We start from the raw sequence: 72,089 nt of genomic DNA, 5'->3' as shown, positions 1-72,089 counted from the left end.
CAACCTTAAATTGGGGACCAATCAGGCCCGGATTGGCAATATAACCAACCGGGCATTTTCCCGCTGGGCCGCTGTCACGTGGGCCGCGGGCGGCAGCGCCGATCATCTGGCCGCTTGCCAGCTGCTGCGGCCACTGTTGCTCCTGCCCCGGCCCTCTGCGGGCACGGCGGTGATAGTTTCCAAGATCCTCCCGCACTGCAGGGAGATAAGCCGCCACACACCCCCCCCTCGCACCCCATCCTCGCCTTAGCATGAGACCCCCTCCCCCCCGCAGCCACTCACAGCGTCGCACTCGCTTGCCTGCTCGCTCTGTTCGCAGGACCTGTGATGAGGTCACAGGAAGGGAGGAGTCAGGGGGTCACATGATCAGGAGCCTTTGTCCAGACCCCCGATCATGTCACCCCTGACTCCGCCCCTCCTGTGACCTCATCACAGGTCCTGTGCGCTCAGCCTTGCCTCTACCGTCTGCAAGACTCTGCTTTGCTGTTGTCATGGTGCTGGTTGAAGTAAGTATGTGTGGGGTCAGGATTTACAGTGTGGATGTAGCAGAGCCGTGTGTGTACGAGGTGTACGGAGCGGAGCCGTGTGTACGAGGTGTACGGAGCGGAGCCGCGTGTGTATGAGGTGTACGGAGCGGAGCCGCGTGTGTATGAGGTGTACGGAGCGGAGCCGCGTGTGTGCGAGGTGTACGGAGCGGAGCCGCATGTGTACGAGGTGTACGGAGCGGAGCCGTGTGTGTACGAGGTGTATGGAGCGGAGCCGTGTGTGTACGAGATGTACGGAGCAGAGCCCTGTGTGTACGAGGTGTACGGAGCGGAGCCGCGTGTCTACGAGGTGTACGGAGCGGTGCCGCGTGTGTACGAGGTGTACGGAGAGGAGCCGCGCGTGTACGAGGTGTACGGAGAGGAGCCGCGCGTGTACGAGGTGTACGGAGAGGAGCCGCGCGTGTACGAGGTGTACGGAGAGGAGCCGCGCGTGTAGGAGGTGTACGGAGAGCCGCGCGTGTAGGAGGTGTACGGAGAGGAGCCGCGCGTGTACGAGGTGTACGGAGAGGAGCCGCGTGTGTACGAGGTGTACGGAGAGGAGCCCCGCGTGTACGAGGTGGACAGAGTGGAGCCGTGTGTGTATGAAGTGGAGCCATATGTGTACGGGATGTACGGAGCGGAGCCAAGTGTGTAAAAAGCATACAAAGCGGGCTTTTCCCACGGACACAGGAGTACATGGCGGAGCCCCGAGGAGCATTTTAAAACACACACATGACGTTCCACCTGAAGTGATGTGCTGGAAGCTGACCGGAAATTAGATAATTTCTTGAGGAGATTGTGACGGAACCAGGAATGCTTCAGATCCATCACCGTGTCCTCCTCCGACAGCGCAGACAGCAGGATCGCCTTGGAATCGGGGATGCCGGCCATGTGAGCGGATCATGATAGGTCCTGCACCGGGAGGCTCAGGTGGGCACTACAATGGGAGCCGGGCTGCTATAGTATCTTTCCTCTCTCTCTGTTCTTTCTTTCTTTTCTTTACTTCTTTCTTTCTCTCTGTTCTTTCTCTGTCTCTCTCTGTTCTTTCTTTCTTTCCCCTCTTTCTTTCTCTCTCTGTTCTTTCTCTGTCTCTCACTGTTCTTTCTTTGTCTCTCACTGTTCTTTCTTTCTTTCCCCTTTCTTTCTCGCTCTCTGTTTTCTTTTTTCTCTCTCTCTCTGTTTTCTCTCTTCCTTAGTGCCAGTCAGTGTGCCCATAATGCCAGCCACTGTGCCCTCAGTACCAGTCAGTGTGATCAGCAGTGCTAAATGGGTGCGATTAGGTGTGGACATGGGTGTGACTATTTGTGAAATGGGTGTGGCTGGGCGTGGCCAAAATTTGCGCGCCGCAGTCTTTGTCCATCTTTCCCTTCTTCAAAAGTTGGGAGGTATGATAGGGGCGGCTATGACCAGGTGGTCTGGTTGCCCAATGGATAGCAGTTCTGCCAGGAATTCTGTAATCATGCATACAAAAGGGGACAGAGATTTGGGAGGAGTACTGTACCTAAAAGCAATAAATAGGACTGAGCTGAAATACTGGGCACAGCTATGACTACATGTTATATAGTCGTGTTAATCTCCTCTCACTTCTTGTAAACTACAAGTGTACAAAGATATTATATAGTCACCATGTGACTAGTGGGCCTGTGTAACTTCAAATGCCAGGGCTGAATTTTAGTCCCAGTCCGGCCCTGGGACCAATGGTCCTATGTCGGTTGGAAAACCGCTGGGCCTTTTCCTGGGAGAGAGATAACTTATCCACCACTTGGTCCCAGATCTGGTGCATTCTCTCCACCACAGTGTCAACCCCTGGGCAGGCAGAGGGCTCCACCTGCCCTGAAGAAAATCGAGGATGAAACCCAAAGTTACAAAAAAAAGGAGACATCAAAGTGGCAGAACTAGCTCTATTATTTAAAGCAAATTCGGCCAAGGACAAAAATGAAACCCAATCATCCTGATCAGCAGAAATAAAACATCTCAAATATGACTCCAAGGTCTGGTTTGTTCTCTCTGTCTGCCCTTTGGCCTGAGGGTGAAAAGCAGAGGAGAAGGACAACTGAATTCCCAGCTTGGAACAGAAAGTTCTCCAAAATCTAGACACAAACTGGACTCCTCTGTCAGATACAATGTTCTCAGGAATCCCGTGCAAGCGAACCACCTGTTGTAAAAACAGGGGCACCAATTCAGAGGAAGACGGCAACTTAGGGAGTGGTACAAGATGAACCATCTTAGAGAACCTATCACAAATCACCCAAACAACAGTCATCCTTTGAGAGATAGGCATATCAGAGATGAAATCCATTGAAATATGGGTCCATGGCCTCTTGGGGACAGGCAAAGGCATCAACAACCCACTAGAGCGAGAACATTTAGACCGGGAGCATGTCCCACAGGACTGCACAAAATTCCTGACATCACGAGACAAGGAGGGCCACCAAAAAGACCGACTCACCAGATCTCTAGTACCAAAAATACCTGGATGACCAGCCAAAGTAGAGCAATGAACTTCGGACATCACTCTCTTCTTCCACTGGTCAGGAACATACAACCTTCCACTGGGACAACGCTCAGGTTTGTCCTCCTGGAACTCTTCCAGAGCATGTCTCAAATCGGGCGAGATGGCAGAAAGAACTACCCCTTCGCCTAAGATGGTAGCAGGCTTGGTCAACACAGGAGAATCAGCAAAGAAGCTCCTAGAGAGGGCGTCAGCCTTGACATTCTTAGTTCCAGGAAGAAAAGAAACCACAAAATCAAAACGTGTAAAAAACAAGGCCCACCTAGCCTGTCTAGGGTTCAAGCGCTTAGCCGACTCTAGGTAAATCAAATTCTTGTGGTCAGTGAGGACCACGACTTGATGCTTAGCTCCCTCCAACCAATGTCTCCACTCCTCAAATGCCCATTTCATGGCTAACAGTTCCCGATTCCCCACATCATAGTTACGTTCAGATGGAGAGAACTTTCGGGAAAAGAAAGCACAGGGATTCATTTTAGATGTTACAGGATCCTTTTGGGACAAAACAGCTCCTGCACCAATCTCAGAAGCATCCACCTCTACCTGTAACGGAAGTGAGACATCAGGTTGCCGCAAAACCGGGGCGGAGGTGAATCTTCGCTTCAGCTCCTGAAAGGAAGAAACAGCCTCCGGAGACCAATTTAACACATCAGCACCCTTCTTAGTCAAATCAGTCAATGGCTTGGCAATACTAGAAAATTTTGCTATAAATTTCCGATAAAAATTAGCAAAACCCAAAAACTTCTGGAGGGCCTTCAAAGAAGTGGGCTGAACCCAATCGTAAATGGCCTGTACCTTGGCCGGGTCCATTTCAATAGTTGACGGGGACAAAATAAATCCCAAAAAAGAAATCCTCTGTACTCCAAAAAGGCATTTAGATCCTTTGACATACAGGGAATTCTCCCTCAAGATCCGGAACACAGTCCGAATATGTTCCACATGAGAATCCCAATCCTTGGAGAAGATCAAAATATCATCCAGATAGATAATCAAAAATGTATCGACAAAATCTCGGAAAATATCGTTCATGAAGCACTGGAAGACAGAAGGGGCATTAGTGAGCCCAAAAGGCATCACCAGGTACTCAAAATGTCCCTCCGGAGTATTAAACGCCATCTTCCATTCATCCCCATGCTTAATGCGAATAAGATTATACGCCCCCCTGAGGTCAAGCTTGGTAAACCAGCAAGCACCTTTAACTCTGGAGAATAGATCAGAAATCAGGGGTAACGGATACTGATATTTAACAGCAATTTTGTTGAGAGCACGATAATCAATGCAAGGTCTTAATGATCCATCCTTTTTGGCTACACAAAAAAAAACCGGCACCTAAGGGTGACGAGGATGGTCTAATATGACCCTTCTCCAACGCCTCCTTAATATAGGATCGCATAGCCTCGTGCTCGGGTACAGATAAATTGAAGAGCCGACCCTTGGGAAATTTACACCCCGGGCTCAGTTCAATAGCACAGTCATAACTCCTATGAGGAGGCAGAGACGCAGACTCATTCTCACTAAATACATCATAAAAGTCCGCCAAATAATCAGGAACATCATGCGACTGAGGAGAGGTGGAAAACACCGGAGCCTCACTAAGGGCACACCGACAACCCCAACTCACCACAGACACAGATTTCCAATCCAAAACTGGATTATGAATTTGTAACCAGGGAAACCCCAGAACAATAGTATTTTGCAGATTATGTAACACCAAAAACCTGCAATTTTCTTGATGGTCTGGGGCGACCCGCATTACCACCTGGGTCCAAAACTGAGGTTTATTTTTAGCCAAAGGAGTAGCATCAATCCCCCTCAAAGGGATAGGCGTCTGCAGAGGTGTCATCGGAAATCCACAACGTTTAGCAAAATCCAAGTCCATTAGGTTTAGAGCTGCTCCCGAATCCACAAAAGCCTTGGCGGAAAATGTGGACAGGGAGCAGATCAGAGTAATAGCCAGAAGAAACTTAGGTTGAACACCACCAACAGAAAACGTGTGTGCAAAGCGTTTCTCGCGTTTAGGACAGACAGAAATAATATGCGAGGCATCTCCACAGAAAAAACACAACTTATTACGCCTTCTGAACTCCTGACGCTGCTCTCTGGAAAAAACTCTATCACATTGCATAGGTTCAGACATCTGTTCAACAGGTGGCAACACCTCTCGTGCAGCTCTGCGTTCGCGTAAACGCCGATCAACCTGAATGGCTAAAGACATAGAATCGTCAAGACCAGAGGGAACAGGAAATCCCACCATAGTATCTTTTATGGCTTCTGACAACCCCTTCCGAAAGAGAGCAGCCAGCCCACTTTCGGAATTTTTGACAGTACAATTCTGCAGAATCACGACCCTGGTTCAATGCCAGCAGGGTCTTTTCAGCCTGATCAATGGCATTAGGTTCGTCATACAACAACCCCAAGGCCTGAAAAAATGCATTCACATTAGTCAGAATAGGATCATCTGGTTTCAAAGAAAACGCCCAATCCTGGGGATCGCCACGCAGCAAAGAGATGACAATTTTAACCTGCTGCGCGGAGCTCCCTGACGAGTTAGGCTTCAAGGCAAAAAATAATTTACAATTATTTTTGAAATTCAAAAATTTAGACCGATCCCCAAAAAATACATCAGGTATAGGAATCTTTGGTTCAGCAGCATGTGAATGAGCAAGGTAGGCGGAAATTCCCCGCACTTCCGCAGCGAGCTGCTCCACACGATCAGACAATTGCTTTATCTCCATTGAGAGAAAAAAAATTCCCCCTACGGCCTCAGAGATATAGAGGAAAAAATATACACACTTTTTTTTTTTTTATACAATTCTTTCCTGCTATTGAGTACCCTAGAATCTGCGGTAGGGCGGGTGATTCTGTTATGATTGAGTCACCGTAGGAGGCAAAAATAGAAATGCTAGCTAAGTCCAGAAAACCAGAGAAGTTCTCAGCTCTCGGATTGCAGACGCCTGAACCTATCAACACAACTAGCAGTAGCCGTGGGGGGCTCCTACGATGCCCTAGGCCCCTCGATCACAGCCGGAGGACTACATAGCCTAAAGACAGAAAGGGAAATCTAAACTGCCCCAGAGCAGACCCCAAAGCAAAAGGCAGCCCCCCACATATAATGACGGTGAAGCAAGAAGAAAGAACAAAACACAGACAGAAAGATAGACTGAGCAAAGATGGGGCCCACGCTAGGTTAGATAGGAAAGGACAGGAAGGCTGCTGTCTGCAATCCGTGAACAACCCTATGAAAATAAGAGCCAACAAACTGACAGTAAAAAAGGCCCTGAAGACGCTAGGCTTCAACAAAGCTATGTCAGTACTCAGGAATATTCTGAAGACAGAGCAACAGGCAAAAGGAGATTCAGCTCACCCCAGCAGGGAATGGCAGAATCCAGAAAAGCAAGGAAAACAAAACACTAATGCAAAAAGGCAAAGCAGAAATCTTAGCTTTAGATGAGCAGGAATCAGACTGGTTTCCTAGAAGTCCACAGAGAAATCACCCGCAGGCCAGAAGGGCGTCGGCAGCCTTATATCCAGTCATTAACTCCACTCAGCCAGTCATCATCATCAGCCCCAGGTGTTTGACAATCAGGCTCACTACCTTTCTTCACCAGAAGAGGGAGTTCCTCGGGCCTCAGTAGTGAAGGGGAAAATGAACTCACAACAATAAGCACCCCCATAGCCACCCTCTGTATATGCACCCTCATAGCCACCCTCTGTATATGCACCTCCATAGCCACCCTCTGTATATGCACCTCCATAGCCACCCTCTGTATATGCACCTCCATAGCCACCCTCTGTATATGCACCCTCATAGCCACCCTCTGTATATGCACCCTCATAGCCACCCTCTGTATATGCACCTCCATAACCACCCTCTGTATATGCACCCTCATAGCCACCCTCTGTATATGCACCCCATAGCTATCCTCTATAGTATATGCAACCCCATAGACACCCTCTGTATATGCACCCCCATAGTCACCCTCTGTATATGCACCTCCATAGCCACCCTCTGTATATGCACCCCCATAGCCACCCTCTGTATATGCACCCTCATAGCCACCCTCTGTATATGCACCTCCATAGCCACCCTCTGTATATGCACCCCCATAGCCACCCTCTGTATATGCACCCCATAGCCACCCTCTGTATATGCACCCCCATAGCCACCCTCTGTATATGCACCCCCATAGCCATCCTCTGTATATGCACCCCCATAGCCATCCTCTGTATATGCACCCCTATAGCCATCCTCTGTATATGCACCCCCATAGCCACCCTCTGTATATGCACCTCCATAGCCACCCTCTGTATATGCACCCCCATAGCCATCCTCTGTATATGCACCCCCCATAGCCATCCTCTGTATATTCACCCTCATAGACACCCTCTGTATATGCACCTCCATAGCCACCCTCTGTATATGCACCCCCATAGCCACCCTCTGTATATGCACCCCCATAGCCACCCTCTGTATATGCACCCCCATAGTCACCCTCTATACATGCACCCCCATAGCCATCCTCTGTATATGCACCAGTTGCCATGGCTTCAACCTTTTTCTACCGACAGCTCACCTTTATTCTGAAATGCCCCTTTAGTGTGCCTAACCTTATCTACGGGCGGCCACACGTAGCAAGTCAGAGCGAGCCTGCCAAGCTGTAGCGGGAAGGCTCCTTGCTTCTCACCCGGTAGACCTACAGGATGTAACGAGAAGGCTCTCACCCATTAGATCAGCTGACTAGAATAGGAATAGGCCTTTTTCCTTCCAGCCCAGCTCCATGGATTGTGGGAAGGCTACTTTAACTTAGACAGCTCATCTTTCTTTTGAAATGCTCTTCTGTGTGTCTGGACCTCTGTCTTACAGCCCACACATAGCAAGTCAGAGTGAGCCTGCCAAGGTATATCCAGAGGGCTCCTTGCCCTCTCCTCATCCACAAGAAAACCTGCTGACTAAAGTAAGAAGGCCCAGGTGTGATAGGCCTCTGACCTACTTTATCAGCCATACAGTCGGCTACCTCCTTTGCTGATACACAATTTGCTATACAAATCAATCACACAACTAGAAGCGGGTTCAAACACATTAATGACCAAACAATCACTTACAATTTCCTTCTAAATTAGGCACCATATTTTACTTTCAACTTCCACAATTTCTTTCCATTTCAATTAAGTACTGTTGCTTTAAAATGCACAAATCTTATAGCGAGCCTTTCAGAACCACAGAGAATCTGAGCGCCGCTCTGTGAATCCTCTCATTAGACACTCAGCAGAGATAAGACGAGAGGAGCGAGAGAAGGGGAGAAGAGAAAGTGCGCAGCGCCATCATTCCCCCTCCCATCAGAATGTAGTGTCCTTCAACTAACAGAATGCCATAGCTCTTTAGACTTAATCAAAATCAATTTCTACAAGAAAAACTCAAAATCACGGGATTTCAATGTAAGAGCAGATAACTGTATAATGTGAGTAACCACGTCTTGCCATTTTATGGCCAAATGCATTCAGGAAACTTTACAATGTAATGCCACATATAACACGAGCTATATCATTACTCAATTCATTCAGTCTCAGATGTAGATTTGAAATATCTATAACGCATCTGTCCGGGATTCCCCCACAACTAGAAAGGTCACAAATCTCTTGACACAAAATGATGTGTGTTGATTCATTCATACGGTCATTTGATTTTACAAAGAGAAGATAACAAAAATCCCTTATCTCAATTACTCATCTCTCATTTCATTCGGAGGTTCTCATAGACATATATACAAGGATTCACACAGCCTGCGTATCCTGCACTTTGGATTTGACACCTTAACCTGCAGCCGTGTCCACTGACACTCTGAGAACACCAAAGCCAACTTCTTAAGCAACAGGAATCAATGAAAACCTGAGCAACCAAAAACCACAGCCCTATACAAAATAGAGCCTCATATGATTTACTGAAAATCCAAAATAGACGCTGCACAGAGTCTATCCCAGACTTTGTGATACACAGTACACCAGTACACGACCAGTTAGTATATTAGTATATTGCCAGAACAGATTAACAGATAATACAGATGACAATTATTATCTTATTACTCTATTATTCAACTCTCATACGGACATACTCACCGCTCACTGGTGATGTGGGTTATTTTTGAACCGTGTTTGTACAGTCTTACCCAGAGATATGTAGAGATTAGAGTTGAGCGACTTTGGTCGGATCGGGTTTCGTAAAACCCGAATGAAACAAAATAAGTTTCAGATGAAACTCGTCCGACTAGAGCAAAAAAAGTCGGAGTTTCGTCCGACTTTTATTTCCCATTGACTTGCATTGGGGTCGGGTTTCGGACGAAACTCCGACTTTGTTTTGCTCTAGTCGGACGAGTTTCATCTGAAACTTATTTTGTTTCATTCGGGTTTCACGAAACCCGATCCGACCAAAGTCGCTCAACTCTAGTAGAGATCCTTAGAGAGGTTGCAAATGCAAAATCAGTGTAAGAATAAAAGTTCTCACCTGCTGCAGCCTGGATTCTGCATTTTCAACCTCCCAGGAAACTCCCACATATGGATTCCGAATAGGCTGGTCTCCACACGGTCCCCGTTGGGCGTCAAAACTGTCGTAGCTGCTTTTTGTTCTGACCAAGCGTCAGATCTTGCCAGATCACCAGTGAGGCCAGAGTACGAGGTTTCGCCCTTCTGTTCACAAGCGCTTGGAGACAAAGAGACTCAACACACACGCAGTGGTCAAATCACTTTATCTGACGTAATGCAGCAAAAGGCAATATTTTTATACCATTTACAACAATATGTGGCTCTATGGAGCTCATTTGACCCCCACCATCACCTCAGGGTCGTACCTTGTTTACAATGTACCCAGAACATGTTGTTGAGAACAAATATGATAACAAGTATAGTTTCCTTGAAGACAGAGACTAATACTCTACATAAGAATAACACATAGCAATAATAGGAAAAAAGGCATTTGAAGTCTTAAAGGTAATTAAAGGGATATAAAAGCAAACCATTAACTCTTCTATATCATACACAGGACCTCTGTATATAGTATACAATGTATAGTGTCAGTGTACAGGTAACACACTAACTCACCAGTGATGTCTCTAGGTGAAGTCCTTCATCCTTGTTTTTCTTCATCCAGCACAGATCGCCATCACTTCTTCCAGCCAGCACTCGTCTCTGCAGGAAATAACAGTTATCTAGAGCTCCGCTTGCAGAACACACTATTTATTTTTTCCCAATTACTACATTACACCACATGAATAAAAAAGGCGACAGTGTCGCTCTGCACAGTACAGGACCACCCCCCCATTTAAAACAGTATACTCAAAAAATTAAATACATCACTGCAGTAATAATATCCCTTAATTTACCCCTATGGTAATAACATCCCCCATCCTGACCCCTGTGTGTCTCATTCCTGGCTTTAGCCATATGTTCTCCCATCCCGCCCTCATGAGTGTCCATTCTTCCCCATATGATCTCCATTGTATCCATCCTGCCCCATGATCCTGTGTGATCTGTCTCCAACCCTGCCCCATCTGTCTCCAATCATGCCCCGTATCTCCATTCTGCCCGTCTCCAGCATTCTGCCCCAGTCTCCAGCATTCTGCCCCAGTCTCCAGCTCTCTGCCCCAGTCTCCAGCTCTCTGCTCCAGTCCAGCATTCTGCCCCATGTTTAGCATTCTGCCCCAGTCCAGCATTCTGCTCCAGTCCAGCATTCTGCCCCATGTCCAGCATTCTGCCCCAGTCTCCAGCATTCTGCCCCAGTATCCAGCATTCTGCCCCATATCCAGCATTCTGCCCCAGTCAAGCATTCTTCCCCATGTTCAGAATTCTGCCCCAGTCTCCAGCATTCTGCCCCAGTCCAGCATTCTGCCCCAGCACCCAGCATTTTGCCCCAGCACCCAGCATTTTGCCCCAATCCAGCATTCTGTCCCAGCACCCAGCATTTTGCCCCAAGTCCAGCATTCTGCCCCAGTTAAGCATTCTGCCCCAGTCCAGCATTCTGCCTCATGTTAAGCATTCTGCCCCAGTCTCCAGCATTCTGCTCCATGTCCAGCATTCTGACCCAGTCCAGCATTCTGCCCCATGTTAAGCATTCTGCCCCAGTCCAGCATTCTGCCCCATGTTCACTATTCTGCCCCAGTCCAGCATTCTGCCCCATGTTAACCATTCTGCCCCAGTCCAGCATTCTGCCCCATATTAAGGATTCTGCCCCAGTCCAGCATTCTGCCCCCCGGATCGCCGCTGTCAGAAAAGAAACAAAACAATTTCTCCTTACATGGCCGCGTTCCAGTGGCGGGCGACGCTCACACTCCCTCCACGCTGCAGCGCGCTCTAGCCGGCGACTGACACTAACGTCACATGCCGGCGAGGTGCACGCTGCTGCTGACGTCAGCTGCCAGCCTCTGATTGGCTTGTGGCTGCCGTGGCTGTTAACTATTGACGTGCGGGCCGCCGGGCCCGCATGTCAATAGCATTTAACTGCCACTGCGCCGAGGGCCCGGTTTAGCTGCCGATAGGGGCCCAGTGAGCAGAGGAGACCAGGCCCGATGCGGGCCCCCTCTGCCCTCCGGGCCCCATACGCCAGTCAGGGCAGTAATGCCCAGATGGCGGCCCTGCATGTATCATGTTAACCGAAACAGTCAGAAAACTAGCCCCATATTGGCAGATCCCAGACCTCAAACTATATACTGTGTAAGTTTATAAGCCACTCCAGTGTCGAGAATAGATAGTATGTGAAAATACAGTATATACCACTCAGGGAACACTTATCTTTCAGAGATAATTTCCATATTCATACTAAATAATGGCACAGATCTCCCAGACATTATGGTTGCACATATCCCTAGTCTTTATACCGATATTGCACTCATTCCCTGACAGACCGCAGCATGGCCATTAGTTAGAAGCTTCTAATGATCTTTGGAGCAGGTAAGTTTTCCCTGAGTGATACATATTGGGCCGTCTGAAGACTGAGTTTAGTCTAGGACAATTTGTCTGCACTACTAATTAACAGCTGTTACAATCCCACCAAGGACAACATCTGCAAGGAGTTTGTATGTTCTCCCCTTGTTTGCGTGGGTTTCCTCTGGGTACTCCAGTTTCCTCCCACATTCCAAAAACATACTGATAGAAAATGTAGATTGTGTGCCCCATCGGGGACAGCGATGATAATGTGTGCAAGCTGTAAAGCGCTGCAGAATATGTTAGCGCTATATAAAAATAAAGATTATTATTAAGATTATACCAAACTAGGGCAGTCCCTATAGGAGAAAAATCACAAGAATTATACTGTATTGTCACATACTATCTATTCCTGACACTGGAGGGGCTTATAAACTTACGAAGTATATAGTTTGAGGTCTGGGATCTGCCAAAATGTGGCTAGTTTTCTGACTGTTTCGGATAACATGATTTTAGCTTTTTTTGTCTAGTCTCATTTGAATATAGGTCAATATTAAATACTCTCCTGATGAGTCGCCTTTGGTGAGGTCGATGAAGCACGTAGAAATGCGAGCCTTGGACAGTGAGTGTGTATACGTCATCTCACCCACTGAACTTTGGGTACATGTTTTTTCTATTAGTCACCTTCTGACTAACCTTCAGGGGGTGAATTATGGGTATAGTTTTACATTTGGAATTAATAAAGTTTACTTTTATCCTTTTTTCAGCAAAAATGAGGAATGACAAGAGACAACCCATTTAAGAAGATTCTATTTTGGTTAAAACTATTCAAACATTATGGACATAAAAAAGGCTTCTCCCCTATGTGACGTCTCTGATGTTTATTCACAGTTGATTTCCAAGTAAAATATTTCCCACATTAAGAAAATGAAAAAGGCTTCTCCTCTGTGTGAGGTCTCTGATGTCTAACAAGAAGCGCTTTCCGGTTAAAACATTTCCCACATTCTAAACAGGAGAAAAGGCTTCTCCCAATGTGTGCTCTTTGATGGCGATCAAGATCTATTTTCCATTTAAAACATTTTCCACATTCTGAACATGAATATGGCTTCTCTGCTGTGTGAATTCTCTCATGTGTAACAAGACTTGAATTCTGAGTAGAACATTTCAACATTCTAAACATCAAAAAAGCTTCTCTCCTGTGTGAGTTCTTTGGTGAGTAAGAAGCAGTGATTTATGTGCAAAACATTTCCCACACTCTGAACATCAAAAATGCTTCTCTCCTGTGTGAGTTCTCTGGTGTTTTACAAAATGTGATTTCTGCTTAAAACATTTCCCACATTCTGAACAGGAAAAAGGCTTCTCCCCTGTGTGTGTTCTATGGTGAGTAACAAAATTTGATTTATCTGCAAAACATTTCCCACATTCTGAACAGGAAAAAGGCTTCTCCCCTGTGTGAGTTCTCTTGTGAGTAACAAGCAGTGATTTACATGCAAAACATTTCCCACATTCTGAACAGGAAAAAGGCTTCTCCCCTGTGTGAGTTCTATGGTGTTTTACAAAATGTGATTTCTGCTTAAAACATTTCCCACATTCTGAACAGGAAAAAGGCTTTTCCCCTGTGTGAGTTCTCTGGTGAATAACAAGCAGTGATTTACGTGCAAAACATTTCCCACATTCTGAACATGAAAAATGCTTCTCCCCTGTGTGAGTTCTCTGGTGATTAACCAAAATTGATTTCTGGTTAAAACATTTCCCACATTCTGAACAGGAAAAAGGCTTCTCCCCTGTATGAATTCTCTGGTGTTTAACAAAAGTTGATTTCTGGTTAAAACATTTCCCACATTCTGAACAGGAAAAAGGCTTCTCCCCTGTGTGAGTTCTCTGGTGAGTAACAAGCATTGATTTACGTGCAAAACATTTCCCACAATCTGAACAGGAAAAAGGCTTCTCCCCTGTGTGAGTTCTCTGGTGTTTAACAAAATGTGATTTGTGGTTAAAACATTTCCCACATTCTGAACAGGAAAAAGGCTTCTCCCCCATGTGAGTTCTATGGTGAGTAACACAATTTGATTTATCTGCAAAACATTTCCCACATTCTGTACAGGAAAAAGTCTTCTCCCCTGTGTGAATTCTCTGGTGTTTAACAAAAGTTGATTTCTGGTTAAAACATTTCCCACATTCTGAACAGGAAAAAGGCTTCTCCCCTGTGTGAGTTCTCTGGTGTCTAACAAAATGTGATTTAAGTGCAAAACATTTCCCACATTCTGAACAGGAAAAAGGCTTCTCCCTCATGTGAATTTTATGTTGAATAACCAAATTTAATTTCTGGTTAAAACATTTCCCACAATCTGAACAGGAAAAAGGCTTCTCCCCTGTGTGAGTTCTATAGTGAGTAACCAAATCTGATTTCTGGTTAAAACATTTCCCACATTCTGAACAGGAAAATGACTTCTTTGCTTTAGGAGCAGTTTGTTTTTTAATGCCTCTTTTGTGACTTTGATTTTCCTTAGTAGTCGGTAATGAATCAGAAGATGGGACCTGTTTCATAGGATCAGATGACGGATCTTTGCTGTGAATGGATGATGATATATCTGGAGTAATAGCATTCACTTCAGTTGTATCTTGCAGGATCTCAAGATCATCAGATTTAAAAATTGAAGATGTCAGCTGTCCCTCTGATCTCCTGGTGCAGTCATCTGCTAAGATAGAAAACAATTTTTTTAATAAAATATCATTGAGTTTTATATTTTTGAACATTTCTACTTAAAGAAGTTGTCCACCACTATAACTTTTTTTTCATAAATCTTGCCATTATGTGCCAGTAAAAACATCCACTGTGTTTATATTAGCAATATTACCTTTTATCATGCTCTAGCAGCACATTTTCTGTGCTGGCTCCAGCTCTCATCGGGTTAATCGACAACTTCCTTTCTCCCGACTTACTGTGCTCTAATACTACAAGTTCCATGATGCATTGCACTGGCCTGTAAGCCAGCACCTTGCACACCCACTCCAAAACACACCCAAACCCCTCCCTCCTCTCTCTTCAATCTGAAGCATCTTATTGTAAGGGTCTGTGCACACGTTGTGGATTCTACTGTAGATCTGCAGCGGATTTGGCCCTGCGGATCCGCAGCAGATTCTCCTGCGTTGTACAGTGCCATTATAGTCAATGTAAAACAAAAACCTCTGTGCACATGGTGCAGAAAATCAGCAGCATAAACGCTGAGAGTTCATTACTGCAGAATGTCGGATTCCGCAGCGTTTTACACCTGTTCCATTATAAGAATCCGCAGGTGTCAAAAAGCAGGTGAAAGTCACACAAAATCTGCAGGTAAGACGCCAGTCATTTTACCTGCGGATTTAACAAAATCTGCATGGAAAAATCCACAGCACAATCTGCCACGGGTTCACATAAAACACATTGCAAGCATCATGAGCGCACACACGCAGGAGCGCGCACAGACACAGGCGTTCTTAATAATAAGTCCCCATGTACACACCGTTATAGTGCTGAGAGCTATAAGGCTGTGTGCACACCGGGCGGATTCCAGGGCGGATCATTCCACACAGAATCTGCAGCTCTTGGCAGAAAATGCAGGTGCGTTATTGATGCGCTTTTCATGTGTTTTTCACATGCGGATTTGTGTGCGTTTTTGCAAGCTAAATAAAGATATGTTATTTAACAAAAAATGATTTGTGATGTCATTTCTGTCCAACCTCCTCTTTTACACTTGTCCAACCCACACTACATTACACACCGATAGATAGAGGATAGAAAAAAAGATAGATAGATAGATATGGGATAGATACAGAGATGGATGGATAGATAGATCCATATATCTATCTATAGATAGATCCATATATCTATCTATAGATATATCCATAGATATAGCCATGGATATTTCCATAGATATTTTATTTCCATAGATATTTCCATATATATATATATATATATATATATATATATATATATATATATATACAGTATATCCATAGATATATCCATATTTATTAATGAACAATATTTCATTTAAAAAAAAATAAGAAATAAAAAAAATGGCGTGGGCTCCTGCACAATTTCCTTTGCCATAGGGGGAAAGCCGATGGCCGGGGGCCAATATTTGTAGCCTGGGAAGGGGATAATACCCATGGCCTTTTCCCAGGCTATGAATATCAGCCGGCAGCTGTCTGCATGTCCTTTACTGGCTATTAACATAGGGGACCCCCAAAAAAATGACGTGGGGTCCCCCTAAATTTTATAGCCAGAAAGGCAACACAGACAGTTTCGGGCTGATATTCATAGCATAGGAAGGGTCCATGGATATTGGACCCCCCTGGTTACAAATACCAGCCCACAGTCGCCCCAAAAATGGCGCATCTATAAGATGTGCCAATTCTGGCACTTAGCCCCTCTCTTCCCACTCCCGTGTAGCAGTGGGATATGGGGTAATAAGGGATTAATGTCACCTTGCTATTGGAAAATGACATTAAGCTCGGTTAATAATGGACAGGTGTCAATAAGATGCCTATCCATTATTAATCTTATAGTAATAAAGGGTTAAAAAACACACACACATAAGAATAAAGTATTTTAATGAAATAAAACACAACATGGAATTCATATTTTTTTTGCACGCCCAGATCCAAGCGATGCCCTTGGTCTCCTGTATTAAAAAGTAATAAAATAAACAAACAAACCGTATACTCCCTGTCCGACACAGTCCAATTAATAACAAGTGTCCCACGACGATCTCCCCTACAGAACAGTGACATCAGGTGAGTGGGCCTCCCAGTGATGAACTGACAGGAGACAATGGCTCCTGCAGTGCATCACTGAGGTTACATGAGTTCAGGCTCTCACTTTGCAGCAATGCTGCATGAGAATTAGGATTAGGGTTAGGGCTATGGTTACGGGATCTCTTTCCCGGTGGTGGAGGGATACACAGCGGAGGATTACCTCTGCCTGTCATTTCATTGCTGGGGTCCCTGGAGAGAGGTCACATCAGCTGATGCAACTGGGGAACTGGGGAACTGCTACCTTGGATCTAATCCTTATAAACAGGGAGGAAATGGTTGAGGAGGTAAAAGTGGCTGGGACCCTAGGAGGTAGCGACCATGCTATTTTAGAATTTTGGATAACTAGAGGCGGAAGACCTGTGAAGACTCAGACGTCAAGGTTAGATTTCAGAAAGGCAGATTTTAAGGGATTCAGAAAGAGAATTGGAGGGATCCAATGGCTGGATATCCTTAAAGACAAAAATGTCCAGGAAGGATGGGAAATCTTGAAAAATGAAATTCTCAAAGCACAGTTGTTAACAATTCCGAAAAGAGGGAAGAATAGGAAGCAGTTAAGGAAACCAGGATGGATGAACACAGAACTTAAGCACATGCTAAAAAGGAAGAAAAAAATGTTTATAAAATGGAAAGAGGGAGGCATATCTAAAGAAGAATATAATGCTGTCTGCAGAACCTGCAGGGCACAAATCAGATTACCTAAAGCTGAAAATGAATTGAGGCTTGCAAGAGATGTCAAAAGCAATAATAAAGGATTTTGGGGATATGTCAAAAGTAAAAGAAAAGTCAAAGATGCTATAGGATTTTTACAGGATGAAAATGATGAAATGGTAAGACAGGATGTTGAGAAGGCTGAACTTTTAAATTCCTATTTTGCATCTGTTTTCTCTCAGAAAGGAAATGTAACATCAACTGTTATTCACTGTCCTATTAAGGGAATAGAAGAATCCAGGATATCTATAAACAGAAAGATAGTGAGGAAACACTTAGCTAGCCTAAATGAATTCAAGTCTCCAGGTCCAGATGAATTACACCCCAGAGTACTGAAGGAGATAGCAGAAGAAATTTTTGAACCCCTCTCTATAATCTTTGAAAATTCTTGGAGAACAGGAGAAGGGCCAGAAGACTGGAGAAGAGCAAATGTTGTTCCTATCTTCAAAAAGGGGAAGAAGGTGGACCCAGGCAACTATAGGCCGGTGAGTCTGACTTCTATACCAGGAAAGATCTTTGAACAAATTATTAAACAACATGTATGTCAATACCTGGATAAGAATGAAGTGATTAAACAGAGTCAGCATGGGTTTGTAACTAATAAGTCATGTCAGACTAACTTAATTTCCTTCTATGACGGTATCACTGATTGGGTGGATCAAGGAAATGCTGTAGATATAGTATATCTTGACTTCAGCAAAGCATTTGACAAAGTCTCTCATACAATCCTTATTGAAAAAATGACTAAGTATGGTATGGACAAGGCAACTGTTAGGTGGATTCATAACTGGCTTAGTGATCGGACCCAAAGAGTGGTCGTAAATGGCTGCACATCCAGTTGGAAGAATGTCTCAAGTGGGGTACCACAGGGCTCTGTCCTGGGCCCTGTATTGTTCAACATCTTTATCAACGATTTAGATGAAGGCATTGAGGGTAAACTGATTAAATTTGCTGATGACACAAAGCTAGGAGGGATAGCAAATACTAGAGAAGAGAGAGAGAGGATTCAAAAAGATTTAAATAAACTGGAGAAGTGGGCAGCAACAAACAGAATGGTTTTTAACAGGGAGAAATGCAAAGTACTACATCTGGGCAATAAAAATGGAAAAAGCATATATAGAATGGGAGAAATAGGGCTAAGTGACAGCACATGTGAAAAAGACTTGGGTATACTAATAGATCACAGACTGAATATGAGTCAACAGTGTGATGCAGCAGCAAAAAAGGCAAATGCAATTCTAGGATGTATTAACAGAAGCATACAGTCTAGATCACGTGAAGTCATTATTTCCCTCTACTCCTCTTTGGTCAGACCTCATCTGGAATATTGTGTCCAGTTTTGGGCACCACATTTTAAAAAAGACATCAACAAACTGGAGCAAGTTCAGAAAAGAGCGACCAGAATGGTGACCGGTCTGCAAACACTGTCTTATGAGGAAAGGTTGCAGGATTTGGGAATGTTTAGTTTGCAAAAGAGAAGACTGAGAGGAGACTTAATAGCTGTCTACAAATATCTAAAGGGCTGTCACATTGTAGAAGGATCAACATTATTCTCATTTGCACAAGGAAAGACTAGAAGCAATGGGATGAAACTGAATGGGAGGAGACACAGATTAGATATTAGAAAAAACTTTTTGACAGTTAGAGTGATCAATGAGTGGAACAGGCTGCCACGAGAAGTGGTGAGTTCTCCTTCAATGGAAGTCTTCAAACAGAGGCTGGACAGACATCTGACTGGGATGATTTAGCGAATCCTGCTTTGAGCAGGGGGTTGGACCAGATGGCCCAGGAGGTCCCTTCCAACTCTACGATTCTATGATTCTATGATTCTAACTGCTCTATATGGGAGATAGTCTTGGGACCCTCATTATTATCTGGACTACAGCGGAAAGGTGAGTATAGGTTGCTTTATTATTTTATTACAGGAGATCGATGCCCGCAGACCCCCGCATGGCCTGTCCACCAACCTGCACAGCCAGCAGACAGCCCACAGATCCCCGCACGGCCCGTCCACTCCCCGCATAGCCAGCAGACAGCCTGCAGACCCCTGCACTGCACACACAGCAGCCCGCAGACTCCGGTACGGCCTGTCCACCCCTCGCACAGCTGACAGACAGCCCGTCCACCCCCCCGCACAGCCCCGTCCACCCCCTGCACAATCCCATCACTCTTGATGGGTGAGGAGACAGATGCTGCAGAGTGATGGGGCTGTGACGTGTGGTGCAGCACCGCCCACACACTGCTGTGACTCTTGATGAGCGACAGCAGTGTGTTGATGCTGGGTCACGCCTGCTGATGATGTCACATCAATTTCCAGAGTCAGGAAATTGACATGACATCAGCAGATGTTAGCGGCAGCTGCAGCCTGGGGGTCACGTGACCTGGAATCAGCTGCCCGCATGACGCCGCTCACAGGCAGAATTGGCAACGCAATGTAATTACAAAAATCATTAGGGGCCCCAGGGGGATATAATGGGGGGTTACAAAAAGTAGTGGACAACCCCTTTAAATTGTCCATAAAAATGGCAAGCTATGTAAAAACCTTTAATTATTTACCAAGACAATGACAGCTCACAGTCTAATAGAAAACCTTGTTGGATGAACCAGTAGTGTGCGGTGTTCAACTGTTTGTTCATTCTGCCTCCCAAATATCAAATAAAAAGAAAAACAGATAAGGCAGGTTAGTTAGGGTTAGTGTTGGGGCTAAAGTTAGGGTTTATTCTGAAGTTAGGGGTAGGGTAAAGAATTAGGCTTTTCTCCATTGTTTCCCCAATAATTTGGTCACGTCAGTCACGTCGTAGTTTTGTATTTACGTAAAAAAAAAGAAAACGAATAAAATGGCCGGTCAGTATTATAGTGCAGAGGAGGCTTATGCACTTTTATGTTCCGACAGCGAATAAAGTATTGAAGAAAGCATACAGGATAGTATTACATACATAAGTATACATTAGAGTACAAATTATAATACTTTCCCCATATTTTAATAAATGCAAATACACCAAACACATCCCTCCCCCTTCCCATAACAAGAACCCCCCCGTCACGCATCTACAATCCTTAGCCATGCATTACAATGTTGTACACTGTTTTATAACCCTAATAACCTATTTTTGACGAGTTCTGCGGAAGCCAATCCGGGAAAGTCCAAGCACCCCCCCCAGATATTCTCGTAGTGGTTCATCTTGCCTCTTTTCATGTAGACGCTTCGCTCCATAAGGATTACAAAATTAACTCTCTTTACAAATTCCTGCCTAGCTGGAGGATTCTCATCTAACCAGTGCAATATGATAGTTTTACTTGTAACATAAAGCAGTCTGGCTATTGCTAACCTACCCCATTCATCCAACGCCACCTCCTCTACATGATCTAAAATACACGTCAATGGATCTCGAGTAATATTTGCTTCCGGCAAGCTTTCCACCAAATCCAGGACCCCGATCCAAAATGCCTGTAATCTTGGACAAGACAATGGCATATGAAGAATATCCACTTCATCCATCGTACATCTCGGACATCCAGAGTCTGCCCTTAGTCCAGCCTTTTTCATCCACACAGGTGTCCTGTGTACCCCATGTATAGTGTATAACTGCGGCCCCCTCCCAGATTCACTTACAGATATTCTAGGGACATATTGTAAAACCGACTCCCACTGCTCATCCGATATGTCTCCCAAATCCCTTGTCCATTTGGATCTAGCCATCAATGGGTGTCTATACAAAAATGTACCCAGCAATCCCCTGTAAATTATCGATATAACACCCCTAGTGCCCCTCTGGGGGCCAAGCGTATTCAATATACTGTCATTCTGTATCACTATCGGTGACTTGCTCCACTGTCTAGAGAATGCGTGTCGCAGCTGCAGATACTGGTAAAACATAGTATGCTCCAAAGGGAACTCTTCACTAAGTGTTTCAAATGTTTTAAATGTCTCACCATCTAGCAACAGCGACACATACCATATACCTATTCTTCTCCACTGTCCAAAATTCCATAGACTTAGCAGTTCAGTCAGCCGGGGGTCAAACCAAATAACTGTATCTCATGTATTCCCCTATACCCCTCTATAGCTTTATTTTTTTTCCACAGTTTGAGATTTTGGCATTTTTATGACACTAGTCAATGTCTGCCCAGAAATGCCCCTGAACATGACAGACTATTCAAAATCAGACCCATCATCGTAGACTTGACAGAAAAGTTCTTAAAGCTCTACACCCCAACAGAAAACATTTCCATTGATGAGTCCCTTGTAAAATTCAAAGGAAGACTGCACCTCAAGCAATTTATTCCTTCGAAGAGGGCAAGGTTCGGAATAAAGCTCTATAAAATGTGCGAGAGTTCAAGCGGATACACATCAGCTTTTCACATTTATGAGGGGAAAGACAGCCAACTAAACCCACCAGGATGCCCTTCTTATCTGGGGACATCTGGAAAAATCATTCATTTTTACAAAAATGCTACAATCTGTATATTGACAACTACTACACCAGCATACCCCTATTTAAAAGTCTGGTTGAACAAAACATAGGAGCTTGTGGGACCATTCGAAAAAACCGTCAGGGGTTTCCACAATCATTGGTCAGCAAAAAGTTCCGAAAGGGGCAGTCAGGGGCTTTACACAATGGAGAGCTGCTTGCCCTTAAGTTTAAGGATAAAACAGATATTTTTATCCTGAGCTCGATCCACACAGATTCCACAAGGGCCACTGCAGACCAACAGGGATCCACTACTCCAAAACCTGTGTCTGTCACTGACTACAACAAATATATGGGGTGTGGACCTTGCAGATCAGGTTCTACAGCCATACCAGGTATCAAGAAAATCATAGATCTGGTATAAAAAGTTATTTGTTTCAGGTGGCCACATATAATTCTTTTATGTAATGCAGAAAAGCCGGAAATGCAGATACTTTCCTTGATTATCAGGAAAAGGTCACTGAAAATCTTGTTTTTGAAAATGTTGTCCCAGCCAATCCTTTAGAATCTGAAGATGTCAGAAGACTCACTGAGCGACATTTTATTGCGCTCATCCCAGTAACTGAAACAAGAAAGAACCCCCAGAGAAGATGTCGTGTATGTTCCTAGAGAGGAATGAGGCATGATCCCCGCTATTATTACCCACAATGCCCATCACTGCCAGCCTTATGCCTCCATGACTGCTTTACAATCCTCCACACAGAACCACGTTTTTGAACTGTTTTGACATTCAAGCATTTGGATTATTTAGTGACAGACACATTTGAGTAGAGCTGACTTAACAATTTCTGGGGGTAGGTGGGGGGAGGTCTCCAGAGACACAAGCTGGGCACAATATATTGGGCACTACAATGACATTTTTGCTCTAAACCTTCCTCTACGTGCTTCTGGAAATCATTTGTGTAGTGAAAATGGTCACTATATCCATAGATGAATTCCCAGTGGGGTGTCATTTCCAAAATGGGCACAAGAAATATAATTCACCGCACACTTTTCTTGGATATTATGCAAAATTAGTGAATTTTATTAATAAACATCCAGTCCACAGAAAAAAAGTGCCAGAACAGAAAAATTAGTATATACAACCTAGATTCCCATACCGAACGTTTCGATCCTCCCGGATCTTAGTCATGGGGTACTACAAAAATAGAGAGGACAATATAAGAAAACATATATGACAATATATACATATACACTGTGTGCAGAATTATTAGGCAAATGAGTATTTTGATCGCATCATCCTTTTTATACATGTTGTCCTACTCCAAGCTGTATAGGCTTGAAAGCCAACTGCCAATTATGCAAGTGAGGTGATTTGCATCTCTGTAATGAGGAGGGGTGTGGTCTCATGACAACACCCTATATAAGGTGTGCTTAATTATTAGGCAACTTCCTTTCCTTTGGCAAAATGGGTCAGAAGAATGATTTGAAGGACTCTGAAAAGTCAAAAATTGTGAGTTGTCTTGCAGAGGGATGCAACAGTCTTGAAATTGCCAAACTTTTGAAGCGTGATCACCAAACAATCAAGCGTTTCATGGCAAATATTCAACAGGGTCGCAAGAAGCATGTTGATAAAAAAAGGCGCAAAATAACTGCCCATGAATTGAGGAAAATCAAGCGTGAAGCTGCCAAGATGCCATTTGCCACGAGTTTTGCCATATTTCAGAGCTGAAACGTTACTGGAGTATCAAAAAGCACAAGGTGTGCCAAACTCAGGGACATGGCCAAGGTAAGGAAGGCTGGAACACGACCACCTTTGAACAAGAAACATAAGATAAAACGTCAAGATTGGGCCAAGAAATATCTTAAGACAGATTTTTGTAAGGTTTTATGGACTGATGAAATGAGAGTGACTCTTGTTGGGCCAGATGGATGGGCCCGAGGCTGGATCAGTAACGGGCAGAGAGCTCCACTCTGACTCAGACGTCAGCAAGGTGGAGGTGGGGTACTGGTATGGGCTGGTATCATCAAAGATGAACTTGTGGGACCTTTTCGGGTTGAGGATGGAGTGAAGCTCAACTCCCAGACCTACTGGCAGTTTCTGGAAGACACCTTTTTCAAGCAGTGGTACAGGAAGAAGTCGGTATTGTTCAAGAAAAACATGATTTTCATGCAGGACAATGCTCCATCACATGCATCCAAATACTCCACAGCGTGGCTGGCCAGCAGGGCTGTGGAGTCGGAGTCATGGAGTCGGAGTTAGTTTTGGTTGGAGCCGGAGTCGGAGTCGGTAGAAATGTACCGACTCCGACTCCAGCTTTAAAAAAAATGTATTAATATTTCATAATTGAACTTTCATATGAATTTTATAAACGTTACTCAAATATATATGTTCTATCAAACTATGAACAACAGTGATAAGCAGTTCTGCTGGAGATAGAGACATTTCTTACTTCTTGTGTGTCACTGTTCTCCACTGCCCTTATCTAATCTTATACTTGGTTAACCTCATGCTGCCCCAACCCCCCTACTTACAATGTATGAAACTGAAAGTGAAAATGTGTTGCAAATTCTTAGTAGTAAAGCTCCTCCTCTAGACTAGATCATACTAGGTGTGCGTCTTCCATGCATCTCACAGCTGCCTGCTACTCAGAAGAGGAAGACTGTAAGAAGTATTATCCTTTCAACAAACTTTGCATCAGTTAACTGTGAGTACATGAGGAATAACAACAGTATTACTGACCACTAGAGTTGAGCGATACCGTCCGATACTTCAAAGTATCGGATCGGAATGGATCGGCCGATCTTAAAAAAAAGTATCGGTATCGCCGATTCCGATACCGGAAGTCCCATTCAAGTCTATGGGACTTCCGGTATCGGAATAAGAAAAATCCTGTTTTTCCCTTGTACAGCCTCTCTGGGGTCTGTACGGGCCTTTCTGGGGGCTGTGCCGGCCTGCCAGGGGGTCTGTGCCGGCCTGCCGGGGGGCTGTGCCGGCCTGCCGGGGGGCTGTGCCGGCCTGCCGGGGGGCTGTGCAGGCTCCGGTGGTCTGTGCCGGCCTGCCGGGGGGCTGTGCAGGCTCCGGTGGGCTGTGCCGGCCTGCCGGGGGGCTGTGCCGGCCTGCCGGGGGGCTGTGCAGGCTTCGGGGGTCTGTGCAGGCATCGTCCGATGGGACTACAAGTCCCATCGGGCGATGCCTGCTACCATGACAGTGATTGACACATTAGCCAATGATGGGACAGTAGTAGTCCCATCATCCGGCTAATGTGTTGAATGTAAAAAAAAAAAAAAAAATTACATGCTACATACATACAACATGCATGCTACATACATGCTACATTCATACTACATATATACTACATGCAACATACATACTACATATATACTACATGCAACATACATACTACATATATACTACATGCATGCAACATGCATACTACATATATACTACATACATACTACATATATACTACATGCATGCTACATACATACTACATACATACTACATATATGCTACATACATACTACATATATACTACATACATACTACATGCTACATACATACTACATGCTACATACATACCACATATATACTACATACATACTACATGCATGCTACATGCTACATACATACCACATACATACTACATACATACTACATGCTACATACATACTACATATATACTACATGCAACATACATACTACATATATACTACATGCATGCAACATGCATACTACATATATACTATATGCTACATACATACTACATATATACTAAATGCATACTACATACATACTGCATGCTACATGCATACTACATATATGCTACATACATACTACATATATACTACATGCAACATACATACTGCATGCTACATACATACTACATGCTACATACATACTACATGCTACATACATACCACATATATACTACATACATACTACATGCATGCTACATGCTACATACATACCACATACATACTACATACATACTACATACATACTACATGCTTCATACATACTACATACTGTATATACTACATGCATGCTACATACATACTACATGCTACATACATACCACATAGATACTACATACATACTACATGCTACATACATACTACATATATACTACATGCATGCTACATACATACTGCATGCTACATACATACTACATACATACTACATGCTACATACATACCACATATATACTACATACATACTACATACAATACATTCATACAATACATACATAGACATACAGTACATATAACATAGAGTAACATACTTACCAATACTTGTCACATTGTTCCCCGAAGCCATTGTCTTTTACGGAATAAATATTAACATAACAAACCACAAAAATACTCACCCACGATCCAAAGCAGTCCACGAGTGTGTCCCACGATGATCTTGGGTAGAGAACTGCAGCATCAGCTGTTGCTGCCGTTCTCTACGGGCTGCAGGAATCCAATGACGGAAGGTAGGTATCCTTCCGCACTGTATTCCTCCGCCACTTAAAAAAAAAAAAGTCCCTAGTCTAACTTTATGCCATTGCTGTGTGGGAAATTCCCACGCAGCAATGGCATAAAGTGAGACTAGGGACTTTTTTTTTTTTTAAAGTGGCGGAGGAATACAGTGCGGAAGGATACCTACCTTCCGTCATTGGATTCCTGCAGCCCGTAGAGAACGGCAGCAACAGCTGATGCTGCAGTTCTCTACCCAAGATCGTCGTGGGACACACTCGTGGACTGCTTCGGATCGTGGGTGAGTATTTTTGTGGTTTGTTATGTTAATATTTATTCCGTAAAAGACAATGGCTTCGGGGAACAATGTGACAAGTATTGGTAAGTATGTTACTCTATGTTATATGTACTGTATGTCTATGTATGTATTGTATGAATGCATTGTATGTAGTATGTATGTAGTATATATGTGGTATGTATGGAGCATGTAGTATGTATGTAGTATGTATGTAGCATGCATGTAGCATGCAGTATGTATGTAGCATGCATGTAGTATATATGTAGTATGTATGTAGCATGTAGTATGTATGTAGTATGTATGTAGTATGTATGTAGTATGTATGTAGCATGCATGTAGTATATATGTAGTATGTATGTAGCATGTAGTATGTATGTAGCATGTAGTATGTATGTAGCATGCATGTAGTATGTATGTAGTATGTATGTGGTATGTATGTAGCATGTAGTATGTATGTAGCATGCATGTAGTATGTGTTATGTATGTAGTATGTATGTTGTATGTATGTAGCATGCATGTAGTATGTATGTAGTATGTATGTAGTATGTATGTAGTATGTATGTAGTATATATGTAGTATGTATGTAGCATGTAGTATGTATGTAGCATGCATGTAGTATATATGTAGTATGTATGTAGCATGTAGTATGTATGTAGTATGTATGTAGTATGTATGTAGTATGTATGTAGCATGCATGTAGTATATATGTAGTATGTATGTAGCATGTAGTATGTATGTAGTATGTATGTAGTATGTATGTAGTATGTATGTAGTATGTATGTGGTATGTATGTAGCATGTAGTATGTATGTAGCATGCATGTAGTATATATGTGTTATGTATGTAGTATGTATATGGTATGTATGTAGCATGCATGTAGTATGTATGTAGTATGTATGTAGTATGTATGTAGCATGCAGTATGTATGTAGTATGTATGTAGTATATATGTAGTATGTATGTAGCATGTAGTATGTATGTAGCATGCATGTAGTATGTATGTAGTATGTATGTAGTATATATGTAGCATGCAGTATGTATGTAGCATGCATGTAGTATATATGTAGTATGTATGTAGCATGTAGTATGTATGTAGCATGCATGTAGTATGTATGTAGCATGTATGTAGTATGTATGTGGTATGTATGTAGCATGTAGTATGTATGTAGCATGCATGTAGTATATATGTGTTATGTATGTAGTATGTATGTAGTATGTATGTGGTATGTATGTAGCATGCATGTAGTATGTATGTAGTATGTATGTAGTATGTATGTAGCTTGCAGTATGTATGTAGTATGTATGTAGTATATATGTAGTATGTATGTAGCATGTAGTATGTATGTAGCATGCATGTAGTATGTATGTAGTATGTAGTATATATGTAGTATGTATGTAGCATGCAGTATGTATGTAGCATGCATGTAGTATATATGTAGTATGTATGTAGCATGTAGTATGTATGTAGCATGCATGTAGTATGTATGTAGCATGTATGTAGTATGTATGTGGTATGTATGTAGCATGTAGTATGTATGTAGCATGCATGTAGTATATATGTGTTATGTATGTAGTATGTATGTGGTATGTATGTAGCATGCATGTAGTATGTATGTAGTATGTATGTAGTATGTATGTAGCATGCAGTATGTATGTAGTATGTATGTAGTATATATGTAGTATGTATGTAGCATGTAGTATGTATGTAGCATGCATGTAGTATGTATGTAGTATGTATGTAGTATATATGTAGTATGTATGTAGCATGTAGTATGTATGTAGCATGCATGTAGTATATATGTAGTATGTATGTAGCATGTAGTATGTATGTAGCATGCATGTAGTATGTATGTAGTATGTATGTAGTATATATGTAGTATGTATGTAGCATGTAGTATGTATGTAGCATGCATTTAGTATGTATGTAGTATGTATGTAGTATATATGTAGTATGTATGTAGCATGTAGTATGTATGTAGCATGCATGTAGTATATATGTAGTATGTATGTAGCATGTAGTATGTATGTAGTATGTATGTAGTATGTATGTAGCATGTAGTATGTATGTAGTATATATGTGTTATGTATGTAGTATGTATGTAGTATGTATGTGGTATGTATGTGGTATATATGTGGTATGTATGTGGTATGTATGTAGTATGTATGTAGTATGTATGTAGTATGTATGTAGCATGTAGTATGTATGTAGCATGCATGTAGTATGTATGTAGTATGTATGTAGTATTTTTTTTTTTTTTTTAACATTTAACACATTAGCCGGATGATGGGACTACTACTGTCCCATCATTGGCTAATGGGTCAATCACTGTCATGGTAGCAGGCATCGCCTGATGGGACTTGTAGTCCCATCGGACGATGCTTGCACAGACCCCCGGACATCAGCACAGCCCCCCGGCAGGCCGGCACAGACCCCCACAGGGTGCACAGACCACCGGCAGGCCGGCACAGCCCCCCGGCAGGCCGGTACAGACCCCCACAGGGTGCACAGACCACCGGCAGGCCGGCACAGCCCCCCGGCAGGCCGGTACAGACCCCGGGCAGTCCACACAGCCCCCCGGCAGGCCGGCACAGCCCCACGGCAGGCCGGCAGAGACCCCCGGAAGGCCCGAAATGACGGCGCATCATGATGCGCACACACCGCGCATCATGATGACGTCAGGCTGTCAATCAACTTTGAACTTCCGATTCCGATGCCGACTTCCGATATTGAAAAAATATTGGAAGTCGGTATCGGAATTCCGATACAGCAAGTATCGGCCGATACCCGATACTTGCGGTATCGGAATGCTCAACACTACTGACCACTATATCAGTTGTACGACCTGGCAATAATTTTGTACAAATGTTTTTAGGAAAAACAATTGTCATTTGGATTGTGAATGCAGAATTAAAAACCTGAGAATGTCAAAGAAGCATCACATTAAATCAGCTGTATTTGAACATTTCACCATCACTCAAGATAGAAAACATTATGTCTGTCAGTGTATGACAAATGATCCAGACGAAAACAAATGCTGTGAAGCCAAGATGAGTGCATATTCAGGCAAAGATAAAAATGCTCCTACCAGAGCTTCTAATCTAAAGAGACATTTACAGCGCTTTCATCCAGAAGTACTGAAAGCAGTGGATGAGAAAGACTGCATCCAAACCAATGAACCAGTGCCCAGCTCTTCCAGCCAAACAAAGCAGCAGAGAACTTTGCAGCCATCAGTTGCAAGATATTTTGTCAGTGACAAAGTTACTGTGACAATGACAGTAGATACATTTAAAAAACAGATCATAGAGCTTGTTGTAAAGGATAGTGTGCCTATTTCATTATTTTCACGACCAGCTTTTATGTGTCTGAATGGGGAAATGGTCCGCAAGCTTGGTGTTTCTCTGGAGAGAGTATTAGAAAATTAGTAATTGAAGAAGATTTTAAACAAAAGGAAGAACTTAAAAAAACTCTCAAGGGAGCCTGTTTCTTAAAATGGATGCCTGCACACGTCACAGAGTGAACTATTTTGCCATCAATGTCCGATTTGTTTGTGACAAAAATGAAAGTTACCAAGACATTGGCAGTAAAAGACACCAAAGCTCATCACACCAGTGAGTTTCTCCAGGTCTTGGTGGAAAAGGTTCTGCAAGACTATGAACTTAAAAAAGAGCAAGTTCTTTCTGTCGTAACTGACAATGCTTCAAATATGATAAGTACTATTAAGCTAATGAATGAGAGTAATGATGGTGACCAGCAGCTAGAAGAACATTCTGGGTCCACAGACACAGAAATGTTTGAAATAGAGGAACACAGTATTGTAACTGAGGAGCAAACTGAAGTTGCTTCAGATGAACAGCAACATGATAGTTTAGATGATCTTGTTGAAACTGTGTCAATATGTTCTTTCATTCATCACATGCGCTGTGTTGTGCATACGCTACAGCTGGCTATAAGAGACAGTCTGCAAGAAGGACATGCTGCTGCACGGATTGGCAAGGTGAGAAAATTGGCTACTGTTGCCAGAACCCCTAAAGTTGACTCAATTTTGAAGAGACGTGCTGGAAAAGGGGCAATTATTGATCAAGCCACACGATGGGGCAGTACTTACTTAATGATTCAGCGCTTGGTTGAACTGAAAACCTTTCTTGTAGACATGGCTAACCCTCAACTGACGCTAAATGAAAGTCAGTGGAATCAGGTGACTGAGCTGGAAAAATTGCTAGAGCACCCATTTACAGTGACTAAAAAATTACAAGCAGAGGACTTAACTCCAGGTATTTTCTTAAAGGAGTGGAAGAACCTGATGTTTCGCCTGTCCCAAAGAGGAGGGTTAATTGCAAGTGGCATTGCTACATCAATGAAACGGAGAGAGGAGCTACTATTACAAAATAACATTCTTTTGGCAGCTGTTTATGTAGACCCAATGCATCGGATTCTTCTAGATGATCAACAGCTAAGTAAAGGAAAAGAAGCTCTGTTTGAAATAGCAGTAAGGATGAAAGGGTTGCAGAACAGTCAGGAGGAACAAGAAGAATTTGGTCGTCCTGCCACATCTTCACCCTCATCATCAACTGATGAAGAATTTAATTTCGAAAAATATTTGGATCACAAGCACCGTGCAAAGCGTTCCCGCATAGAAGAACAGCCAGTACATTTCAGCAGAATTTTTCATGTGCACTAAAAGAAATTGAGAAATTTGACCGTTCATCAAAAATAACAGTGCAACAAGCGATTCCTCTGTATCCTGACATTGTCAGAGATGTTGCCCGAGTGGTTACTGCTTTGCCACCAACACAAGTTAGTGTAGAGAGGTTGTTCTCTGCTCTCAAAATAATTAGATCAGATTTGAGGGCATCCATGAAGGAGGATCTGACAGAGGCAATACTTTTTCTGAGGACAAATTTATAGATTTCTTCCTTTTAACTGCATAAAAGTGTTTATTGCATATTTACTTACAGTTTAGAAAAGTTTATAAAAGTTATTTGCTATATTCTAATTGTATTCTAATAAATGTAGTTTTTGCTCTAAGTGGTCTGATTACTTATATGATGGTGAGAAACTGAATAAGCACGATGTTTAATATTTTACAACAGTAAATTTGTTGTTATGAATTGGCCATTTATGAAGGAGTCGGAGTCGGAGCCGGAGTCGGAGCCTGATAAAATCCAGGAGTCGGAGTCGCAACTGTGGCTTACCGACTCCACAGCCCTGCTGGCCAGTAAAGGTCTAAAAGAAGAAAAAATAATGACATGGCCCCCTTGTTCACCTGATCTGAACCCCATAGAGAACCTGTGGTCCCTCATAAAATGTGAGATCTACAGGGAGGGAAAACAGTACACCTCTCAGAACAGTGTCTGGGAGGCTGTGGTGGCTGCGGCACGCAATGTTGATCGTAAACAGATCAAGCAACTGACAGAATCTATGGATGGGAGGAAGGCCAGTGTCATCATAAAGAAAGGTGGCTATATTGGTCACTGATTGTTTTTGTTTTGTTTTTGAATGTCAGACATGTTTATTTCTACATTTTGTGTTGTTATATTGGTTTCCATGGTGAAAATAAACAAGTGAGACGGGTATAGATTTGTATTTTATTAAGTGGCCTAATAAATCTGCACAGTAATAGTTACCTGCACAAGCAGATATCCATCCTCCTAAGATAGCCACATCTAAAAAAACCCCACTCCAACTTCCAAAAATATTAAGCTTTGATATCTATGAGTCTTTTGGGCTGATTGAGAACATAAGTTGTTATTCATTAATAAAAAGAATCCTCTCAAATACAACTTGCCTAATAATTCTGCACACGGTGTACATATGGCTAATACATAAAAACCATATATACAAAATGATTATGTACAAAAGAGGGACTGTTAATACCAGATGAAGGGAAACCACGGTTTAAACAAGGATTTTTAGTGATTGAAATCCAGAATTTGTAAATATGCAAATAAATACAGCAACACAAATTATGGAACATACGTAGAATGTATTGTATTGATTAACGAACGCTGTAAGCTAAAGCTGGATGTTTTTGAATAAAATTCACTAATTTTGCATAATGTCCAAGAAAAGTGTGCGGTGAATTATATTTCTTGTGCTTATCTGGGTCCCACGTGGTCCATTTCACCAGCACCTTGCCCTTTTAATGACCCGAGTGCACGCCATCCTACCATTATTTCCAAAATGGGGTCACTACAGGGGGGATTCTGTTGGTCTGGGAATTGGAAATGACACCCCTCTGGGAATTGGAAATGACAGCCCTCTGTGAATTCATCTATGGGTGTAGTGACCTATCTACCTATTTTCCAATGTAAAATCTGGGGTTAAAACAACATTTTAGTGGTAAAAATGTAATTATTTTTTCTTCAAAGCCCAATGGTATAATTTTCTATGGAACAGCTGTGGTGTCAGTATGCTCACTGCACCACTAGAAGAATTCATTCAGGGAAGTATTTGGTAAAATGCAGTCACTTTTGGGGGTTTATGCTGTTCTGGCACCTCAGGGGCTCTGACAATGTGACACGTCACCCACAAACAATTCCAGCAGAATCTGCTCTCCAATACGGCGCTATTTCCCTTTGGAGCTCTGCCATGCGCCCAAACAGTGGTTTACCCCCACATATGGGGTGTCAGCATACTCACGACAAATTACACAACACATTTTTGGGTCCAATTTCTCCTGTTACCCTTTGGAAAAAATTGAGGGCGGAAAGATCATTTTTTGTGGAAAAAATATGATTTTTTAATTTTCACGGCTCTACGTAATTATCTTCTATGAAGCACTTGGGGTTCAAAGTGCCAACACACATCTCCTTGGGGGGGTCTTGTTTCCAAATTAGTGTCACTTGTTGGAGGTTTCCACTGTTTAGGCACATCAGGGGCTCTCCAAATGCAACATGGCAACCGCTAATTATTCCCACATATTTTACATTCAAAAAGTCAAATGTCGCGCTTTCTCTTCCGTGCCCTGCCGTGTGCCCAAACAGTAGATTTCCCCCACATATGGGGTATTGGCATGCTCAGGAGAATTTGCAAAACAAAACGTATAGTCCATTTACTCCTGTTACCCTTGCAAAAGTGAAAACATTAGGTGTAAAGGAACATTTTTGGTATAGAAAAGTAAATGTTTATTTTTTCCTTCCAAATTGCATTCATTCCTGTGAAGCACTTGAAGGGTTAATAACCTTCTTGAATGTGGTTTTGAGCACCTTGAGGGGTGCTGTTTTTAGAATGGTGTAACTTTTGTGTATTTTCTGTCATATTGACCCCCCAAACTCACTTCAAATGTGAAGTGGTCCCTAAAAAATGGTTTTGTAAATTTTGTTGTAAAAATGAGACATCGCTTGTCAAATTTTAACCCTTATAACTTGCTAATGAAAAAAATTTGTTTCCAAAATTGTGCTGATGTAAAGTGTGGGAAATATGATTTATTAACTATTTTGTGCAAAATATTCAAAATTTTTGACAAATTTTCTTTTTTAACAAATAAACGCAAATCATATCAAATAAATGGTACCACTATCATAAAGTACAATATGTCACAACAAAACATTCTCAGAATCACCAGGATTCGTTGAAGCGTTTTAGAATTATGACCTCATAAAGTGACACTGGTCAGAGTTGAAAAAATTGGTCACATAAGCAAAAACAGGCTCTGGCGTGAAAGGGTTAATATTTTGTTGCACAACATTTTGATGCAATCACTACAATCAAAAGATTCCTGTAACGGTCAATGAGACTTACGTAGTGTGCTCTGATTACATATTTATCTATATTGGCTTATGACAGGTTGCTGATCCCTCACTGACCTGCCCCCATTTTTACGTAATGCATATAATAGCATTGATATTATTGTTGATAATGCCTGTAACGATAATGTAAAATATGACGTAAGATTTCCCTGATTTTCACATTTTCTGGAACATTCAAGACTCTTCTATTCACATACTGAACTCTGCTATGCCAGTTGTGAGGGCTTGACACCCCCTGTTTTTTTCCTGTCATGCCTGCATCTTCACTCACAGCTTTTAACCTGAGACTACAGCTCACTCGCTCCTTCCTGTTCCCCCTCCCCATTAAGGAATGCTAATTAGCCAAGAATGTTCTTTGTATAAGCCCATGTGTTGTATATATATATGTGGGAAATATCAAAGAGGCCATAACTCGGACCCAATCAGTGATAGAAATATGAAATTACATATTTGGCATGTTCTTCGATGGGACTATTTAGCCTGTGTTTTTCCAAATTATAGCTTCAGCAGAATCCGAGAAGTGGATTCCTGCGCAACCAGGGCAGCCCGATGCTTTGTGTTTCATTTTGAATGAACGCCAGCGACAAGCTGAATAAGATGATACTATGTGCGTTTCTATACGAGGTACCCTCTGCAAGATATGATTATTATAGTTTTCTTAGCCAGATTGTAACTCTGAAAGCAGGGGGAGGACCAACACAAGCCAGACCCTTTACTGATGTCACAATCCCAGGGGTATAAGTCACTTTAAGTCAGGACAGCTCATTCTAGCCTGGGAAACTGCTGCATCCAGACCCCTCAATGCATGGTGATGTCTGGCTTCTCCCACCAGCATGGTTCTGCCTGAAATGATCTAAGTAAAGGCCCCTTTACATTTAGCGATGCACCAGCGATCCCGACCAGCGATATAACCCGGTCAGGATCGCTGGTGCATCGCTAAATGATTGCTAGTGAGCTTCCACACAGGAAGATCTCACAGCGATGCAGCAGGGATCTAGCGGTTGTTACTTACCTTTCACACGCAGCCCAGCAGGAAGCAGATGACGAGAAATGGAGCTACGCGATTAGCGATGGACAGCGGGGGAGCCGGTCGGAGGTAAGTATCACACATAGCGATATCGCTGCTGCGTCACCAAATCGGTGATGCTTTAGCGATATTGTTAGCGATATTGCTATGTGTAAAACCCCCTTAACATGTGAATGCCTCTTTTCTTGTTAATCCTCTTTTTTTTATTTGTAATTGCTTTGTACATAATTTAATTGTCTCATATTGTAAAATCTTTTTATATCTTCTGTAAACACTGCCTATCTTTTGGGAGTAAAAATATAAAATTACTAGTTCCGTATCTCCTTGCTCTATCACAAATTCATACGTGCCTGAAGTTGATTACGCTACTAATTTGGGTTGTCTTCGTACCCCTTTATTAATTTAAATATTGATAGAGAAATCACAAGCTGGTGGTAGCGAAGTGTGCTCTGGCCTAGGTTGGCTAGCTGGCAGTGACGAAAGGGATTTTATAAGCTGATTGTCTAGCTGCGGCCAGAGCCTTTATAATTCCCTTGCTGCAGTGGGCCTAATAGCCAGTGCACAACAAGTAGCCCGTCTGGCAACTAATTATCCTAGGTGCAGTTCCCTGATTGACCTGAGGGTAAAGGGGGCGCCGGAGAGTTGCAATTTCCAAAGCGGAACTGGAAAGTGGGATATACACAATTCCCAGCAGTTTGTAACTCATTGTTGGCAGCGGTGGGATGACTAAAATAAGCCCCCATGCAGTAAATTGATAGGTCAAGACTATCTTGCTGTTTTTCATCACATTATGGCAGTGGTGGGATAACTAAGATAAGCCCCCCGGCCCATGTAATAGCCGTGTGCTTGCCAAAGGTCATACAACCCCTTTTTCTGACATTTGGTGGCAGAGCGGTAGGATCATAGAGCACTAATGATCTGGATTAAGCAATCATCCCTCTCACTAAAACTTGCATGGTTCTTCCGAGGACCCTGCAGCAACAGTTTGGAGAACGAACTCAGTGTTTACTAGTCCTGAGACAATTGTGTGTACTTGTGATTACCCCCTCCCTTCTCTTTGTTTTTCTATCCTATCTCTTCCTTTATTTTGCAAACATGGATACGTGGAGAGAATCTTATTATAAGCGGCTGAACAAGGATGCCCTTGCGGCCCTGTGCACATCAAACCAGCTTGACGCCGCCGACAAAAGCAGAGAAGTTGATTGCGGCGCTGGTGCAATGGGAAGAGAGCCAGGACCATTCCCAAGGCCCAGTGGACACAGAAGGCAGCGCCCATGCCGATGGTGCAGCTTCAGCGGTCTAGCTGGTGCTGGCCAGCCTTACCTGTAGCCAGGGAGCCATGGACCGCTATCCGGAACTGGCCCTACAACACTGCCCCGCTGAAGATATGGACAGACGTCAGCTGCTGATCCAGCAAGCGCTGGAGAGAGCGTCAAGCTGAGAGAGCTGAGTGCCAAGCAGAGCCTGAAAGAGCTGAGCGCCAAAGCCCAGTGAGACAACGAACTGGAGGTTCTTAGGCAGGGGGGAATCCTCTCCACAGCCTGGAGCCGCAAGCCCAACAGCGCTCAGAGTCCTAAACCCCGGCAAGAGCATTTTCCTGTGATGGAAAAGGACGGGGACTTGGACAGTTTTCTGTGGGCCTTTGAGAAAGCCTGTAGACAGTACCAGCTGCCTATGGAACAATGGGACCAGGCACTTGGCCCCAGGGCTAAAAGGCAAAGCTCTGGAGGCGTTTGCTTTTCTCCCGCCAGAAGAAGATGACCACTATGGTGCCATCAAGCAGGACCTGATCGCCAAATACTGGCTAACCCCTGAGGTATACCGAAAGAAGTTCCGGAACCTCCAACATGGCCCATACGACAGTTATATTGATGTGGTGCAAGGACTCAGGACCCACTTTGACCAGTGGATCCACGGACTGTCAGTGAACACCTTTGAGCTGCTGAAAGACCTTATGATCTAAGACCAGTTCTTACATCTTTGCCCAGCTGAGGTCCGACAGTTCATACTGGACCAAGAGCCAACGGATGCGAACAAAGCAGCGCAGATTGCCGACACCTATGAGGCCAACCGGAAACCAGAGACACGGAAGCCAGTCACTGCCAGCTGGAGAGGGGGTAAGCCTGCAACCAACCCCAGTGCCCCGGCCAGCCGACACACCGGAGGCCCTGTCCCATTTGCCAATGCCAGACCCACATCAGACCCTCGCCAGTGTTTTCTCTGCAAACGGACTGGACATCTCAGTGCCACCTGTCCGGAGATGCAGAAGAACCCCCCAGTCAAGGCGTCTGGGCCCAACGCCTCTGTTCTTTTGGTGGGTGGTGTGGTTGGAAAGGTCGATGACAACGTGCAGCACATCTGTGTGGGGGCCCGCCTCGATAGAAGCCTCAAGGACACCATGGCCGAACGAACCCTCATCCAACCCGGACTGGCGACCAGTGAAGAGATGATTGATGGGAAAACCCTAAACGTCACCGGGATTGGGGGAGTCAGCTGCCCCTTGCCAATGGCCCGGGTTTTCATTGATTGCGGTGCTGGGAGCTGGGTGAGGGAAGTGGGGGTGTCCGAAAGCCTGCCCACTGATGTTTTATTGGGGAATGATTTGGGGAGAATGGTTGCATATTACTTCCCTGACACCCCTCCCCAATCTGATAATAAGGGTAACATTGACCCTGATGATGGTCGGAAACTGAATGGGTTACCTGACAATGCTTTATATAGTAATGATGCATTTGATAACCATTCTTTCCCTAGGAATGATGCTGATAGTGATGTAAATGTGCCAACTGAACCTGATAACCATTTTTCTGAGAAGGTTGATGTGTCTACAGGTACAGGAGTGCTCAGTCACGTTGCTCTGCGGAGTGAGACGGCTGAGGAAACCCTAGCAGGAGCAAGTGTCGATGCTACAGGAAATGGGGAGGTGCATGGGAACCGTGAGGAAGGTGATGCCATGCCACTGGCCAGTGCCACCGAGGAAGGTAACTGGCCCATAAGTAGCACTGCCCCTGAAATGTTGGGGGTGGATGGGGAGGTAGAAATCCCCTTGGAGACAGCCTACGTAGCTGCTGTCACCCGCAGTCAAAGTGCCTGGAATGCAGGTAGCACCCTGCATTCTGGACCCTCCTCCGCTACAGTAGTGACTGAACTAGAGGTGGACCCACAGCAGGTCCCAGAGGGTCCCAGTGAAGAGGGGACCCCACTTCTGTCTGCCTCCAGCCAGGAGTTTCAGGTTGCTCAGCGGTCAGATGCGAGCCTGGAGAAATTGAGACACCTCGCCGAGACACCCACCTCCGCAACTGATAAGGAAAGGGTGTTCTGGGAACGAGGAAGGTTGTACCGGGAGACAGTACCCGGAGAATCCCAAAAGGAGTGGCTGAGGGAAAGACAGCTGGTCATTCCCTATTGATTTAGGGCTGAGTTGTTACGGATTGCCCATGAGATTCCACTTGCTGGACACTTGGGGATCAGCAAAACTAAGGACCGGCTGTCTCAACACTTCTATTGGCCCAAGATGGGGACAGACATGTCCGAATCATGCCACTCCTGTATCATCTGTCAAAAAATGGGGAAGGCAGGGCTTGCCCCTAAGGCTCTCCTGATCTCTTTTGCCGGTGATAGAGGAGCCTTTCCAGAGAATCGCAGTGGACATTGTGGCCTGCTGGCAGTCCCCAGCAGCTCTGGAAAGCAATGCATTCTTACCATGGTAGACTACGCTACGTGGTACCCAGAGGCAGTAGCTCTGTCCTCAACCAGGGCGAATAAGGTGGCGGATGCACTGGTGACCATCTTTTCAATGGTAGGATTTCCCAGGGAGATGCTTACCGATCAAGGGACCCAATTCATGTCTCACCTAATGGAGGCTCTCTGTAAGAAAATGCAGGTGACGCAGATGGTATCGAGTGCGTATCACCCACAGACCAATGGTTTGTGTGAACGCTTCAACGGTACCCTCAAACAGATGCTCCGCTTGCTGGTTGAGACCCAAGGGCGCGACTGGGAGCGGTACCTCCCACACCTGCTATTCACTTACAGAGAAGTTCTGCAGGCCTCGATGGGGTCCTCCCCCTTCGAGCTCCTCTACGGCAGGCCAGTCTGGGGTCCCCTTAGGTTGGTAAAAGAATCCTGGGAAGATGAGCTAAACCCCACTGAAGTGTCCATCATGGATTATGTCATGCGCTTCCGTGACAAGATTAAGATAATCCTTTAATCGTCCCACCATGGGGAAATTCAGAGCATTACAGCAGCAAGGCAGGAACAAGTACAGATACAGATGCATAAAGGCATTACATTGACAGTAGGTAGGTACATATACGAAGAAAAAAAAAAAAAAAAATTTAACCGGACTGTCACAACTTTGGATCTATCAGTTCTCTGTTTGGGTCGTTCTCCGTTTTGGACAGTGCTGGTTATACAGCCTAACTGCAGCAGGAAGGAAGGACTTTCGATAGCGCTCCCTCTCACATTTAGGATGAAGTAGCCGGTCACTGACAGTACTGCACATCTTTGTCACGGTCTCATGCATGGGATGGGAATCATTCTGCACCATGTAGCTCACCTTGGCCAGTATCCTCCTGTCGCCTACTTCCTGAACTGGGTCAAGGGGGCATCCCAGGACAGAGCTGGCCCTTCTAATCAGTTTGTCCAGCCTATTCCTGTCCCTGGTTGATATGCCACTACCCCAGCACGCCACACCAAAGAAGATGACTGATGCCACAACAGAGTTGAAGAATGATGCAAGGAGTGCCCCTCTAACTCCGAAGGCTCTCAGCCTTCTGAGCAGATAAAGCCTGCTTTGGCCCTTCCTGTACACTGCATCCAAGTGATGGGCCCAGTCAAGCTTATTATTGAGGATCACACCAAGGTACTTATAGGTGTCGACTATCTCAATGTCATTTCCCTGAATGTTCACCACTACTGGTGGATTTTTGCCCTTGCGAAAGTCCACCACCAATTCCTTGGTCTTCCCGGAATTAATCCTAAGGTGGTTCCTCTGACACCACTCCACAAAAGCTTGGTTAGTATCTCTGTACTCTCTTTCAACTCCTCCTGTGATGAGGCCTACTATTGCAGAGTCATCAGAATACTTCTGCAAGTAGCAGCTAGATGAGTGGCACCTAAAATCCGCAGTGTACAGTGTGAAGAGAAAAGGGGCAAGAACTGTACCTTGAGGTGCCCCTGTATTGCAGATCACTGTATCTGACACACTGTCCCGAACCTTTACAAACTGAGGTCGGTTCGTGAGGTAGTTAAGGATCCAGGTGGAGAGTTGGAGGTCCACGCCAACAAGGCCCAGCTTGTCTCTCAGTAGACCTGGCTGTATGGTGTTAAAAGCACTAGAGAAATCGAAGAACATTATTCTCACAGTGTTCCCAGGTTTCTCCAGGTGAGAGAGAGTCCTATCTAGAAGGTGGATAATGGCATCATCCACACCAATGCCCGGCCTGTAGGCAAACTGGAGAGGGTCCATATCAGAGCTCACTAGAGGACAGAGACGTGTGAGAACCAATCTCTCTAGTACCTTCATCAGGTGTGATGTCAATGCTACAGGTCTATAGTCATTAAGGTCTTTCGGATAAGGTTTCTTCGGAACTGGTACCACACACGATAATTTCCACAGTTGTGGTACTATACCCATTCTCAGGCTCATATTGAACAGATATGTAATGATCTCACTCAGCTGGTGCCCACAGGTTTTGATTAGCCTTGCACTGATGCCGTCAGGACCTGAAGCCTTCAAAACTTTGATCTTATTCAGTTCTTTTGCAACCTGGGTACTTGTGAAGAATCATAGAATCATAGAATCGTAGAGTTGGAAGGGACCTCCTGGGCCATCTGGTCCAACCCCCTGCTCAAAGCAGGATTCGCTAAATCATCCCAGTCAGATGCCTGTCCAGCCTCTGTTTCAAGACTTCCATTGAAGGAGAACTCACCACTTCTCGTGGCAGCCTGTTCCACTCATTGATCACTCTAACTGTCAAAAAGTTTTTTCTAATATCTAATCTGTGTCTCCTCCCATTCAGCTTCATCCCATTGCTTCTAGTCTTTCCTTGTGCAAATGAGAATAAAGTTGTTCCTTCTACAATGTGACAGCCCTTTAGATATTTGTAGACAGCTATTAAGTCTCCTCTCAGTCTTCTCTTTTGCAAACTAAACATTCCCAAATCCTGCAACCTTTCCTCATAAGACAGGGTTTGCAGACCGGTCACCATTCTGGTCGCTCTTTTCTGAACTTGCTCCAGTTTGTTGATGTCTTTTTTAACCCCTTCACCCCCAAGGGTGGTTTGCACGTTCATGACCGGGCCAATTCTTACAATTCTGACCACTGTACCTTTATGAGGTCATAACTCTGGAACGCTTCCATGGATCCCGGTGATTCTGACAATGTTTTCTCGTGACATATTGTACTTCATGTTAGTGGTAAAATTTCATTCAAATAACTTGCGTTTATTTGTGAAAAAAATGGAAATTTGGCAAAAATTTTGAAAATTTCGCAATTTTCCAACTTTGAATTTTTATGCCCTTAAATCACAGAGATACGGCACACAAAAAACTTGATAAGTAACATTTGCCACATGTTTACTTTACATCAGCACAATTTTGGAACCAAAAATTTTTTTTGTTAGGAAGTTATAAGGGTTAAAAGTTGACCAGCGATTTCTCATTTTTACAACACCATTTTATTTTTAGGACCACATCACATTTGAAGCCACTTTGAGGGGTCTATATGATAGAAAATACCCAAAAGTGACACCATTCTAAAAACTGAACCCCTTAAGGTGCTCAAAACCACATTCAAGAAGTTTATTAACCCATTAGGTGCATCACAGGAATTTTTTTGAATATTTAAAAAGAAATGAACATCTAACTTTTTTTCATAAAAAAAATACTTCAGGTTCAATTTTTTTTATTTTACCAAGGGTAACAGGAGAAATTGGACTGCAAAAGTTATTGTGCAATTTGTCCTGAGTACGCTGATACCTAATTTGTGGGGGGGAAATGACTGTTTCGGCGCATGGCAGAGCTCAGAATGGAAGGAGCGCCGTTTGACTTTTTCAATGCAAAATTGGCTGGAATTCAGATCGGACGCCATGTCACGTTTGGAGAGTCCCTGATGTACCTAAACAGTGGAAACCCCCTACAAGTGACCCCATTTTGGAAACTAGACCCCCCAAGGAACTTATCTAGATATGTGGTGAGAACTTTGAACCCACAAGGGCTTTACAGAAGTTTATAACGTACAGCGGTACAATTAAAAAATCATATTTTTTCCACAAAAATGATCTTTTCACCCCAATTTTTATTTTCCCAAGGGTAACAGGACCCTAAAAGTTATTGTGCAATTTGTCCTGAGTACGCTGATACCCCACATGTGGGGGTAAACCACTATTTGGGCGCATGGCAGAGCTCGGAAGGGAAGCAGTGCCATTTGACGTTTTTGGCTGGAATTGAGATCGGACACCATGTCGCGTTTGGAAAACCCCTGATGTACCAAAACAGTGGAAACCCCCCACAAATGACACCATTTTGGAAACTAGACCCCCTAAGGAACTTATCTAGATGTGTGGTGAGAACTTTGAACCCCCATGGGCTTCACAGAAGTTTATAACATAAAGCCATACAATTAAAAAATCATATTTTTTCCACAAAAATGATCTTTTCACCCTCAATTCTTATTTTTCCAAGGGTAACAGGACCCTAAAAGTTATTGTGCAATTTGTCCTGAGTACGCTGATACCCCACATGTGGGGGTAAACCACTATTTGGGCGCATGGCAGAGCTCGGAAGGGAAGCAGCGCCATTTGACGTTTTTGGCTGGAATTGAGATCGGACACCATGTCGCGTTTGGAAAACCCCTGATGTACCAAAACAGTGGAAATCCCCCACAAATGACACCATTTTGGAAACTAGACCCCCTAAGGAACTTATCTAGATGTGTGGCGAGAACTTTGAACCCCCATGGGCTTCACAGAAGTTTATAACATAAAGCCATACAATTAAAAAATCATATTTTTTCCACAAAAATGATCTTTTCACCCTCAATTCTTATTTTTCCAAAGGTAACAGGACCGTAAAAGTTATTGTGCAATTTGTTCTTACGCTGATACCCCACATGTGGGGGTAAACCACTATTTGGGCGCATGGCAGAGCTCGGAAGGGAAGCAGCGCCATTTGACGTTTTTGGCTGGAATTGAGATCGGACACCATGTCGCGTTTGGAAAACTCCTGATGTACCAAAACAGTGGAAACCCCCCACAAATGACACTATTTTGGAAACTAGACCCCCTAAGGAACTTATCTAGATGTGTGGTGAGCACTTTGACCCCCCCAGTGCTTCACAGAAGTTTATAATGCCTGGGCGTGAAAATAAATAATTCGTATTTTTTTCCACAAACATGATCTTTTAGTCACCATTTTTTTATTTTCCCAAGGGTACCAGGAGAAATTGGACCCCAAAAGTTGTTGTCCAATTTGTCCTGAGTATGCTGATACCCCATATGTGGGAGAAAACTACTGTATGGGCACACGTCGGGGCTCGGAAGGGAAGTAGTGACGTTTTGGAATGCAGACTTTGATGGAATGGTCTGCGGGTGTCATGTTGCCTTTGGAGAGCCCCTAATGTACCTAAACAGTGGAAACCCCCCACAAATGACCCCATTTTGAAAACTAGACCCACTAAGGAACTTATCTAGATGTGAGGTGAGCACTTTGAACCCCCAAGGGCTTCACTGAAGTTTATAATGCCAGGGCATGAAAATAAAAAAATCGTATTTTTTCCAGAAACATGATCAATTAGTCCCCAATTTTTTCATTTTCCCAAGGGTAACAGGAGAAATTGGACCCCCAAAAGTTGTTGTCCAATTTGGCCTGAGTACGCTGACACCCCATATGTGGGAGAAAACTACTGTTTGGACACACGTCGGGGCTCGGAAGGGAAGCAGTGACGTTTTGGAATGCAGACTTTGATGGAATGGTCTGCGGGTGTCATGTGCGTTTGGAGAGCCCCTGATGTACCTAAACTATTGAAACTCCCCACAAGTGACCCCATTTTGGAAACTAGACCCCCCTTCGGAACTTATCTAGATGTGTGGTGAGCACTTTGAACCCCCAAGTGTTTCACAGAAGTTTATAACACTCGGATGTGAAAATAAAAAAATCATTTTTTTCCACAAAAATGATATTTTTGCCCCCAATTTTTTATTTTCCTAAGGGTAACAGGAGAAATTGGACCCCCAAAATTGTTTTGCAATTTGTCCTGAGTAGGCTGATACCCTACATGTGGGGGTAAAACACTGTTTGGGCGCATGGCAGAGCTTGGAAGGGAAGGAGCACCATTTGACTTTTTCAACTCAGAATTGGCTGGAATTGAGATCAGACGCCATGTTGCATTTGGAGAGCCCCTGATGTGCCCAAACAGTGGAAACCCCCAATTATAACTCCAACCCTAACCCCAACACACCCCTAACCCTAATCTGAGCCCTAACCCTAGCCCTAACCCTAGCCCTAACCCTAACCCTAGCCCTAGCCCTAAGGCTGTGTGCACACGCTGCAGATTTTGCTGCGGTTCCGCAGCGGTTTTGGCTGCTGCGGACCCGCAGCAGTTTCTGCTGCGGTGTACAGTACCATGATTCCCTATGGGAATCAAAAACCGCAGTGCAGACGGTGCGGAATTTTCCGCGCGGATTATCTGCGGTTTTCAATCCGCAGAAAGAATTGACATGTCAATTCTTTCTGCGGATTCTCCTGCGGTTTGCCATCTCCTCTATTGAGATGAAAAACCGCAGGACAAAACCGCAGAGCAATCCGCAGGTAAAACCGCAGGTCTTTTGACCTGCGGTTTCACCTGCGGATTTTACAAAATCCGCGCGGATGAATCCGCACCTAATCCGCAGCGTGTGCACACAGCCTTACCCTAACGGGAAAATGGAGATAAATACTTTTTTTTTTAGTTTTATTATTTTTCCCTAACTAAGGGGGTGATAACGGGGGGTTTGACTTACTATTTATGGAGGTTTTTATGTTTGGCGGCTGTCACACGCTAAAAGACGCTTTTTATTGTAAAATAGTTTTTGCATCACCACATTTTGAGAGCTATAATTTTTCCGTATTTTGACCCACTGAGTCATGTGAGGTCTTATTTTTTGTGGGACGAGTTGACGTTTTTATTGGTACCATTTTCGGGCATGTGACATTTTTTGATCGCTTTTTATTCCTATTTTTGGGACGCAGAATGAACAAAAACCAGCATTTCATGAATTTCTTTTGGGGGGGTGCGTTTACACCGTTCCGCGTGCGGTAAAATTGATAAAGCGGTTTTATTCTTCGGGTCAGTACGGTTACAGCGATACCTCATTTAGGTCGTTTTTTTATGTTTTTGTCGGTTTTATGCAATGAAAACTATTTTATATAAAAAATAATTATTTTTGCATCGCTTTATTCTGTGAGCTATAACTTTTTTATTTTTTCGCTGATGATGCTGTGTGGCGGCTCGTTTTTTGCGGGACAAGATGACGTTTTCAGCGGTACCATGGATATTTATATGCGTCTTTTTGGTCGCGCGTTATTACACTTTTTGTTTGGCGGTATGATAATAAATCATTATTTTTTGCTTCGTTTTTTATTTTTTAAGAGGTTCGCTAAAAGGGTTAACTAATGGGACAGTTTTATAGGGCGGGTCATTACGGACGCGGCGATACCTAATATGTGTACTTTAATTGTTTTTTTTTTATTATTTCCAAAAAATGGATTTATTGAGTGAATATTTTTTTTTTTTTTTCTAATTTATTTGGCGATTTTTTTAAATTTATTTTTACATTTTTTTTTAATTTTTTTTTTACTTTATTACATAGTCCCAGGTGGGACATCACTGTCCTGTGACAGATCGCTGATCTGTCACATCACAGATCACTGTGACAGATAAGCAATCTGTCACAGGCATTGAAGAAGACTTCCTCTTGCCTGCGCTTTGCAGGCACTGAGGAAGCCAGCTTCCTCAGGTCCCCGAAGGCCCCCGTCGCCATCTTGGATTCGGGGGCCTGGAGGATAGGAGCCCCCCGCAGCAGCGCTGCACATTGCGCTGCCGTGGGGGGCTCAGGGAAGCACGGAGGGAGCCCCCTCCCTGCCGATGCTTCCCTTTAACTCCCGGTACACCGCGATCATGTTTGATCGCGGTGTGCAAGGGGTTAACGTGTCGGGGGCGGTCCGTGACCACCCCTGACACATAGTGCCGGGTGTCAGCTGTGATAATCAGCTGACACCCGGCCGCGATCAGCGGCGCTCACCACGTGGGCGCCGCTGATCGCGGTAGACGTACTATCCCGTCCACGGTCATACGGGCCCGGGTACCGTGGACGGGATAGTACGTCGCATGTCAGGAAGGGGTTAAAATGTGGTGCCCAAAACTGGACACAATATTCCAGATGAGGTCTGACCAAAGAGGAGTAGAGGGAAATAATGACTTCACGTGATCTAGACTGTATGCTTCTGTTAATACATCCTAGAATTGCATTTGCCTTTTTTGCTGCTGCATCACACTGTTGACTCATATTCAGTCTGTAATCTATTAGTATACCCAAGTCTTTTTCACATGTGCTGTCACTTAGCCCTATTCCTCCCATTCTATATATGCTTTTTTCATTTTTATTGCCCAGATGTAGTACTTTGCATTTCTCCCTGTTAAAAACCATTCTGTTAGTTGCTGCCCACTTCTCCAGTTTATTTAAATCTTTTTGAATCCTCTCTCTCTCTTCTCTAGTATTAGCTATCCCTCCTAGCTTTGTGTCATCAGCAAATTTGATCAGTTTACCCTCAATTCCTTCATCTAAATCATTGATAAAGATGTTGAACAATACAGGGCCCAGGACAGAGCCCTGTGGTACCCCACTTGAGACATTCCTCCAACTGGATGTGCAGCCATTTACGACCACTCTTTGGGTCCGATCACTAAGCCAGTTATGAATCCACCTAACAGTTGCCTTGTCCATTCCATACTTAGTCATTTTTTCAATAAGGATTGTATGAGAGACTTTGTCAAATGCTTTGCTGAAGTCAAGATATACTATATCTACAGCATTTCCTTGATCCACCCAATCAGTGATACCGTCATAGAAGGAAATTAAGTTAGTCTGACATGACTTATTAGTTACAAACCCATGCTGACTCTGTTTAATCACTTCATTCTTATCCAGGTATTGACATACATGTTGTTTAATAATTTGTTCAAAGATCTTTCCTGGTATAGAAGTCAGACTCACCGGCCTATAGTTGCCTGGGTCCACCTTCTTCCCCTTTTTGAAGATAGGAACAACATTTGCTCTTCTCCAGTCTTCTGGCACTTCTCCTTTTCTCCAAGAATTTTCAAAGATTATGGAGAGGGGTTCAAAAATTTCTTCTGCTATCTCCTTCAGTACTCTGGGGTGTAATTCATCTGGACCTGGAGACTTGAATTCATTTAGGTTAGCTAAGTGTTTCCTCACTATCTTTCTGTTTATAGATATCCTGGATTCTTCTATTCCCTTAATAGGACAGTGAATAACAGTTGATGTTACATTTCCTTTCTGAGAGAAAACAGATGCAAAATAGGAATTTAAAAGTTCAGCCTTCTCAACATCCTGTCTTACCATGTCATCATTTTCATCCTGTAAAAATCCTATAGCATCTTTGACTTTTCTTTTACTTTTGACATATCCCCAAAATCCTTTATTATTGCTTTTGACATCTCTTGCAAGCCTCAATTCATTTTCAGCTTTAGATAATCTGGTTTGTGCCCTGCAGGTTCTGCAGACAGCATTATATTCTTCTTTAGATATGCCTCCCTCTTTCCATTTTATAAACATTTTTTTCTTCCTTTTTAGCATGTGCTTAAGTTCTGTGTTCATCCATCCTGGCTTCCTTAAATGCTTCCTATTCTTCCCTCTTTTCGGAATTGTTAACAACTGTGCTTTGAGAATTTCATTTTTCAAGATTTCCCATCCTTCCTGGACATTTTTGTCTTTAAGGATATCCAGCCATTGGATCCCTCCAATTCTCTTTCTGAATCCCTTAAAATCTGCCTTTCTGAAATCTAACCTTGATGTCTGAGTCTTCACTGGTCTTCCGCCTCTAGTTATCCAAAATTCTAAAATAGCATGGTCGCTACTTCCTAGGGTCCCAGCCACTTTTACCTCCTCAACCATTTCCTCCCTGTTTATAAGGATTAGATCCAAGGTAGCAGTTCCCCTTGTTTTCTCCCTTACCTTTTGGAAGATAAAGTTGTCAGCAAGAGAGGATAAGAATCTCCTTGACCTGTTAGTTTTGCCTGAGAGAGATTCCCAACAAATGTCTGGATAGTTGAAATCTCCCATGACAACTATGTCATATTTTTTGGAGAACTTGGCCATTTGATGCATAAAGAGTTCACCCATAACTTCAGCTTGCACAGGCGGCCTGTAGTAAATGCCTACAATGGTGTCCTTTCCATTGTTCTGTCCTTGTATTCTTACCCAAACAGTTTCCACAGAACTCCCAGTCTCTGAAGCTTCAATCTCTGTGCAGATATACGCGTTTCTAACATACAATGCGACACCCCCTCCTCGTTTATCAAGTCTGTTTCTTGCAAATAAGTTGTATCCTTCTAGTCTTGTATTCCAATCATGTGTATTGTCCCACCAAGTTTCAGTGATTCCAATTACATCATATTTCTTTTCCTGTGTTAATAGTTCCAATTCTCCTTGTTTGTTGCCCATGCTTTCTGCATTAGTATAGAAACATTTTAGTTTGTGATTGGTTTCTCTTTCTCCAATATATTTATTAACTAGATTCTTTCGTCTTTGTTCTTCCTTTCCACTTCTAATAGCAGAGTTCTCAATAGCATTTGTCAGGTGTATGGCTTTTTCTGGTCTTTTGCTTCCCTTCCCATGTTGTTCTAGTTTAAAGCTCTCCTTACATATGGGGGCATATTCAGTGGAGCATCATATGGGGGCATATTCAGTGGAGCATCTTATGGAGGCAGCATATGGGGGCATATTCAGTGGAGCATCTTATGGAGGCAGCATATGGGGGCATATTCAGTGGAGCATCTTATGGAGGCAGCATATGGGGGCATATTCAGTGGAGCATCTTATGGAGGCAGCATATGAGGGCATATTCAGTGTAGCATCTTATGGGGGCAGCATATGAGGGCATATCCAGTGGAGCATCTTATGGGGCAGCATATAAGGGCATATTCAGTGAAGCATCTTATGGAGGCAGCATATGGGGGCATATTCAGTGGAGCATCTTATTGGGGCATATTCAGTGGAGCATCTTATGGAGGCAGCATATGGGGGCATATTCAGTGGAGCATCTTATGGAGGCAGCATATGAGGGCATATTCAGTGTAGCATCTTATGGGGGCAGCATATGAGGGCATATCCAGTGAAGTATCTTATGGGGCAGCATATAAGGGCATATTCAGTGAAGCATCTTATGGAGGCAGCATATGGGGGCATATTCAGTGGAGCATCTTATGGGGGCATATTCAGTGGAGCATAGTATGGGGGCATATTCAGTGGAGCATCTTATGGAGGCGGCATAAGGGGGCATATTCAGTGGAGCATCTTAAGGGGACAGCATATGGAAACATTCGATGGAGCATCTTATGGGGGCAGCATATGGGGATATATTCAATGGAGCATCTTATGGGGCCTATTCTATGGAGCATTTTATGAGGCAGCATATGGAGCATAATCTATGGAATGTCTTATGGGGCCATAACCTTTATGGAGCAGCATATGGGGCATATTATTCTATGGAGCATCTTATGGGGCCATTATTAACCTCTGTGCAGCATTATATGGGGTGCATTTTGTATGGAGCATCTTATGGGGCCATCATGAACTGTATGGAGCATTATATGGGGCTCCTGATTCAATATGGATATTCAAAAACATTCAACCTACTGATGTCTCAATTAATTTTACTTTTATTGGTATCTATTTTTATAGTGGTTTGAAAAAACCACTATATTGTAATCCGAACGCTGCTAACTTATTCTTCTTATTATTATTATTAAGTTGATTTCCGCAATTAATACAGTACGAACCGCTACACGCACAGACTACGTTGAGGTGTCGTTTCGAAGCCAGCGTCCACGAGAGGTGTGCTAAGTATTTTTCGTGTCGATCGGATTTGTAGTTTTTGCGCAATTTGCATTTGAAAATTTTTTTTCCCGTCATTGGAATGCACTGTCCCCAATGCTTTTCAATGGGAAATGGCAAAACGTGCCCTGAGGCGATTGAAATGGCAGTTAAGCTCATTGATATGCGCAGGCAGACCAAGTTACTATGCCAACGCCTACGAATGTCACATGACGCCCCAAGGACAGAGCTTCTGCCACATAATATCAGCTCTTAAAGCGAAACCAACAGCACTAATGCAAATCTAGCTTCATCACATGACACATGCCCCTGAGAGAGAATGTACGCCAAAGTTGATTTAGAAGAAGCCCAGCGAGCCAAACTAGCTCTTAAAGGGCCGACGCGCCAAAGTGATTGTTAAAGGGCCGGTGCACCGAAATGAGTCTTAAAGGGCCGACACGCCAAATCGAAAGCTGAGCGACCCCAGGCTCCAAATCGGAGGCTGCGCCACCCCGGCCTCCAAATCGGAGGCCGAGCCACCCCGGCCTCCAAATCGGAGGCCGAGCCACCCCGGCCTCCAGATCGGAGGCTGATTGACCCCTGCCACAAAATCAGACCCTGAGGGGCCCCAACAAAATCGGACCCTGAGGGGCCTCGGCCACAAAATCGGACCCTGATGGGCCCCGGCCACAAAATCGGACCCTGAGGGGCCCCAACCACAAAATCGGACCCTGAGGGGCCCCAACCACAAAATCGGACCCTGAGGGGTCCCAACCACAAAATCGGACCCTGGGGGCCCCGGACACAAAATCAGACCCTGTGGGTCCCCGGCCAGAAAATCGGACCCTGAGGGGCCCAACCCACAAAATCGGACCCTGAGGGGCCCCGGCCAGAACATCGGACCCTGAGGGGCCCCGCCCACCAAATTGGACCCTGAGGGGCCCCGCCCACCAAATTGGACCCTGAGGGGCCCCGCCCACCAAATCGGACCCTGAGAGGACCCGCCCGCCAAATCGGACCCTGAGGGGCCCCGCCCACCAAATTGGACCCTGAGGGGCCCCGCCCACCAAATCGGACCCTGAGGGGACCCGCCCGCCAAATCGGACCCTGAGGGGCCCCAACCACAAAATCAGACCCTGAGAGGTCCCAACCACAAAATCGGACCCTGAGGGGCCCCGGACACAAAATCGGACCCTGTGGGGCCCCGGCCACAAAATCGGACCCTCAGGGGCCCAAACCACAAAATCGGACCCTGAGGGGCCCAACCCACAAAAACGGACCCTGAGGGGCCCCAACCACAAAATCGGACCCTGAGGGGCCCCACTCACAATATCGGACCCTGAGGGGCAACACCCACAAAATCTGACCCTGAGGGGCTACACTCACAAAATCGGACCCTGAGGGGCCACAACCCACAAAATAGGAGCCTGAGGGATCCCGGCCAACAATTCAAGCCCTGAGGAGCCCAGGCCAAGGAATCAGATCCTGAGGAGCCCCACCCACCAAATCAGACCCTGAGGCCAAAGTGGCCCCTGAGAGGCACTCACAGTTAAACCGGATCCTGAGTTGAAAGTCTTGCAGGAGCAGCAGGCAAGTCTCTCTTAAAGGGGCAGCCGGGTACGATTTCAAACCACTATCTGTACTTCCTTCAGGAAATACACATCTAGTTATTTTTGAAATTTACCAGTAGCTGCTGCATTTTCCACCCTAGGCTTATACTTGAGTCAATAAGTTTTCCAAGTTTTTGTGTCAAAATTAAGGGGGGGTAGGCTTATACTCGGGTCGGCTTATACTCGAGTATATACGGGTAATCCTCCAATGTCAGCTGGACATGGTATGGGGATAGTTTATAGTTCAGTTAGTAAAGGCATCATACTTCTTGCTGTTAACTAGTTAATGCTTTCTTGACCACCACACTGCAGTGTCAAAAGAGGAAGACAGAGAGACAGGCAGCAACATCATATCAGAGAGCTCGTGACCTCAAAACACAAAATCCTCAGATCCTAATATTGTGACATAATATTAAGAATAATATCTATTCATTGATATTGCGCTATTAAATCCACTGACGGATCTGCTGTGAATGGCGAAACTCGCTGATGTGAAAGTAGCCCAAGTCACTGCCGACAGTGTCTGCATTAGTCATACTCGCCAATGGGGGGGGCAGCAAGAAAAGTGCCTAGGGCAGCACAAACTCTAAATACGGCCCTGCCTGCAGGCGTGAATAAATGTATATTACAGCCATCAGCCACGCACAGCTTAGAGATATATCATGGCACAGGTGGAATGTTTGCCCTGTAGATTATCACAATCCTCCTTGAAGTTAGTTGGTTTTAATACAAATTGAAAAGTCAGGATAAAGGGAAACTCTGCTGTTATTATACAGAAATTCACACTCGGCCTCACTGCACATTTACTGTTGTCCATCATAAAAGGGAAGTTTGGCCAGAAAGACTGGACCTGGTCTTGTAGGGACCATGAGACATTCAGCAGCACAGAAGGGAGAGAAGATTCATCCGATAAGATCTCAGGGATCTAGGAAGCCAACAGCATCATTACCCTCCGCTTTCTGTTACAGGCCCATCATAATACCTTTCTTCAAGTGATTTTCTAACTTGTCAGCACACTCTACGTACGCTGTCATTTGGCTTTATAGTTACAGATCTGGGCAGGTAACGGTCAGCGTCTTCTAATGTGAAGGAGACAATGGCTAATGAAATCAGTTATTAAACCTTATATAAGTCAGTTCTGATATGGTGTACCAAGATGGCGTCTGTGTCTTCAGACACCTTGGAAGGAATCCTTGGAATGCAGAAGCTAAGATACTGGATACCATATATGGAAGTGAAGTTGAAATAGACCTATCATAGACTGACACTGGCTACTCAGGAGATTGTGTGACACCCATTTCCTGTCTCTCTGTCTTCAGAATAAACTTCAGTTGTGTGCAAGCCTTTACTGAGAAAGGGGTAGACATCTAACTCTGTGTTCAGTGTGACTCTTTAAGAGTGCACTCGGCCTATATTGGATCAGGTGCAAGCAATCATATAGATCTCTCTTTAAGGGATCACCCTCACACTAATACCAGGGGGTAGGTGGATCCTCCAGGTTGTAAGTTCTATAGAAAAGGTCAAAGTCATTTGAACAGTTTTGGTGGAGGAGAATGTTGTGGTCAAGAGACAAAATGGTGATCATGGTAATATGGCCGGACTACACCACCAATAAGGCAGCCACAGCCAGTGACTGAGAAGAATCTGTGACTTCTCTGCATTCAGTGGTTACTACTCACCTGGGTAGTCATATGTGGGAATCTCCTCTTTACACCGCTCATCATCTCTCACATATGTCTCTGTAGTATTAATATGGGTCAGATCTTCACCCTGAAACAAATATTGTAAAAGTCACCGACAGATGGAGAAGTCCCATCTATGATCAGCTCTAATCCTGCCATCTCCACCGTTCTCATTACACAAGTATAAAACATATAATACTGGTGGATAAAACAAGACTGAGCACAAGACCTTCACAGCCGTCTACACATCATAGGGAAGATCTCCTGACACCTTCTCTCCATCTACCTGATGATCCTGAGGAACATTGGGATCTTCTTGGTTACAGTCCTGTGGAAGAAGAGGACGGGGACATCTCTCTGGTGTTGTCCTCTTACTGGATAGATCTGGAGGAAACACATACAGGGACTGAATTCATTCTCTACATACAGATAATTATAGGCCGTGTGTATTTAGTCCTGTCTATTACCTTGTGATGTGAGGGGTTTGGGAACCTCCATTATGATGGTCTTGTACAGATCTCTGTGTCCTTCTAAATACTCCCACTCCTCCATGGAGAAATAGACAGCGACATCCTGACACCTTATAGGAACCTGACACATACAATGATACCGTCATCCCCCCGATCCCTTCATAGTGTTACTGTATAATGTCCCAGCAGTGTCACCTCTCCAGTCAGCAGCTCAATCATCTTGTAGATGAGTTCTAGGATCTTCTGGTCATTGATGTCTACATGGATCAGGGGGTGAGGTAGAGGCCCTGTGATTGGGCTCAGGGGTCTTCTCCATCCCTCAGACATAGGGTCCTGACAGTGATCACCAGAGGTCTTCTTCACCACTGTGTAATCCTGGTAATGGAGAGACACATTAATAAATCTCACTCCAGACATTTCCAGAGTCCTCACCTCTCCAGTTCTGTCCATCTGTTATTCCCACAGATAAGAATGATGTAATGTGACGTCATCAGAATCTCTCACCTCTCCAGTGAGACTGAAGAGGATCTCTAGGGTGAGGTGTAATATCCTCTCCACCATCTTGTCTCTGTCCATATCCATCCTTGATGGGTAAATCAGGAAAATTTTCTTTTGTAGAAGATCTTCCCTGAGAGGATCCGATAATGTAGAGACCTGAATGAGAAGATGATGAGCCGATGTAACATCATATGAATCCTGTGTAATAATACAATTACTGGAGATAATAAGGGAAACATATGAGATTTATTATTTTACAGTGCTTAGTTTTGTTCCCTGACGTCCCCCCAGTTCCATCACCCTCATTCCCTTCTTTTGAGGTCCATACCATCAGGCTCTTCTGTCCCCTCTCCCTCAGAGTAGCGGTCATATACCGGCCCCCAGGCTCACCCACCCACTTCCTTGACCACTTTTCAGCCTGGCTGCCGCACTTCATGTCCTCAGAAATACCAACTCTTATTCTGGGAGGCTTCAACATCCCCATTAACAGCCCTACTTCCACATCTGCATCCCAGCTTCTATCACTAACCACCTCTCTTGGCCTCTCACAGCTCTCAACCTCTGAGACACAGAAAGACGGTAACACCCTTGACCAGGTCTGTGTCCGGCTTTGCTCAATCTCCTACCTAAATAACTCACCACTTCCCCTCTCTGACCACAACATTCTCTCCTTCACGCTCACAAATCCTCGCCCACCCCAGCACACTCCTACCTATCACACATTCAGAAATCTACAAGCCATTAACCCTCAGACACTTTTAGACTCCCTACAATCTTCCGTCCCCAATCTCCTCTTTTTCCTGTAATGATCTGGCTGTTCATCACTACAACACACTCTTACAACCACCCTTAAACAGGTAGCGCCCCTCACCCTCAGAACCTCCAAACACAGAGTAAAACAGCCCTGGCTCACATCGCAAACTCAATTTCTCCAGCGATGCTCTAGGAGTGCTGAACGCCGATGGAGAAAAACCCGCACAGCAGAAGACTTCATCCACTTCAAATTTATGTTAAGAACCTACAACTCTGCCCTTCACCTCGCCAAACAGACCTACTTCACCACCCTGATCTCCTCACTAGCCAACAACCCCAAGAAACTTTTTGACACTTTTCACTCCCTCCTCAGGCCAAAAGCACAAGCTCCTATCTCAGACATTTGTGCAAATGACCTGGCCTCCCATTTTATAGAGAAAATAGATAATATCCGTCAGGACATCCGCTCCCAACCACCAAGTGCTGTGACTCCCATCCCTAATTGCATTTCCCCTGGCTCACTTTCCATATTTGATCCCATCACAGAAGAAGAAGTCTCCAGACTCCTATCTTCTTCTCGCCCAACTACATGCACTACCGACCCCATTCCCTCACAACTCCTCCAGTCTCTTTCTCCAGTCATCACAACTCACTTAACTACAATCTTTAATCTCTCCCTCTCCTCAGGCATTTTCCCATCCTCCTTCAAACACTATCATTACTCCATTATTAAAGAAACCTGCTCTCGACCCATCCTAGTCTACTGCAGCCTTACCCGTTACCTCTCCTCTCACTCCCTCCTAGACCCTTCACAGTCTGGCTTCCGACCCCTACATTCGACTGAAAGTGCACTTATCAAAGTGACCAATGACTTTCTGACAGCAAAATGTAACGGTGAACACTCTCTGCTCATTCTTCTCGACCTTTCTGCAGCTTTCGACACTGTTGACCACCGTTTCCTACTCCATAGGCTCCAGTCACTAGGCATTAAGGACATCGCTCTCTCCTGGTTCTCTTCCTATCTCTCTGACCGCTCCTTCAGTGTTTTGTTTGCTGGATCCACGTTATCTCCTCTTCCTCTCGCTGTCGGGGTACCTCAGGACTCAGTCCTTGGCCCCCTTCTCTTCTCTCTCTACACGGCCCCAATTGGACAGACCATCAGCAGATTTGGCTTTCAGTACCATCTTTATGCTGATGATACACAACTATATATGCCATCCCCTGACCTTACCCCCGCTGTACTACAGAACGCCAGTGACTGTCTGTCCGCAGTCTCCAACGTCATGTCCGCTCTCTATCTGAAACTTAACCTCTCAAAAACTGAACTTCTTCTGCTCCCGCCATCTACTAACCTCCCTAAATATGTCATTTCCCTCACCGTAGGTGGCACCATAATAACACCCCGGCAGCAGGCGAGCTGTCTGGGTGTTATGTTTGACACCAACCTCTCCTTCACATCCCATATACAATGTCTTGCCTGCTCTTGCCGCTTACACCTAAAGAACATCTCTAGAATCTGCCATTTTCTCACCAGGGAAACAAAAAAAACCGTCATTGTCACTCTGATCCACTCCCGCCTGGACTACTGCAATGATCTATTAATTGGCCTCCCCGCTACTCGACTTTGCCCTCTCCAGTCCATACTTAATGCAGCAGCCAGGGTCTTCTATCTGGCTAATCGGTACTTGGACGCGTCCGCTCTTCGCCAGTCCTTACATTGGCTGCCCATTCATTATAGGGTCCAATTCAAAGTACTTGTTCTCACCCACAAAGCTCTCCACAGTGCGGCACCCCCCTACATCTCCTCCCTCATTTCCGTCTATCGGCCTAGCCGACCGCTGCGCTCTGCAAAAGGCTTTCGACTAACCTCTGCACTAATCCGCGCCTCCCACTCCCGACTCCAAGACTTCTCCCGCGCTGCGCCAATCCTCTGGAATGCTCTACCCCAAGAAATTAGGACTATCCACAATTTGCACAGTTTTAGGCGCTCTCTCAAAACACATCTATTCAGAGCAGCCTATCACGTTCACTAATCAAAGTCATTTTATGTGCAAGTGTGAGTACGTAGCCCATTCACTATCTCTGTCCCCCACCTTCTCAAGAAGGCTGGACCATCATTGTAAATACATCATTGTAAATACACACCTGTACTTTGTATCTCCCCCACCTCATTGTAGATTGTAAGCTCTCACGAGCATGGTCGTCTTATTTTACTTTAATTATTGTATTGTTAACGTTGTTACTTATGACTTGTGTTTTGAAACTGTTAAACTGTAAAGCGCTGCGGAATATTTTGGCGCTATATAAATAAAGATTATTATTATTATTATTTTATCTACTAATAAAACCTATATATTTAGGTCACAGACAACAAGCAGTTTCCTCCTCGGAGTCGGCAGCTGAACACGTTCCTCATAGACTCATCTTCCATAACGCTAAATCTCGTCTCATTACCGACACTGGAATCGGCATTAGCAATACTGCAGGAGATATTCATTACACGCGACATGAGAAATAACTCCTTCATGATGAGGACGACATCTTCATCTTCTACTGCGGCTCTAGAGACAGATTTGGCCAGAGTCAGTCACTGCCTCCATCCCCACCGGCCGTCTATATGAAGGTTTCCCGTCTTCCCCGCACTGGAATCTTCTCTCACGTTAGATCTCAGCTCTGAGTCACACACAGAAGTTTGAGGCTTTTAGAAAAGATTTTTAGTTTCCACAATCAACGCGGACAGAAATGATCTGATCCCAAAGTCTCCATGTACAGTGATTTATGGGGTTTATTTCTGGCCTTAGGCTTTCCTATATTACAAGAAAAACTCCAGAAAAAGCTGATATTAAAATGTTTCTAAAGAAAAATTGGCTCCAACAATTCTTGTAAGAAGAAAAAAAATAACAAAAAAGCAGAAGACACATTTTATAATTTTTGACACGTTAAACATTTATTAAAAAGAAATTAATCTTTTTGGGCCCCAGAACACAGATGTACACCGCAGGGACGGCACAGGAGCGGCTGCAACAAAAACCCTGAGAGTTTAACCACTTGCTGATGTGAAAAGCAAACATGGCATCTAAGAAGTTGTGACAGAGTTTGGCTGAATGCCCCCCGCCCCCAAGTACTCGATAGTATGGGGCGGCCTAGTTACTGCGATACTTACATGCCTAATAATGGGGTCTGGGCTGCAATGTATGAAGGTCTATTAGGCCGGGCCAGAGGCAGCGTCCAATAAGTTACCTTATAACGCCCCCATACACATTAGACTAAAGTTCCATGAAGGCACTGATTTCGGGGGGTTTGGCCGACCATATAATGTATTTGGGGGCCTCCCGACAGATGTCAGGGCAGAGAAGGATCCGGCATCCTGAATTTCAGAGGATAATCTGTTTGTTCTTCCTGTAGATAATCCTCCTCTAGAGGAGTCTGGAGGCGACTCTCTCATACAGACCACAGGAAAGCTGGAATATTTGTGTGTATGGGGGAGTCGGGAGAGATAGCCGTTTGCCAAATGACCATTCAGCCAACTCTGATCTCATCTGTATGGGGCCCACCATCCAGGTAAGGTGGAGACACCTGACCACACTCCAACACCGGCACCTCCACACCACAAAGTAGTGTAGCAAAGCACCACGGGTGGCTCCCTGCTTGGAGTGTAGCAAAGCACCTTTGGTGGCTCCCTGCTTGGAACACGAAACGTGCTGGGAGGCGGGTGGAGTTTAGTTTGCACTCAAAAGAGCGGGAAGAGTTTAGGATTTGGTCAGTCTGACAGAGTCAGAGGAGGAGAGAAGATCCCCGGAGTGGGATGGATGGAAGTAAGTGCTGCAGCCGACCTCAGTGACCTGGGTCCGCTGGCACAGGAAGGAGACATTATAGAAAGCCTGACTCTCCATGAGAAGGAAAGGATTGTACGGAACGCAAGGAGAGGAGGATTAAGGATTAGGGTTAGAGGAGAACCCTTCCCAAGTTCACATCGCAAGGCCGGGGACCGGTCCCCGAGGTTGTATGGATACTAATGGTCCTGCAGCAGACACCGGAGGAATAGAAGTTGTCACCACTTTATTCCTACACAAGACTTGGGGGCACAACAGCATCATGAGTGAGCCGGGACTAGGTAGTAAGGAGTCCCCGAAGCAGGCCACAGCTGTCTGCCGTACAAGTAGAGTTCATAGGAACATCTGACAGGAGGAACTCCAGTGTAACTCAGTACTGTGATTACTATAGGCGCAACAAGGGAGACATTCAGAAAAGGCATATGTTGGCGGAGTGTTGGAAAGGAGTACTTTATCTTACCTGGAAGTTGGCTGAGCTCCTGACCCGGAGGACACGGCACGGATGCGGGCGCTTGTACCACAACAGACTGTGAGTAAAGCTTTGGAACTAAATGCCCTGGTGTCCTCCACTTATTCCTGCATCCACCTGCTCAGCACTGCTACATCCCTCGTGCCTGACACTGCACCATCTACGTGTCACTTCACCTACACTGCCCTGGGACTACAGCCCTGCCTGTGGAGGGCTATAACATCATTGCTGCACCACACCATCTGTCCCAGAGGATCTGTCTGCAGCCTCTGCTTAACATCTTCATTGCCGAACGCCACAGGTGGCGTCATGAATCATTCATTCATAAACTGTAACTATCAGAAACAGACTGAACTCATTCCCTCTTTACAATGGGCGCCCAGGGCCATGGGCCGGGTCCCAGCTGCCGTGACATCTACCATTGAAGCTCATTGGGCCCGGTACCGAGTACCCCGCCGGCCCTGGGAGGGCGACCCAACTTGGCGTCGCGAACAGGATGACGAAGCCCGGTACCACCGGGTTCTGTGTACCTCAGATTTATTGGACTTAAAACATTGCTGAAAATGTGCCGAAATAACCACATTTATAGACTGTAAAATGGACTCTAAAAATGGCCGCCGACACGGTGAAGAAGGGCGTGACAACATGGGTGGTCCTAAGAAAAGACCACAAACTGTCCAGGGCCTCCCCTGCCTGAACTTCTATGCAACCGCAACATGGCCCACCCCCAGAGGGGTTCGTATACTGGCTTGGTATGGAGGAGTAGGAAGAAGACGCCGCCCCCAGAAGGAGGAGCGAGAGTCGGTGGCGGGAAAGGAGTCCAGACAGGAAGAAGGAGAGACCACCATGATGAAAGAAGGAAGGAGGCCCGAAGAGAGCACGGAGGTTGAGCTGAACCTCCCCCGGCACACTGGCTGAAGGCTCCAATCAGACTCCCAACATGAACCGTCAGCAGCTGGAAGACGAGATAACCCAGCTGACTACCCGTCTGCGGCTGAGACAGGAGGCACTTTGGATCCTGAACTGGCAGCACGCCCGGGAGGGGCCCACGCCATCAGCACCTCTATCACCGGTACCTGTCGCTGCTGCTGTACCACCGGTACCTTCACCCGCAGTACCTGTCGCTGCTGCACCGGATCTCCCTCAGGCAGCACCCATGGAACCGACGGCTGCTGCAATGTTACCGGCAGCGCCTGTCTCCACCTCCATGCTGCAATTACCGCTGGTCGCGGCCTGCCAAGAGGAGTTGTTTGAGGGCTGGGGAGCTGAAGCAGAGGAAGTAGAGCCCCAACCTGGACCTGACACGGCTGCGCAGGCCCCACCAGAGACCCCTGCGGACCCGGAGCCGCCATCTGCTCCACCGCCGCCACCAGCAGCTGATTGGACTATGCCGGTGGATGTCCATGCTTTCGACTGCCGTCCCAAACCTGCACCGGAGCATCGCCAGGAGGCTCCAGGTACGTCTGCTGCCCCTACATCTGGGCAGGCCTCGGGGTGTGTAACTGCTGCAGTGTCCGGACAGGTCGTGCTGGATCTTGTCTGGGACTGGGACTATGAGCCCTGGGGGGAAACACCTGAACCCCTAGCAGTAGTGCCCTTGTCTACGGTGGGTAGAAGCAGATCCTGGGAGGAGGATGAGACCATGGCCAAATGTCAGACCATCCACCAGCTGGCAGTCAAGCAGAGAGAATGGGAACAGCGGAGGCTGGCTGTGCTGGGCCCTGATCTGGACCAGAAGGAAAAGGTCCGTGCCGGTCACTACAGTCCCCGGGACTCAGCAGGATGGGGTCAGGTCCTGAATGTTAATCATGAGCGGGGGTTTTGTTTCATCACCGACCCCAAGTGGATCTCAGACCTATTCTTCAGCAGGAGGGATGTGGAGTCTCACCTCAGAAAGGGACACCCTGCCAGAGACCTGCAACCAGGGGAATACGCTACTTTTAACCGGCATGAGGGGTTACGTGGCTGGTACGCTATGAATATACGCCGAGAAAGAAAAGACCTATGTCCCTCCGGCAGGAATACCTCCCACTGTGGTGATCACACCTGCCAAGGCCAGGCAGGCTACATCCAACCCTGTTAACCACCCTATGGTACAGGTAGTTGCACCCGCTGTACCTCAGGCAGAAATTCCACCAGCTGCCACCACCTCGTCCTATGTGAACCCACAAGCAGGAAGAGGATGCCCACCAGTTCTCCCCTGGCAGCAGCCCAAGTCATCAGCTTCCAGCACCCCAGGAGGGGACCACCAACACTAAAGAGCATACCAATAACTAACTCTGTTACCCAGGAGGGTATTTGCACCATTGTGCCTGTTTTTTCTATTTTTGTTATGATGTTTTCTTGTTGATTCCAGTTTTTGTTGCCCAGTTTTATTGGCAGTGTTTTTCTTACTGAACTGTGGAGATCATGGACACTGAATGATCCAGAACTGTTAAGTATATAGTTGCACCTCTTTAGGTGCTCTTTCTTGGTTTTACATAAGTCTTTTAGGAATAAGGACTACCTCAACTAATTAGCGTTTTACTTTTGGAATAAGGACATTTCATGACATCTTGGCTGGATCAATGTCTATATTGCACTTATTAATAATGTTTAGCACTTTTTGATAGTAAAAATAAATAATGATAGTGGTTAATAAAGGTATTGATCGTACTAGAACAGATTTTATAGCTGACAGTGAGATCTAGGAAAGATGTGAAATTTGAATAAAGATTTAAAGTTACAGGTGACAAACCAGGCATCAGCGGTTGTCACTTAGGCTCAAGAAAATGTGAAAGAAGAAATATGTTAATGAGAATACTTGAAGTGGTAGTGTGTTTACTGCCAATAGCACTTTGAATTAGGTACTGTATTAGGACATAGATAGTTAGTTAAAATTGCTTGCAATGTTCAAGAATGAGTGCCTCCCACATTGGGAAGTTTAGATAATTGTTTATTAGCATATCAAAATTTTTGTATGTCCTGTATCTGTCCATCTTTGTTTCTCTTGCAGCCCGCGGACGTGCTGTGTTTAAAGGGGTGGTATGTGGCGCCCCTGAGGGTTCAGTCGCCACAGAGGTACTGCACCTCCTCCTGAGGTGTGGTACCCCATCATCCAGGTAAGGTGGAGACACCTGACCACACTCCAACACCGACACCCCCACACCACAAAGTAGCGTAGCAAAGCACCACGGGTGGCTCCCTGCTTGGAGTGTAGCAAAGCACCTTTGGTGGCTCCCTGCTTGGAACACAAAACGTGCTGGGAGGCGGGTGGAGTTTAGTTTGCACTCAAAAGAGCGGGAAGAGTTTAGGATTTGGTCAGTCTGACAGAGTCAGTGGAGGAGAGAAGATCCCCGGAGTGGGATGGATGGAAGGAAGTGCTGCAGCCGACCTCAGTGACCTGGGTCCGCTGGCACAGGAAAGAGACATTATAGAAAGCCTGACTCTCCATGAGAAGGAAAGGATTGTATGGAACGTAAGGAGAGTAGGACTAAGGATTAGGGTTAGAGGAGAACCCTTCCCAAGTTCACAGCACAAGGCCGGGGTCTGGTCCCCGAGGTTGTATGGATACTAATGGTCCTGCAGCAGACACCGGAGGAATAGAACTAAAAACAAGGAGAAACAAAGAGTATATGTTACCAAAAAATTATAACAAAAAATTTTTTTGTGGGCGCCCCTGGTCAAAATGAGAGCGAGAGAGAGCGCTGTATAATGAGGCCCAGGCTTTATAGTGAAGGGATAGGAGTCTGAGGAAAGGGCTGTTCTCAGGAGCTACAGTCTGAGGAAAGGGCTAAAAAGCATTCACTAGACCCCTGTACAGCTGTATAACGAGGCCCAGGCTTTATAGTGAAGGGACAGGAGTGAGGGCTTGTGCCCAGGAGCTACAGACTGAGGAAAGGGCTAAAAAGCCTTCACTAGACCCCTGTACAGCTGTATAATGAGGCCCAGGCTTTATAGTGAAGGGACAGGAGTGAGGGCCTGTTCCCAGGAGCTACAGTCTGAGGAAAGGACTAAAAAGCCTTCACTAGACCCCTGTACAGCTGTATAATGAGGCCCAGGCTTTATAGTGAAAGGACAGGAGTGAGGGCCTGTGCCCAGAAGCTACAGTCTGAGGAAAGGGCTAAAAAGCCTTCACTAGACCCCTGTACAGCTGTATAATGAGGCCCAGGCTTTATAGTGAAGGGACAGGAGTGAGGGCCTGTTCTCAGGAGCTACAGTCTGAGGAAAGGGCTAAAAAGCATTCACTAGACCCCTGTACAGCTGTATAATGAGGCCCAGGCTTTATAGTGAAGGGACAGGAGTGAGGGCTTGTGCCCAGGAGCTACAGACTGAGGAAAGGGCTAAAAAGCCTTCACTAGACCCCTGTACAGCTGTATACTGAGGCCCAGGCTTTATAGTGAAGGGACAGGAGTGAGGGCCTGTTCCCAGGAGCTACAGTCTGAGGAAAGGGCTAAAAAGCCTTCACTAGACCCCTGTACAGCTGTATAATGAGGCCCAGGCTTTATAGTGAAGGGACAGGAGTGAGGGCCTGTGCCCAGGAGCTACAGTCTGAGGAAAGGGCTAAAAAGCATTCAGCAGACCCCTGTACAGCTGTATAATGAGGCCCAGGCTTTATAGTGAAGGGACAGGAGTGAGGGCCTGTGCACAGGAGCTACAGTCTGAGGAAAGGGCTAAAAAGCCTTCACTAGACCCTGTACAGCTGTATAATGAGGCCCAGGCTTTATAGTGAAGGGACAGGAGTGAGGGCTTGTGCCCAGGAGCTACAGACTGAGGAAAGGGCTAAAAAGGCTTCACTAGACCCCTGTACAGCTGTATAATGAGTCCCAGGCTTTATAGTGAAGGGACAGGAGTGAGGGCCTGTGCCCAGGAGCTACAGTCTGAGGAAAGGGCTAAAAAGCCTTCACTAGACCCCTGTACAGCTGTATAATGAGACTCAGGCTTTATAGTGAAGGGACAGGAGTGAGGGCCTGATCCCAGGAGCTACAGTCAGAGGAAAGGGCTAAAAAGCCTTCACTAGACCCCTGTACAGCTGTATAATGAGGCCCAGGCTTTATAGTGAAGGGACAGGAGTGAGGGCCTGATCCCAGGAGCTACAGTCTGAGGAAAGGGCTAAAAAGCCTTCACTAGACTCCTGTACAGCTGTATAATGAGGCACAGGCTTTATAGTGAAGGGACAGGAGTGAGGGCCTGTGCCCAGGAGCTACAGTCCGAGGAAAGGGCTAAAAAGCCTTCACTAGACCCCTGTACAGCTGTATAATGAGGCCAGGCTTTATAGTGAAGGGACAGGAGGGAGAAAAGTGGGGAAAGGAGCAAGAAAAGCCGGACTGCCCATCACTAACCTGCAGAGCCGCACTCCACATATATGGCTGCTCTGTGCGCACAGGACCTGTGATGAGGTCACAGGAGGGGAGGAGTCAGGAGTCACATGATCAGGGGCCTCAGTGTGTGCAGGACTCTGCTGTGCTGGTTGTCATGGTGCTGGATGAGGGGAAGTTTCTGTGTGGGGTCAGGAGGGGTTTACAGGGTGGATGTAGCAGAGCCGTGTGTGTACGAGGTGTACGGAGCGGAGCCGTGTGTGTACGAGGTGTACGGAGCGGAGCCGCGTGTGTACGAGGTGTACGGAGCGGAGCCGCGTGTGTACGAGGTGTACGGAGCGGAGCCGCGTGTGTACGAGGTGTACGGAGCAGAGCCGTGTGTGTACGAACGGAGAGGAGCCGCGTGTGTACGAGGTGTACGGAGCGGAGCCGCGTGTGTACGAGGTGTACGGAGCGGAGCCGCGTGTGTACGAGGTGTACGGAGCGGAGCCGCGTGTGTACGAGGTGTACGGAGCGGAGCCGCGTGTGTACGAGGTGTACGTAGCGGAGCCGCGAGTGTACGAGGTGTACGGAGCGGAGCCGCGTGTGTACGAGGTGTACGGAGCGGAGCCGTGTGTGTACGAGGTGTACGGAGCGGAGCCGTGTGTGTATGAGGTGTACGGAGCAGAGCTGCGTGTGTACGAGCTGTACGAGCAGTGTGTGTACGAGGTGTACGGAGCGGAGCCGTGTGTGTACGAGGTGTACGGAGCGGAGCCGTGTGTGTATGAGGTGTACGGAGCAGAGCTGCGTGTGTACGAGGTGTACGGAGCAGAGCTGCTTGTGTACGAGGTGTACGGAGCAGAGCTGCGTGTGTACGAGGTGTACGGAGCAGAGCTGCGTGTGTACGAGGTGTACGGAGAGAAGCCGCGTGTGTACGAGGTGTACGGAGCGGAGCCGTGTGTGTACGAGGTGTACGGAGCGGAGCCGCGTGTGTACGAGGTGTACGGAGTGGAGGCGCGTGTGTACGAGGTGTACGGAGCAGAGCTGCGTGTGTACGAGGTGTACGGAGAGAAGCCGCGTGTGTACGAGGTGTACGGAGCGGAGCCGTGTGTGTACGAGGTGTACGGAGCGGAGCCGCGTGTGTACGACGTGTACGGAGTGAAGCCGCGTGTGTACGAGGTGTACGGAGCGGAGCCGTGTGTGTACGAGGTGTACGGAGCGGAGCCGCGTGTGTACGAGGTGTACGTAGCGGAGCCGTGTGTGTACGAGGTGTACGGAGCGGAGCCGTGTGTGTACGAAGTGTACGGAGCGGAGCCGTGTGTGTACGAGGTGTATGTAGCGGAGCCGCGTGTGTACGAGGTGTATGTAGCAGAGCCGCGTGTGTACGGAGTGGAGCCGTGTGTGTAAGAGGTGTAAGGAGCGGAGCCATGTGTGTACGAGGTGTACGGAGCGGAGCCGTGTGTGTACGAGGTGTACGGAGCGGAGCCGTGTGTGTACGAGGTGTACGGAGCGGAGCCGTGTGTGTACGAGGTGTATGTAGCAGAGCCGCGTGTGTACGAGGTTTACGGAGCGGAGCCGTGTGTGTACGAGGTGTAAGGAGCGGAGCCGTGTGTGTACGAGGTGTAAGGAGCGGAGCCGTGTGTGTACGAGGTGTACGGAGCGGAGCCGTGTGTGTACGAGGTGTACGGAGCGGAGCCGTGTGTGTACGAGGTGTATGTAGCAGAGCCGCGTGTGTGCGAGGTTTACGGAGCGGAGCCGTGTGTGTACGAGGTGTAAGGAGCGGAGCCGTGTGTACGAGGTGTACGGAGCGGAGCCGCGTGTGTACGAGGTGTACGGAGCGGAGCCGCGTGTGTACGAGGTGTAAGGAGCGGAGCCGTGTGTGTACGAGGTGTACGGAGCGGAGCCGTGTGTGTACGAGGTGTACGGAGCGGAGCCGTGTGTGTACGAGGTGTATGTAGCAGAGCCGCGTGTGTGCGAGGTTTACGGAGCGGAGCCGTGTGTGTACGAGGTGTAAGGAGCGGAGCCGTGTGTACGAGGTGTACGGAGCGGAGCCGCGTGTGTACGAGGTGTACGGAGCGGAGCCGCGTGTGTACGAGGTGTACGTAGCGGAGCCGTGTGTGTACGAGGTGTACGGAGCGGAGCCGTGTGTACGAGGAGTACGGAGCGGAGCCGTGTGTGTACGAGGTGTACGGAGCGGAGCAGTGTGTGTACGAGGTGTACGGAGCGGAGCCGCGTGTGTACGAGGTGTACGGAGTGGAGCCGCGTGTGTACGAGGTGTACGGAGCGGAGTCATGTGTGTACGAGGTGTACGGAGCGGAGTCGTGTGTGTACGAGGTGTACGGAGCGGAGTCGTGTGTGTACGAGGTGTACGGAGCGGAGCCCTGTGTGTACGAGGTGTACGGAGCGGAGCTGTGTGTGTACGGGGTGTACGGAGCGGAGCCGCTTGTGTACGAGGTGTACGGAGCGGAGCCGTGTGTGTACGAGGTGTGCAGAGCGGAGACGCGTGTGTGCAAGGTGTACGGAGCGGAGCCGTGTGTGTACGAGGTGTACGGAGCGGAGCCGCGTGTGTACGAGGTGTACGGAGTGGAGCCGTGTGTACGAGGTGTACGGAGAGGAGCCGTGTGTGTACGAGGTGTACGGAGCGGAGCCGTGTGTGTACGAGGTGTACGGAGCGGAGCCGTGTGTGTACGAGGTGTACGGAGAGGAGCCGTGTGTGTACGAGGTGTACGGAGCGGAGCCCTGTGTGTACGAGGTGTAGGGAGCCATGTGTGTACGAGGTGTACGGAGCCATGTGTGTAAAGAGTGGAGCCGTGTGTCTACAAGGTGTACGGAGCGGATCCGTGTCTGTACGAGGTGTAAGGAGCGGAGCCGTGTGTGTACGAGGTGTGCAGAGCGGAGCCGTGTGTGTACGAGATGCACGGAGGGGAGCCGTGTGTGTACGAGGTGTACGGAGCGGAGCCATGTGTGTACGAGATGTACGGAGCGGAGCCGTGTGTGTACGAGGTGTATGTAGCGGAGTCTTGTGTGTACGAGGTGTAAGGAGCGGAGCCGTGTGTGTACGAGATGTACGGAGCGGAGTCGTGTGTGTACGAGGTGTACGGAGTGGAGCCGAGTATGAACGAGGTGTACGGAGCGGAGCCGCGTGTGTACGGGGTGTACGGAGCGGAGCTGCGTGTGTACGAGGTGTACGGAGCGGAGCCATGTGTGTACGAGGTGTACGGAGCAGAGCCGCGTGTGTACGGGGTGTACGGAGTGGAGCTGTGTGTATGCGAGGTGTACGGAGCGGAGCCGCATGTGTACGAGATGTACGGAGCGGAGCCGTGTGTGTATGAGGTGTACTGAGAGGAGCCGTGTGTGTACGAGGTGTACGGAGAGGAGCCGTGTGTGTACGAGGTGTACGGAGCGGAGCCCTGTGTGTACGAGGTGTACGGAGCAGTGTGTGTACGTACGAGGTGTATGTAGCAGAGCCGCGTGTGTACGAGGTGTACGGAGTGGAGCCGTGTGTACGAGGTGTACGGAGAGGAGCCGTGTGTGTACGAGATGTACGGAGCGGAGCCGTGTGTGTATGAGGTGTACTGAGAGGAGCCGTGTGTGTACGAGGTGTACGGAGAGGAGCCGTGTGTGTACGAGGTGTACGGAGCGGAGCCCTGTGTGTACGAGGTGTACGGAGCCGTGTGTGTACGAGGTATACGGAGCGGAGCCATATGTGTACAGAGCAGAGCCGTGTGTCTACAAGGTGTACGGAGCGGAGCCGTGTGTGTACGAGGTGCACGGAGCGGAGCCGTGTGTGTACGAGGTGTACAGAGCAGAGCCGTGTGTGTACGAGGTGTATGGAGTGGAGCCGTGTGTGTAAGAGGTGTACGGAGCAGAGCCACATGTGTACAAGGTGTACCGAGCGGAGCCGTGTGTGTGCGAGATGTACGGAGAGGAGCCGTGTGTGTACGAGGTGTACAGAGCGGAGCCGTGTGTGTACGAGGTATACGGAGCGGAGCCATGTGTGTACAGAGTGGAGCCGTGTGTCTACAAGGTGTACGGAGTGGAGCCGTGTGTGTACGAGGTGTACGGAGCAGAGCCTTGTGTGTACGAGGTGTACGTGGAGGAGTCGTGTGTGTACGAGGTGTATGGAGAAGAGCCGTGTGTGTACGAGGTGTACGGAGCGGAGCCCTGTGTGTACGAGGAGTACGGAGCCATGTGTGTATGAGGTGTAAGGGCGGAGCCATGTGTGTACAGAGTGGAGCTGTGTGTCTACAAGGTGTACGGAGCGGAGCCGTGTGTGTACGAGGTGTACGGAGCAGAGTCGTGTGTGTACGAGATGTACGGCGGATAGCCGTGTGTGTACGAGTTGTAAGGAGCAGAGCCCTGTGTGTACGAGGTGTACGGAGAGGAACCGTGTGTGGACAAGGTGTACGGAGAGGATCCGTGTGTGTACGAGGTGTACGGAGCAGAGCCGTGTGTGTACGAGGTGTACGGAGCCGTGTGTGTACGAGGTGTACGGAGCGGAGCCATGTGTGTACAGAGTGGAGCCGTGTGTCTACAAGTTGTACTGAGCGGAGCTGTGTGTACGAGGTGTACGAAGCAGAGCCGTGTGTGTACGAGGTGTACGGAGCAGAGCCGTGTGTGTACGAGGTGTACGGAGCGGAGCCATGTGTGTACAGAGTGGAGCCGTGTGTGTACGAGGTGTAAGGAGCGGAGCCATGTGTGTACGAGGTGTAAGGAGTGGAGCTATGTGTGTACGAGGTGTACGGAGAGGAGCTGTGTGTGTACAGAGTGTAGCCGCGGGTATAGGAGGTGTACCGAGCAGAGCCCTGTGTGTACGAGGTGTACGGAGTGGAGCCATGTGTGTACGAGGTGTACGTTGCGGAACCGTATGTGTACGAGGTGTACGGCGCGGAGCCGTGTGTGTACGAGGTGTACGGAGTGGAGCCATGTGTGTACAAGGTGTACGGAGTGGAGCTGTGTGTACACGAGGTGTACGGAGCGGAAACGTGTGTGTACGAGGTGTACGGAGCGGAGCCGTGTGTGTACGAGGTGTACAGAGCGGAGCCGTGTGTGTGCGAGGTGTGCGGAGCGGAGCCGTGTGTGTACGAGGTGTACGGAGGGGAGTCGTGTGTGTACGAGGTGTACGGAGCAGAGCCGTGTGTATGAGGTGTACGGAGCGGAGCCGTGTGTGTACGAGGTGTATGGAGCAGAGCCGTGTGTGTATGAGGTGTATGGAGCGGAACCTTGTGTATGCGAGGTGTACTGTGCGGAAACGTGTGTGTACGAGGTGTATGTTGCGGAGCCACATGTGTACGAGGTGTACGGAGTGGAGACCAGCTTCAAGTTAGTCTGCAGTTCGTCTTTAGCTATTAGATTTTAATTTATGGTGCACCAACTGTATATAAATTTTATTTGGATCAGGGTACCCTGGACCACTAGTCCTCAAAATGAACAGCTCAATGTCCTGACTAATATTTGGCAAAAAAATTATCAACTCTCACAGCCATCAGTCATTTCCTCCTTTCTTCTGGGCGCCGCCTCCTCAGTATTCAGTTATTTACCTGGTGCCTGCGCTGTAATCTTGTTTCTTGTGCATGTGCAGTTAGCGCTGCCCGTCCACTGACATCACATGATGTCTTCCTTCTCGCACCTGCGTGGACCCGTGACGTCACGCTCCCAGCTGTCTGTTCCCTGCAGTGTGTCGGTGGCGGTGCTACGGCCGGAGCCCGCCGTCGGCCTCTGCCTTCACAGAGCTCCCTGCTCTCTGTCCTCGCCTGTTAGCTGGATCTTATCAACCAGCGTAGCTCTGACAGCGCACTCCCACATGTCACACGCTGCTTCATTGCCTGAAAGCTGAACTCGGCAACCCGGCACCTTATCACTGCAAGTAAGTGTCCAAAATTGCCGTCCCCCATTGATGTGGGTTAAAGTGCAATGAGCGTGGTGTAACTACTTCCTCACCACCATCTGTCAGCTAGTGTGTGCCATTGTAATCTCTGCCTTGTGTGTGATTTTTGGCCTTTATTCATTTGGAGTTTCTAGGGGCTAATGAGCTTAACTCACACAATGTTTGTGTAATTTTAGCATCACCGCTGTTTATCAGTAACTGTGTGCAACATCAGTTAAAGGCTATATTTCAATTATAACCTTGGTTGTTGCGCTTTTTGGCCTTTATTCAACTGTTACTTATTTAGCATAAGCGCAGTGAAGTGTGTTTTATTCTTATGATTTGAATATCTTTCATTCTCTTTCAGGTAACAAAAGTCATGAGTTGTCACTTTCATATGCTAATGCGTAACTTTAAAGTAGAAAAATTTTTTAAAAAATGTAAAAACAAAAAAATATGTTAATGGTTGTTTACTAACACCAGCATAAGTTATTTTCATGTTATGTCCTCCATCTTTTTTGTGGGATATGTGTGGAGGCAAATTTAGAATAAGTTTGAAAACCTCAAATTCACAGGAATGAAAATAATAACACAGAAATAAACTTTGGAATACATTTTTTAATGATTCAATTCAAACTTATACAGAGAATATTTAACACTGGCCAGCCACCCTTAGCAAAATCTACAGAACATTCGAGGTTTTCAAGTGTTAATCCCATTACCTTGACGTGGTGAGCGGCTTTTTACTAAACTAGTCACTTTAACTCCCAAACTGATTGCGTAGTTTACTGACCAGGTATAAAACATCTTGAAAACACACCTAATACATTATTAGCGACATTTTACCATGCTTATTTTCACACATGGAAATAAATTATTTTTCCTTTTCGCATCTGAACTATACGGAGTTCAAATTTTTTATTTCAGATTATGTGCAGGACTTGAACATGTTTCATTTGACTACTTGTGGTTCAAGGTACATTGAATCTGTGAATAATTAATGTCTTACTGGAAGTAGTTCACAACATTCTGGCCATGAAGTACATTGTGATGATAGTCCGAGCAAGTTACTGGTGAAACTCTTCCAAGTTTCTGTTAACATACATAAATAAGCGATTTACGTGAATAACTTCTGAAG

At 45.9% G+C, this 72,089-nt stretch overlaps 1 protein-coding gene across 1 annotated transcript; it reads right to left on the bottom strand.

The window, feature by feature from the left end:
- Positions 1 to 12,735: 12,735 nt before the first annotated feature.
- Positions 12,736 to 65,264, bottom strand: LOC141063251 (uncharacterized). The gene is made up of 7 exons (XM_073557321.1): positions 65,131 to 65,264; positions 54,761 to 54,910; positions 54,452 to 54,631; positions 54,254 to 54,377; positions 54,073 to 54,170; positions 53,784 to 53,874; positions 12,736 to 14,642 (listed from the first exon to the last, which is right to left on the bottom strand). The coding sequence occupies exons 1-7, from the start codon at positions 65,149 to 65,151 to the stop codon at positions 13,207 to 13,209; spliced, it is 2,100 nt and encodes a 699-aa protein (XP_073413422.1). The 5' UTR covers positions 65,152 to 65,264; the 3' UTR covers positions 12,736 to 13,206.
- Positions 65,265 to 72,089: the final 6,825 nt, after the last annotated feature.

Source organism: Dendrobates tinctorius, unplaced genomic scaffold (assembly GCF_039654945.1).
Source record: "Dendrobates tinctorius isolate UK_male_01 unplaced genomic scaffold, ASM3965494v1 ptg000249l, whole genome shotgun sequence".
In the NCBI taxonomy this organism is placed as follows: Eukaryota; Metazoa; Chordata; class Amphibia; order Anura; family Dendrobatidae; genus Dendrobates; species Dendrobates tinctorius.
This window is presented reverse-complemented; position numbering and strand designations above follow the sequence as displayed.

Excerpts from the sequence above, each read along its gene's own strand:
- LOC141063251 (XM_073557321.1), bottom strand. The coding sequence starts at position 65,151 with ATGTGGAGTGCGGCTCTGCAG. Across the intron at positions 54,378-54,451 it reads TTGAGCTGCTGACTGGAGAG|GTTCCTATAAGGTGTCAGGA; the intron begins GTGACACTGCTG and ends TGTATGTGTCAG. Across the intron at positions 53,875-54,072 it reads ATGTTCCTCAGGATCATCAG|GGTGAAGATCTGACCCATAT; the intron begins GTAGATGGAGAG and ends TATTTGTTTCAG.